The sequence below is a fragment of the Apium graveolens genome, chromosome 1 (genome assembly GCF_009905375.1).
Source record: "Apium graveolens cultivar Ventura chromosome 1, ASM990537v1, whole genome shotgun sequence".
In the NCBI taxonomy this organism is placed as follows: Eukaryota; Viridiplantae; Streptophyta; class Magnoliopsida; order Apiales; family Apiaceae; genus Apium; species Apium graveolens.
In genome coordinates, this window is record NC_133647.1 from 14,355,510 (window position 1) to 14,427,598 (window position 72,089).

General features: G+C 37.0%; 5 protein-coding genes and 1 long non-coding RNA gene across 13 annotated transcripts; 3 read left to right on the forward strand and 3 right to left on the reverse strand.

The window, feature by feature from the left end:
• The first annotated feature begins 13,966 nt into the window (after positions 1-13,966).
• Positions 13,967-16,590, forward strand: LOC141661178 (desiccation protectant protein Lea14 homolog). Its single transcript, XM_074468164.1, has 2 exons — positions 13,967-14,229; positions 15,904-16,590. Exons 1-2 carry the CDS (start codon positions 14,024-14,026, stop codon positions 16,157-16,159), a joined length of 462 nt encoding a protein of 153 aa, XP_074324265.1. The 5' UTR covers positions 13,967-14,023; the 3' UTR covers positions 16,160-16,590.
• A 137-nt stretch (positions 16,591-16,727) lies between these two features.
• On the forward strand, positions 16,728-18,907 carry LOC141661176 (RING-H2 finger protein ATL67-like). The gene has a single exon (XM_074468160.1). It carries the CDS (start codon positions 18,044-18,046, stop codon positions 18,611-18,613), a length of 570 nt encoding a protein of 189 aa, XP_074324261.1. The 5' UTR covers positions 16,728-18,043; the 3' UTR covers positions 18,614-18,907.
• A 6,091-nt stretch (positions 18,908-24,998) lies between these two features.
• LOC141714761 (uncharacterized) lies at positions 24,999-25,472 on the reverse strand. The gene has a single exon (XM_074518282.1). The coding sequence runs from the start codon at positions 25,470-25,472 to the stop codon at positions 24,999-25,001; it is 474 nt and encodes a 157-aa protein (XP_074374383.1).
• A 71-nt stretch (positions 25,473-25,543) lies between these two features.
• On the reverse strand, positions 25,544-31,415 carry LOC141714816 (uncharacterized). Its single transcript, XM_074518328.1, has 5 exons — positions 31,055-31,415; positions 27,653-30,446; positions 27,083-27,380; positions 26,126-26,980; positions 25,544-25,972 (listed from the first exon to the last, which is right to left on the reverse strand). Exons 1-5 carry the CDS (start codon positions 31,413-31,415, stop codon positions 25,544-25,546), a joined length of 4,737 nt encoding a protein of 1,578 aa, XP_074374429.1.
• Positions 31,416-46,539: 15,124 nt separating this feature from the next.
• On the reverse strand, positions 46,540-47,166 carry LOC141714932 (uncharacterized). Its single transcript, XM_074518449.1, has one exon. The coding sequence runs from the start codon at positions 47,164-47,166 to the stop codon at positions 46,540-46,542; it is 627 nt and encodes a 208-aa protein (XP_074374550.1).
• A 1,587-nt stretch (positions 47,167-48,753) lies between these two features.
• LOC141719315 (uncharacterized) lies at positions 48,754-50,647 on the forward strand. 8 transcript variants are annotated; one of them, XR_012574075.1, is made up of 4 exons: positions 48,754-48,983; positions 49,316-49,476; positions 49,800-49,837; positions 50,002-50,647. It is a non-coding gene; the product is annotated as an uncharacterized LOC141719315 (long non-coding RNA). The 8 variants fall into 8 exon arrangements; XR_012574071.1 differs by having other exon boundaries at positions 48,754-48,907; XR_012574076.1 differs by having other exon boundaries at positions 49,316-49,404; positions 50,002-50,646.
• Positions 50,648-72,089: the final 21,442 nt, after the last annotated feature.

Genomic DNA, 72,089 nt, shown 5'->3' on the forward strand with positions numbered 1-72,089 from the left:
TTAAGATTTGTAGAGATATAATGTTTAGAAATCACACAAACACAATTATTCAAAAACTCATTTAATAGTATTAATTAAGTTTGTCTTATTACAAATCCGTATTCTTAGAAAATAAGAACTCGACTACTATCTTGAGAGAATACAAGATTTTTCTAGATATGTTTGTTACTTCTAAACTAAGGACCCGTGCATGCTTTATAGACTAGCAACACGGGTTTATAAAACTTGCACTAAAATGTACTAAACCAATTTGTAAAGCAACCTTGTCTATTTCCTTTTCTGGTGTTAGTAAATATGTGCAGAATCTTGCAGGTCTATGAACATCCTTTCTCCAGTGAATCTTGGCCCTTGATCTTGTATTCTTCAAGCTACTTTTGTAGTCTTTCCAATTCAGTGAATGAATTGTTTGTTGACTGATAATCTTGAATATTGAATTGTATGTATTCTGAATTTGAGATAGTATGTCTAGATCTATATTTGTTTTGTGAGAAGTGACATATCGATAAGTATAATGACTTATCGATATCTCAAGTTCTCGACATATGTAAATGACTTATCGAGGTCTCTAGTTTTCTATATGCAGAATGAGTTATCGACATCTCCAGTTCTCTATATGGGCTTTTGATTTGTCGATATCTTGAGTACTCTACATGAAAATTTTGACTTGTTGATATCTCTGAGATTTCTACATGCAGAAATGACTTGTCGATATCTCTAGGATCTTTACATACACATTTTGACTTGTCAATATCTCTAAGATCTCTACATGAGGTATTGACTTGTCGATATCTAAGATCTCTACATGCAAAAATGACTTGTCGATATCTCTTGGAACTTCCCTACAAGTCATTTTGGACTTCTCGATATCCCTTGATCTGGGACTTATATCTTGACTTAGAACATGTTCCCTAACATTATTCAACTCCAATCTGCTACACTTTTCTCTGAGGCATGATCAGGACTTAATCTTCTTCCAGAGTTTATTCCTTAGCTTGAAACTGTTCACAGAAAAATCCCCCAGTCTAATCTACTAAATATTTTTACAAACTCAAGAAATACAGTTATAGACTACAAATATTGATTATCATATAAATTAATCTTAGGGCTGTCAATATGACTTAGTCTTGTTATTATACAGACATGTCTTGCACGATACTTCGGCATACCGGTGTTGCATCAGGACAGATCATCAGGTGCAATGCATGTGTCTTGAGAGATTTCAATCATTTATTGATAATCATAAAAGACTAAATGAAAGTTTAGTTCTTAATTCCTAAACAGAATATTGTTACAAATCTGATGATTCAGTTTTTTTTATGTCTTACTATATTTAAATATTAGTCACTATTGCTTAATTACCAAAATGTTTTAACAAAAAGGTATTGCAAATTATCAAAATATTTTTATTTGAGAAACCTGAAATTGTTTTGAGGCTTTATAATTATGATTTTAATATACTTGTTGAGCATCCTTTCACTCATACTTGCCTGTTTTAAATTTAAAGTTTCGGTGAAAGGTAAACTTGCAAGGTTTAATCGCGTTGGTTGAAAGAAAAGAAAGGGAGGGAACTGCAAATATGGTTGATTCAAGGTATGCGATAATCAAGTAAGTTTTATTATATAAAGTTGTTTTGTATATATATTAGTTATGTTATGAAATAATTGGGCCTAGTATACTTTTTTTCGAAGTTATACTATTGGGTTTGGTTTTATGATTTGGATTTTTTAAAAGAATTTTAAAAGAGTGAAAAAATTTATCTGTGAAAATTTGGAATTCTTGTTTTTAGAACTATAACCTAAAAGATATTGGTTTAGTTGGGGTTGCAGATACTGTATTGCAGTTGCTGATAATTGTTTATTATTAAAAATGTTACTTTATTTTGAGATTTTATCGTGACGACCAAATACTCTAACCCGAATTTGGAGACGTTACACATGTCGTGTATCTATTTCAAAAAAAATAAATATGATATTAATTATATTTGTGATAGGGATAAATAAATCCTGATTGTATAATTAAATATTGCAAGGTGTGGGCTGCTAGGCCCAATAAGAAGATGTATGACATTCAGACCAAAAAGGTCAACACATTGATCAGGCCTGATGGACCAGATCAGGCCTGATGGAACAAAGAAGGCCTAAAAGCCCTGATTATTTATTAATTTCGTGATTAATAAATAAAGGAGGAAAAAGCTATTAAGATAAGTCCTAGTGGGAATATAAATCCTTGTAGATTGGCCTCAAGGGGACCTAAAAGGATAAGGAATCAGTTTCCTACTATCTAGGACTCCAAAGTCCATTCTAATTATGAGACTTGCCCACCAAGTCTCCTATACCAAGTCCAATTCAAGGACTCTCAACATCTATATAAGGGGTCTCACCCCACAAATCAGAACTACGTTTTTTGGCTTGATTCTCTAATTCACAGAGATACGTGGGCATTTCGTAAAGGCAGAATTAAGCTACGAAACACGAGAGCAGCCATTAAAGGCCTTGAGCTCCTGAATCTTAGTAATAAATACAGCAAATAATAACCTTAGTTTTTTATCCATAACATTTGGCGCCGTCTGTGGGAAAGCACAACAACAACCATGGCGAGAACACGGAGAACAATTAGAGCTCTAGAGGAAGGAACACCATCAGGGACAACCCAGGTGATTTCGTCAACCGTGGAGATTCCTCCCCATTCAACTTATGCATCTACTCAAGGGGAAGCCCAAATAGGGGCAACTCAACCTCAGCCACAAAAGACAACTCCCCCGACTATTCAAGGTACGAATCCTCAAGTTCAACAAGTACATGTACCTGTGAATTCTCGACCCGTCGGGTATGAATATTCAACTGTTGTTACTACTAACCCCCCTTATGGGATGCCCCTTTACCCCGAGGTTGGAGGAAGTGGATATGCTGGGCGGAGTGAAGCACGAGGGCAATCGCCCCCCTATATACGAGGTTTGGCTCCTATCCCCGAGGATCGGGAATTTTCTGGTCCTTACACTGAGAGAGACTCTGAATCTTCGGATGATGAAGTGGCCCCAAGAAGGAGGTGTCCTGGCAAAGAGCCGATGGCCGATGGAAGGCAACGCCCTCAAAGCACCCAAGGGGCGAATCCCCAAGAAGTGCAGGAAAGAATCAGGGCTCATGAGGCTGAGATCCAAAGGCTGAAGCGTGACTTGGAAGCTCACCAGGCCACCAGATCCCAGATAGCTCCTAGGGGGAGGAATCCTCCTCCTGTCATAGACCTGGATGGTCCGGTACGAAGAAGGGCTGTCGCCCCAAGAACTGATCCAAGCAATCTCCTTCCCCTTGGAGATCCTGATGATCCAACTCCACCTTTCACAGAAGAGATAATGAATGCCCATATCTCAAGGAAATTCAAGATGCCCACTATCAAAGCCTATGATGGCACGGGAGACCCCGCTAATCATGTTAGGACATTCTCTAATGCACTGCTGCTGCAACCCGTGAATGATGTTATAAAGTGTCGGGCTTTCCCTCAAACCCTGTCGGGTATGGCTCAAAGATGGTATAGTCGCTTACCCTCAAACTCTATTGGATCGTTCAGAGAGTTAAGTCTGGCTTTTATTAAGCAGTTCATCAGTGGGAGAGTCCATGAGAAAAGTTCAGCATGTCTTATGAGTATTGTGCAGGGAGCTAAGGAATCTTTAAGAGATTACCTGAATCGTTTCACAAAGGAGGCTTTAAAAGTCCCAGACCTTGACGATAAGGTGGCCATGATAGCACTGCAACAAGGAACTAAGGATGAGTTTTTCAAGATGTCTTTGGCCAAACGTCCCCCTGAAAGCATGTTGCAGCTCCAAGAGAGGGCAGGGAAGTATATCAAGGTTGAAGAAAGTATGAGGAAGACCGTAGTAAGTAATGAGCCCACTGGAAACAAGAAGAGGAAAACTGATTTAGAATATATTGGAAAGGACAAGTATCCTAGAACCGAACAAAATTCTGATTCAACCCCCAAGAAGGGAGGACCTGGGCAAAAGTTCACTGAATATGCTAAGCTGAATGCTCCTAGAAGCCAGATTTTGATGGAGATTGAGAAAGATAGAGATATTCGCTGGCCTAAGCCCTTGAAGGCTGATCCCGCCAAACTAGATAAGAGCAAGTATTGCAGATTTCACAAAGATGTTGGCCATGACACCGATGAGTGTAGGCAATTGAAAGACGAAATTGAGTTTTTGATTCGAAAAGGGAGATTGAACACTGGAGAAGGAGGGGACAGGAATAATAATGGAAGGAAGAAATTTGAAGATCGTAGGAGGGACCAAGACGATTAGGGGTGGAATCCCCAACCTAGAGGGCCAGTTATAAATGCGATTTTTGGAGGACCGCGACCTCGAGGGCCTGTAATAAACACGATCTTTGGAGGTTCCACTGCTGCCGGATTATCCAAAAAATCCAGAAAGACATATACTAGAGAGGTTATGCATATTGTAGGAGAAGCCCCGAAGAGGGCCAGGACATAAGTAACATTGGCTTTTGATGATTCTGACCTAGAGGGTGTAAAGTTTCCTCATGACGACCCGCTGGTCATAACACCGATAATAGGAAATAGCCCGGTTAAGAGGGTCCTTGTGGATAATGGTACTTCTGTGGATATCTTGCTCCACGACACCTTTCTAAGGATGGGGTATAACGACTCCCAGTTGACACCAACTGACATGCCGATATATGTATTTGCTGAAGTAGAATGTCCTATAGAAGGTTTAATCAAGTTGCCAACCACCATAGGTACGGAACCAAGGCAAGCAACACAGATGTTGGACTTTGTGGTAGTAAAGGCTAGTTCGACCTACAACGCTATCATGGGAAGAACAGGGATACATGCCTTTAAGGCAGTCCCTTCTTCTTATCATTCAGTTATGAAATTTCCGACTCGAGATGGGATTGGAGAAGAAAGAGGAGATCAAAAAATGGCAAGAAGCTGTTATGTGGCCTCTTTGAGGGCAGATGGAGTCGGGGGGCAGGTTCTTCCTATTGAGGATATGGATGTCCGAGAAAATGATGAGAAGAGAGGAAAGCCAGTAGAAGACTTGGTTTCGATTCCTTTAGACCCCGAGAATCCTGAGAAGATGACTTTTATTGGAGCCACATTAGAGGAGCCCCTTAGAGGGAAATTGGTGAAATTTTTGCAAGAAAATAGTGATGTGTTTGCTTGGTCAGCAGCTGATATGCCGGGCATAGACTCGGGGCTGATTACTCATAAGCTAAACGTGGATCCAAGCAGGAAGACAGTGAAATAAAAGAAAAGAAATTTTGCCCTAGAAAGACAAGAGGCTATAAAACAGGAAGTAGAAAAGCTCTTAGAGGCTGGTTTCATTGAGGAGATTCAATTTCCGGAATGGTTGGCAAACCCTGTAATGGTAAAGAAGGCTAATGGGAAGTGGAGGATGTGTATAGACTTCACTGACCTGAATGATGCATGCCCTAAAGACTGTTTTCCATTGCCAAGGATTGATACTTTGATTGATGCCACTGTTGGGCATGAGATGCTGAGTTTCATGGATGGATTTAGCGGATACAACCAGATCAAAATGCATAAGGATGACATTCCAAAGGTATCATTCATCACTGACTTTGGTGTTTATTGTTATCTTGTTATGGCATTTGGTCTTAAGAATGCAGGAGCCACCTATCAAAGGTTGGTAAATAAAATTTTTAAGGACCTTATTGGAAAGACTATGGAAGTTTATGTTGATGACATGTTAGTCAAGAGTCTAGTAAAAATTGATCATATAACCCATTTGAGGGAAGCTTTTGAGGTCCTGAGGTACCACAAGATGATGTTGAACCCTACGAAGTGTGCCTTCGGAGTAGGATCTGGGAAATTCTTGGGATTGATGGTCTCAAAGAGAGGAATTGAGGCTAACCCCGATAAAATAAAGGCGATCCTGGACATGGAACCACCAAAAACTGTCAAGGATGTTCACAAGCTCACGGGAAGGGTTGTTGCGCTGGGACGATTTATCTACAAGTCAGGAGACAAGTGCCTATCATTCTTTAAGTCACTAAAAAATATTAAGGACTTTGTATGGAGTGAGGAAAATCAGAAGGCTTTCGAAGAATTGAAGAAATGTATGGCGCAGGCCCCGTTGTTGGCCAAGCCATCTTTGAATGAAGTTTTATTCTTGTACTTGGTTATTTTAGAGAGCGCCTTGAGCGGAGTGTTGGTTAAAGAGGAGCTGAAAGTCCAGAAACCCGTATATTATGTCAGCAAAATTCTGCATGGTGCTGAATTGAATTATTCAACTATTGAGAAATTTGCTCTAGCCTTGGTAATGGCTTCGAGAAAACTGCGTCCTTACTTCTAGGCTCATCAGATTGAGGTACTAACAAATCAGCCACTGAGAAATATCATTCACAGTCCCAAGGCAAGTGGGAGATTGATTAAGTGGGCGATAGAGTTGGGAGAGTTCGATCTCAAGTATAAGCCGCGAACGGAAATAAAAGCCCAGGCACTAGCTGAATTCGTGGTGGAATGCACCACACCCAACCAAGAAGTCGGGGGGCAGGAAGATACCATACCACAAGATAAGGGAGTCGATAATGGGGATAGAGAGAAGGAAGATAAGGAGAAAGAGTATTGGGTTCTCTATTTTGATGGAGCATCAAAAACAAACTCTAGTGGAGCAGGATTGGTATTGCAAAGCCCTGATGGGTTCTTAATTGAGTATGCTATGAAGCTAGACTTCCCAACCACAAACAATGAGGCAGAATATGAAGCCCCGATAGCTGGTCTTGGCCTAGCTGGGACACTTAGAGTCAAAAACTTAAAGGTCCGTGGAGACTCGAAGCTGATCATATCCCAGGTAAATGGAGAATTTGAGACAAGGGATGATACGATGGCTAAGTATGTCCGCCTAGTAAGGGCTGTGATGACCCAATTTAATTAGTGTCATGTTGAGCACATTCCAAGGGAAGAAAATGCTAAGGCGGATGCATTATCAAAGTTTGCTTCATCAGAGATAGAAGAAAGTTCAGGAAGTGTGTACTTCCGTGTTTTGAAGACTAGAAGCATAGATGTTAAACTTGTGGCTCCTATAGGCCTGGGGACGTCGTGGATTGATCCTATTAAGGCTCACATTCAAACCGGTTGGTTGCCAAGCGATGCAGCTGAAGCACGGAAGTTAACTGTTCGCGCACTAAGGTACTCTTTAATAGATGGGATTATGTACAAAAGATCTATCGTGGTTCCTTATTTAAGGTGTCTCAGGCCCGATGAGGCACGCTTGGCTCTTAAAGAAGTTCATGAAGGCATTTGTGGACAACACTTGGGGGGCAGGGCTTTGGCTCATAAGATAACTCGTTTAGGCTTTTATTGGCCAGAAATGATGGCTGATGCCAAACAATATGTGAAAAAATGTGACCGCTGTCAGAAGCATGCACCTGTTGTTAGACAACCCCCCGAGATGCTGACCTCTATCAATTCGCCCATTCCTTTTGCTATGTGGGGAATGGATATTTTGGGGCCTTTTCCCATGGCCACGGCACAAAGGAAGTTTCTGATTGTAGCCATTGATTATTTCACCAAGTGGATCAAAGCCAAACCCTTGGCCAAGATCACAACTAAGCAGGTCGCACAATTCCTGTGGGAAAACATTATGTGCCGATATGGAATTCCCCGTATCCTCGTCACTGACAATGGAACACAATTCAACAATGAGGAATTCAAGAAGTATTGTGAAGAAAATGAAATTGAGTTGCGGTTCACCTCTGTGGCTCACCCATAAGCCAATGGGCAAGTGGAAGTAGCAAATCGAATAATCCTGGATGGACTAAAAAAGAGGATAGAGAAGTCAAGAAATAATTGGGTGGATGAGATACTTCCCATATTATGGGCCTATAGGACTACCTGTAGAGTCACGACAGGAGCGACGCCCTTCATGTTGGCATATGGGGCAGAAGCAGTAGTTCCAGTGGAGATATCACATTCCTCTCCAAGGATTCGGGCTTTCAATGCAGAAGAAAATGAGGAAGGGCAGAGGTTAGCCCTGGATCTAATTGATGAAGTGCGAGATGAGGCACATGCAAAGATAGTGGAATACCAGAAAAAAGCTTCGCTTTATTACAACCTAAGGGTTAAAGAGAGATTCTTCAAGCAAGGAGATTTGGTATTAAGGAAAGTGGAAGCTTCTGGTGTAGGACAGAAAGGAAAAGTTGCCCCAAATTGGGAAGGGCCGTACAGAGTCAAAAGCGTTCAGGGTAGAGGAACCTACAAGCTAGAGACTATGGATGGTTTTGAAGTTCCGAGAACCTGGCACGCACAAAACCTGAAGGTTTATCACGTGTAAGATAGTCGAAGTACGATTCTCACTTGTCATTGTGACAAGTAGGTTTAAAAGCACCTTGAAGCTTTGCTTGCGTAGGATTTTATATTCCAGTAGAATTTACATTGTCTAGTTATTATTGATTAGGGTCGAACCCATGCTATGTAAGGTTTTGGAAAACCAGACTTCATATTAAAGAGTTTGAAATTATTTCAATCTAAGGATGTTTAAAGTTCAAATACATATTAAGTATTGTAAAGATAAAGTAGAAAGAGGCAAGTAAGGAAAGCAGCATATGTAATAACCCCGAAGGGTAACAAATTCTGACATAAACAAAGTTCACATATTGTCTAGAAAGAAGATATACATAAAAAAACTTAGGCCTCGGAAGGCTCGGATTCTTCGGAACCACTATCTGAAGTCTCCTCGGACGTCTCAGTCGTCCCCTCAGAAGTCCCCGTAGAGGTTCCATCAGAACCGCCTTCGGATGCTTTGGATGATGCGGGAGACACTGGATTCTGAGGCGAAGCCCTTGGAGGCTCTTCCACCCTGACCTTCTTCACAGCAGGCGCAGAATCTTCTTCGGAAGAAGTCTCCTCCTCCCCAGAGCTGGACTCGAGTTCTTTCCTCTTGTGGCCTGGGCTCCCTGAAGGGCCGTCTTTGATCAAATTAGCAAGCTTGTCAGTAACACCCCCAAGCTCCGAAACTCGCACAGGTCAAGGAAAGGAGGACTACTCAAGGATTTCTGGAAATTCATCTTGGACGGCCTCCACAGCAGCATCCCAGCCTTCTTTATAGCTAAGAAGGGCATCGTGCTCCACCATCAAGTCCTTGAACTCCTGGGTGTCCATCCAGCCGTCAAAGGCTTTATCCTTCTGAGCCTTCAGAATAACATTTTCAGCCCGGGCCATTTCCAAGTCAGAAGTGGAAGAGGCCAGTTGAGCTTCAAGGGCCTCTATTCTCTGGTTGGCCTCCTCCAACTTCTTATTAGCATCCTCCAGGACAACCTTCCAAGCCTTAGCTTGGTGAATCACCCCTTGGAAATGGGCGTTAGCCTGCAAGAGAAGCAGCAAAAGTATGAGAAAAAAAAACATAAAAAGGCAAGTATGAAGAGCATAGGAAAGGGACGTACCGTCGCTAAAGCCTGGGCTCCGAAAAGCTCATTCCCCTCTAAGTCATGTTGAAGGACAAAGTCTTGATAGTCCATCGGGGAGATGGAATGCTTAGACCATTCCTTGGACAGCGTCGTGCTGCCAACGATTGAATCCTTGCCCCGGATCCCCCAAGCAGGTTGAAAATAGGCCCCTGGCCTCTGCTTGGTGCGCAAAACCTGGCTGGGGCCTTCCTCGCCCGGTTCCATTGTTGAAGGAGGAACTCAGGGAAGCGGTCACCAAGGCGTGGGTCTTTAAAGACCTTTCCAGCCCGCTTCATCCTGGTTGTCTCCAGGTCTTTAGGCTTGGTAGCCTCCTCAATCATCTCAGCCACTGCGACAAGCGAGATAAGTTGAAAAATCAGAGAATAAACAATAAAGAAAATAAAAAAGAGGTAAGGAAGGAAACTTACTTTTCTTAGGGACGGGCGAGAGGCCGCGTTCTACCAGGACAGTCTCCCGGATAAGGTCCCAAGAATGGGAAGTCCCATTATCTTGCGTAAGGAGGTTGAAAGATCTAGCCTCCTCCTCAGACAGAGTTATATCATTTGGGCTCCCATCGACGGCAAGCCCAAAGGACGATCGAAATAGGGTGCCCCAATCTCCGCCCTCCCAAACGACGAACAAAAAATCTTTCTTCCACTCCAAGTTGTTGTCCGGGATGGACTTCCCGTTCACAATGTGGGGAATAGTGGGGCGCTGGTTTAGAGAAACCCAACCCGGACTTTTATCAGGGCTGTTTTTGAACTGGAAAATTTTACTGAAAATGGCAACAGAAGTAGGGAGATTATGTTTGGCACATTGTGACAGATAGCACAGAATGAGCCTCCAAGAATTAGGGGGGAGTTGGCAAGGGCTGATGCCCACATCAGCCAGTAATAGAGGAATGAGCGGATGAAAAGGGAGTCTGATACCTGCCCTTAGAGTATCCCTATATACGCATAATGTGTCCTTCTTCCACTGGCAGGCCCTATCGGCCGGACCTGCAAGAACCAGCTTAAAAGGTTCCTTGATTTTGAAGCAGTTGCTCAACTTTTCCAGCTCCTTGGGATCCCGCAAAGCACTAATATGGCCGTGCGCGTCCAGATGCGCATCAGACGGGTACTCATCCCCTCGAGTGTTGATCATGTCGATTAAAGAAGTGTACCTTGATCGAATAGGAAATTCGTTGGACTTTCTAGCCACGTTCATTTTGGCCAAGCGAGTCATTTTCTTGTCAGCCATCTGAAAAGGGGGGGCACATAGACATGTTATCCTAAAAAAAAAGTGAAGGGAAGGATTTTACCTGAAGAAGCGCTCCTAAAAAAGGCCTTGAGCTCCGACTTGCTGTTATTACTCTGAGAAACTTAGCAGGAGGAGAAAGAAGAAAAACTTAGAAATGAGAAAGTGAGCAGAAGAAACCTCTCCTTACTCCTTTATATAAGAGGAAAAGGGAAGTTGAAGGGACGAAAGCCCATTAAGGAAAGAGGCCCAAAGAAAAAAGGCCAGAAAAAAGGAATATTCCAGAATAATTCCAAGGAATTCTAGAGAATTCCAAATCAATAAAGAGGCCCAATAAGATTTAAGGCCCAATAAAGAGGTCCAGTAAGATTTAAGGCCCAATAAAGAGGCCCAGTAAGATTTAAGGCCCAATAAAGGGACCCAATAAAGTGGCCCAATAAGATTAAAGGCCCTATAAAGAGGCCCGCTAAAATAAGGCCCCATAAAGAAGGCAAGGCCCAAATCCAATTAGGATTTGGAAAATATAATAACCTAAATTGGAGCCCTAAAAGTTGTAAGGCCCAATGAATTTAGCTAAAAAAAAGACCAGGATTCAGGTCGAATTCCAAGTCGTGAATCCTGCCCGAAATCTTTCGAGCAGGCACCCGAAAATAACGGGTAAAAAAGACCATGATTCAGGTCGAATTCCAGGTCGTGAATCCTGCCCGAAATTTTTCGACTAGACACACGAAAACACCGGAACTCACAGGACTGGATTGAGGTCGAAGCTTCGACCAGGAATGAGGTCGAAATGAACCAAGTATTTGTCAAAGAATGGGGTTTAAAACCTAGACTAAAACCCAGGTCGAAAATCGACTAGGATCCTGGTCGAAAACCAGGTCGTGAATCCTAGTCGAAATCCTTCGACCAGGAAGCATGAGAAACATAGAATTTTCGAACAGGATTCAGGTCGAAACATCGACTAGAATCCTGGTCGAAATCCTAGTCGAAAAGTTCAAGACCAGGAATTAAAAAGAGGGGTAAGTTTTCGACCTAGATCTAGGTCGAAACTTCGACTAGGATCCTGGTCGAATTCCAGGTCGTGGATCCTAGTCGAACTCCTTCGACCAGGATTGCAAGACTGACCCATATTTTCGACTAGGATCCAGGTCGAAATTTCGACTAGGATCCTGGTCGAAAAAGGGCTGAAAATCTGAAAAATCCCAGAAAATTAAGGATAAATCCCAGAAATTAAGGGAAAAATCCAGAAAATTAAGGATAAATCCCAGAAATTAAGGGAAAAATCCAGAAAATTAAGGATAAATCCCAGAAATTAAGGGAAATCCAGAAAATTAAGGATAAATCCCAGAAATTAAGGGAAAAATCTAGAAAATTAAGGATAAATCCCAGAAATTAGGGGGAAAATCCAGAAAATTAAGGATAAATCCCAGAAATTAAGGGAAAAATCCAGAAGTTAAGGGAAAAATACAGAAAATTAAGGATAAATCCCAGAAATTAAGGGAAAAAAATCCATAAAATTAAGGATAAATCCCAGAAATTAAGGGAAAAATCCAGAAGTTAAGGGAAAAATCCAGAAAATTAAGGGAAAAATTCCTGGAAATTAAGATAATTCCTGAATCAAAGGAACAATCGTTGAAAACGTGTAGATCGCTCCACACTTTACGCAAAAACGAAACCCTGTAAGGGAATGAATAGACTTAACTTCTGCGAAACCTAATCAATGTTTCCCAAAAGTTGGGGGGCAAATGATAGGAATAAATAAATCCTGATTGTATAATTAAATATTGCAAGGTGTGGGCTGCTAGGCCCAATAAGAAGATGTATGACATTCAGACCAAAAAGATCAACACATTGATCAGGCCTGATGGACCAGATCAGGCCTGATGGAACAAAGAAGGCCTAAAAGCCCTGATTATTTATTAATTTCGTAATTAATAAATAGAGGAGGAAAACAGCTATTAAGATAAGTCCTAGTGGGAATATAAATCCTTGTAGATTGGCCTCAAGGGGACCTAAAAGGATAAGGAATCAGTTTCCTACTATCTAGGACTCCAAAGTCCATTCTAATTATGAGACTTGCCCACCAAGTCTCCTATACTAAGTCCAATTCAAGGACTCTCAACATCTATATAAGGGGTCTCACCCGACAAATCAGAACTACGTTTTTTGGCTTGATTCTTAATTCACTGAGATACGTAGGCATCTCGTAAAGGCAGAATTAAGCTACGAAACACGAGAGCAGCCATTAAAGGCCTTGAGCTCCCGAATCTTAGTAATAAATACAGCAAATAATAACCTTAGTTTTTTATCCATAACATTTTGTATTTTTTCGTGGTGTACTAAATTTTCAAATATAAATGTTACTTATTTGTGTCATTTTATAATGTGTTCATATATCATGTAACAAAATTAAGAGATATTCCCAAAAGTACCCAGACTAGCAGCCTGATAATATAGTTTTTTTGTGTCATCAATTTGAAAAGAGATCGTCCATCCCATTTTATTTATCACATTTCCTTTTATAAAAGTCAAATTGATCAATTTTTGATCAAAGATTAAACATTAATCTTATATTATTTCTGAAAACTAGAAATTATATATTAAACTAGATTAAATCTACTTTCCGATAATGTAATTTTTTTTTATTTTGTTCAATTATAAAATATTTATAAACTTCGATCAAATTTTAGTCAATTTAACTCAATTAAAATCAAATATGACAATTAAAATGGAACGGAGAGAGTATTACACATGGTTAACGACATTCTCGGACATGTAGCAAAATACTGTACTACCAACATTCTTAACCATTAATAGAAGTGGTTCCGTTACCAGAACATTCGCAATTTTTTCATCAACAGAGTTACATGGTGCTGCATTTCATGGTTTTAACGTTCCTCATCTCCTCTCCATCTATAGTAAGAGTAAAAAAGCAGTACTATATATCTTTTGCCGGAGACAATAATAACAATAAAAATTTAACATTATATGCGTTTTACGTGTTCGGCCATTAGTTATGGACTACGTAGGCACCTTTTAGCTCTACACTTCACAAGCCCATTAAACAACACATTTAGACAACATTTAGTCTCACAGTACTCCGTATAAATAGAAAAAAGGACAGCAATGTCGGCAACGCGTCAAGAGGATAACTCAAACCGAGTTAATCGAATCAAAATATCTTATCGTTGTCTGAACCTCACGTGTCACCCCGACTTTCTTACACGCATCCACGTGCCGGACCCACAGATTAAGTACATTGCTGTATTAAAACCTAAAATAAACCTTTCACGAGCCTATATATAGGACACAAAAATCAATTCCTGTAAATCACCTCGATAACATAAAAAGAAACAAGTTGACCGGAAAAAATGGCGCATCTGTTAGACAAAGCGAAGAACTATGTGTCGGAAAAGCTGGCGGAGATGAAGAAGCCGGAAGCGGAGGTGCTGGACGTTGATCTCAAAGACGTGAGTCGTAGCTGTATTACTTACGATGCTAAAGTCTCTGTTACTAATCCTTACGGGACTTCTATTCCTATTTGTGAGATCACTTACTGCCTCAAGAGTAACAATAGGTAACCCTTCTCTCTCTTTTTTTTCATAATTTTATTTAAATTTTTATTTTCATTCATGCTAAACCAAGTTAAGGACATGTTTTAAGATCTTGAAAGTTGTTTGCTGGGTTTTTATTGTTGTGCTTACTGATTAGGCATTTCTTTTCCTATTTAAAAGTTGTATGTATGCTAAAACTGATTTGTATGTTTCTAGAATTAGAGTTGGAAGATGATGAATGGCATTAATTAGATTTGAATTGAATTAGAATTTAGAATCACTCAAATTCGATTTTTGTTGAAGAAGGTGCCAAGATGTAGCAGTATCTTAAGCATTACATGTATGAATCTTAATTTGTTCTAAGCGGATGCTTGATTTATTCTAAGCTGTGAGTGAAACCATTTATCCGACCGCTATGTAAGATGAAGTGGATCATTAGTAATCTCTTGAATCATCTAAAATCTGAGTCAATACCCCCATTAAGTGTATGACTATAAAGATGTCAAGTCCTTAATTATACATTCTTTTACTCACTTTTACTAAAATACCAAGTGCTTTAAAATGTTAATGGCCAATGGTTAAGGGTGATGTAGATCAAAATACATTTAGGGAAATAATTAGCTTGGTGACTAAAACGTAATAATTAGTCTGGCGACAAAGATGTGAAGTAGGCTGTCAAATGATGTAACATTTGGAGGCTGCAAGTCAGTTTTGTGGTTCTACACCTTCAACCCTTGCTGGCTTTCTTAATGGTGTTTTCACTGCCGGTTTTAGTTTAGTTCAAGCAGTCGACACCTCTTAATGTCCAAAACCTGCTTAGCAACCCACAAATCTTTCATGTACCTATTAGAGGAAAAGATAAGGAGGTCAATTTGTATGCCAATTAGACAAAGCTAAGCAGATGACCGATACTTGTCATCTAATTACATTTAGGCATCTAATTACATTTAGGCAACAACTTAAAAGTAGATTACTTTTGCAACATGCTAGTTGATTCGAAGATGATATAAATACTCCCGTGCTAGTGTGTAGTGTCTCTACCAGAACTATACCCTTAACCAGGGAGAGAAAGGAGGATTATCTAGTATCTTCTAGTTTTTAACAATATACTTTATTTGATGTAATATGGCACTAGGTGTAGATGAGAAGAACTTTTGTTTTCACATACGGGTGGAGGGTTCTTTTTAGGAGAATATGCCTCTTTTTGTGTTCTTATGCTGTAATGCTGGATCCTCTTTATAAAGGCATCATATTTTTTAAGGGAAAGGAAAATTGAGCCAAATTAATTCATAGTGTAGTCAAAGGTTTTTAAATAGTCCTCTAGTGATGAGGAAAATGATTTGAACATATGATCTATTTTTATTGAAATTTTGAACATAAATATAACATATAATATGTATATTCGATACGTGTGAATAGTTTCTTCAGTAGTCTCGCTATTTTTCTTATTTACAACCCTGTTACTTCCAATATTTCAATTTGTCTATATGGATATATTGAGCTTCTAAATATAATAATATGCATGGTCCCTCTAAAAAATATAGATACTAATATAATTTATTCATGTTCGATGGCTTTAGGATTAATAGCATTGGCATATCTAACATAACTTCACATCTGTAGAAAGAAGTGTACAGTTTATCTCCCTGTATTGTGAACAACTATTTTTACATTGCTGTGATGGTGAAAATTTATAGGGAGATAGCATCAGGAACTGTTCCAGATCCTGGCTCACTCAAGGGACACGATACCACACTGCTTGATGTGGCATTGAAGGTGCCACACAGCGTGCTGCTGAGCTTGGCCAGGGATATTGGTGCTGATTGGGACATCGACTATGATCTAGGAATCGTGCTTATTGTTGATCTTCCAGTTTTTGGGAATATAAGGATTCCAATCAACAGCAAGGGTGAAATCAAGCTTCCAACTGTCTCTGACTTGTGGTCCAAATGATTATCAGGATAATATTATGTGAAAGTGTTCCCAAGTACCTACTTTAGCTCTTGGTTTGTGCAAGGAGCGTATGGGAACTTATGATGTGTAACAATAAATAAGTTAAGGGACAAATAACCATGGTTTATCACACAGAGTGTAAAATAAAACGGAGGAAAAACAATAAAAATGAAGATGCGGGGTATCAATCCCCGTACCTCTCGCATGCTAAGTGACAATAAAAATGAAGATGCGGGGTATCAATCCCCGTACCTCTCGCATGCTAAGCGAGCGCTCTACCATCTGAGGTACATCCCCATTTCGAAATGATGTGAATTTGTTTTTTCTATTTTATTAGAATATGTACATCTTGTCTAGCCTGTAATCTGTTAGATTGTGACTTCCAGTCCATTTTTCAAAAGAATTCTTGAAAAGAGTTATTATTTCTTACCCGTTATTTTCTCAAAAATATAATTTAGTAAGTTAATATGAATCCCACTATTTTAAAGCACTATTATGGTTAATGTATATAATTATAACCAAAAACATAAATTAAATACGTAAAAAGAGAGTATTAAAAATTATCGGTATCTCCCAAAAACCAAGTTATTCCTTCCGTTTTCATAATAGTATTTTTTTTGAGAAACTTTTTTTTTCTCATAATATATGTCCAACTTTAAGTACTAATGTAAATGCATTGGCATTTTTTTTTAATTATTTTTTTAAAAAATTGTATAACAATTAATAAATGATAAATAATAGTCTGTGTTCGTGTATTTATAATGAGTATAAGTAATTAGATTAATATTTTCTTAATAAAGGCAAAAAACTAAAAAAGAAACTAGTATTATGAGACCTAGAAAGTAGGGGCGTAATCGAGCCGAGCCGAGCCGAATACTGCCATACTCGACACGAACTCGATTAAAATAATTCGGGCTCGAGTTCGAGCTCGACCAAGTCTTTAATTTCAAGTTCAGTAGGTTCATGTCCGGCTCGAAAACTCGAATTAATTCACTAAATGTTAACAAAAACTCGAAATATGATCCGTTCGACTCAAACTCGGCTTGAGTTCGGCTCGATAGAAATATATAATATATAAAAATATTAAATATTTACATAAAAATATATTTATAATAAAAAAAAATTAAAAAGAGGTTCGATAAGGCTCGCGAACCTTACGAGCCGAATAATTTAAAACTCAAGCTCGACTCGGTTAAAAATTGGAAAAACTCAAGTTCGGCTCAATTATTTTCGAGTCGAATTCGAATTTTTTACGAGCCGAATTCTAGTAACTCATGAACAGTTTGGCTCATTTACAAGCATAGCAGAAGGTCCCGAGCGATAATAATTTTTTGTTGACAAATATGAAAAATCAGGCATCCATCTCTAAGAGCAAGTCCAAGAGTGTCCTAAGAGATTCCTTAAAAATATTATAAAATATGATGTCCTAGTAATTTAGAACAATATTCTCATGTATGCACTCCAGCAACAATGCTTTATAGTTGTGTCTTATCATTAAAATAATATTATATTTGAATTATATTTGGAGGGAATAGAAAAGATGAGAGTGAAGATATGTGTAAATAAAAAGAGAAACAATTTTTTTATTGGAAAAATTGAAATAAGGCATCCCTGATAGAGCCTTAAAAACAAGGCATTTGGGGACATTATTGAAGTATCCATTTAATCAAAATATCTCAAATTATAGTTTAGGACAATAATTTAAGAGACCGTTGGAATTGCTCTGAGTTTGCAAATGGATCAAAAGGAAACAGTATTAAATGCAAACCATCTTCAAATCTACCATTCATCTACCCACCCCTACTTCCAAGCATCCAATCAAATGGCACCCATCACCTCCACACCACCCCCACACCAACTCTCCTCCTCCTCCTTCTCCTCCCTATGTCCACCTTCCCTTTCTACCCTACCACCACCAGCCCACCCAACCCCACCACTCCACCGAACCCCAAAACCACCCACATTGGTCTCCAATACGGCACCGTTTTATCCCTCACTTTTCTCCTCTTACTAGCCCTCATTCTCCTCTCTTACATCCTCTTCCGCTTTTCTCGCCGCCGCCCTAACCCTAATCCTAATTTTAACCCTCACGAAACCGGTATTACACTCCCGCGCTCTATTTTTGTAGCTGAAGAGGAGGAAAATGAGCAAAACGGCGTGGTTGGGCTGGATGAAGTGGTGATCAATTCGTATCCCAAGTATCCGTTTGTGAGAGGAGAGAGTGGGGAATCAGTGTGTGCAATATGCTTGGGTGAGTATAAGGAAGGTGAGATGCTGAGAATGTTGCCTGATTGTAAGCATTGCTTTCATTTGAAGTGTGTTGATGAGTGGTTAAAGTTGAATGCTTCTTGTCCTGTTTGTCGAAATTCGCCTTTGCCTACTCCCTTGTCCACGCCTCTTTCGGAACTGGTTCCGTTGTCGTTGTATACAGATGGTCGGAATCGGAGGAGGTGATGGCACATGAATTGTTTTGGAAAGAACTTGTTTGTAGCATAGTAGTGTGCCTGTGTCATATGATGTTGGCTGTTTGGATCATTGGAATTCAAGCCGGTTAAATATGAATGAGAAATGATGTTCTGCTACATTTTTGTATTGAAATCTCATTCTTGTTAACCTGATTGCATCTCATGATCCAAACGGGAGTTCTGATTATACTTTTGGTATTATCGTTCGTTTTTCACTTGTCATCTTACACAATTGCTGTATATAATTGTTATTGAGAATCAGAAACCTGAAAATTGTGACTTTTGTTGTTTGTATATACAAATCAAACACATGCCAAAGAGGAATCTTTTTGGTCTGCAGTGGAAATGGTTGTGTAGCTGAATACCTGCTAGCAAAGCAAGGAAAATAAATTAATTCAATCAGTTATGAAATATATACTGCTAAATTAAACTTGATTACTCAAATTAAAGGACTAAACAGAATATCTATGGACTATGGCATGGGATGCATCCGAGGTGCAAATTGTTGACGGAGGAATTTGGGAACAACAAAACTTGAGGTTAGTAGCCGGAAAGAAGATCTGTGATGACGGTTCTTTATCGGAAACGTGAGCAGTGGTCGGTGGATCCGATGAACAGTACTCGTCGGAAAAGATGAACAGTGTTTGTTGATTATTGGGGGCTGAGATTGTTTAGGGTTAGTGGTGGCTCCTTTGTGCTCTCGCTCCCTGACCCCTTACAATGTGCCTACGTACCCCTATTTATAGGGGATCAAGCCCACGTAGTTCTTGGGGAACAAGAAACCTAATGGGCTTAGATTTCTTATCCCGAGGCCCAATAGGAAACCTACTGGAAACCGTCTTCTACTAGCTTTAGGAATGTCCGCCGATGAGACCCAACCACAAAGACCCAAAGCTCGTCCGCGACTTCGAGACTTCACGGATAAGGCATCTCCCTGGCCAAGGATAACCCTCCGCTACCAGCTGTTTCTCTAGTCCGTGGACACAGGTATAGCCGTGGTTCACCCCAAATGTTGGACGCATCCTTGCCCCCGATAAGGAGCCCCTATCAGATTGCAGGACAAGTGATCCCAAGCTTTTGGGTGCAAAGTGCAGGATACTCCGAAGTCTCCCAACGAGGACACCCGTTGACTACAGAGATGGAGCTCCCAAAGCACACACCAGATTTCACCCCACATCCCCAATGAGGACACCCATTGACTACAGGAGGAGGCCTTCAGTCCAGGCATACCCCTGGAGGTCTCTGACCACGGACACCGCCTTTCCTGTAGATATGCTACAGGAAGGAGTTCCTCAATAGAGTACCTGCATCAAGTAGGTTAGTAATAATAATCTCCATCTTCCTTGAGCCTTCTAGAGAATCCACCTAATCAGCACATAAAAGCTATACTTATGTCCAAGTAGAAATTCAAGGCGCGCCCTAACATCTCTGTATGTTGGCGCCGCCCTGTATCACCAGCTTTTGGTTTCTCATACCATTTTTCATCATAGGGCGCGCCCTAAACTATTCATCTTTGGGGCTGACTTTAATTCTGCCCAAGCCACAGTATGGACATGTCGAAGTAATCATGTCCAAATGATCCACCCAAGGAGCCTTCCTTACCTAGGGCGCGCCCTAAGGCTCACTATAGGACAGACTCCAATTAAGCCACTCATCTATCTTTTTTCAACGATTGGACGCGCCTCGTCATGTTCAAGGGCGCGCCTTTAAGGCAAAACGGTCACGGGCCACTCAACTGTTTAACCAATGCAGCCCGTTCTTAGGGCGTGCCATCTGTTTATGGAAAGTTAATCTTATCTTTTCCTAGTTTTTAGGCGTTTCTCCTTCAATTTTACCTATTTTATCGATCTTAATCTGAATATTGTTTATACCAACATTTGGGCATAACAACTACCCCCCAAATTCCATATGTCATTTGAGAATGGGATTGGAATTTCTCTTTATCTTTAACAAAATCTGTATAAACAATTCCCTAGTACTACTTACTGGGGCGCGCCCTCAACAGGGCTTGATCTGTTCAGAGTTCCCATTTTCGCGCATCCCAAATATCACACTTATGAGGCGCGCCTTAAAAAGGGTGTGCATTCCTAAAGTTTCGGATTTTGCATTCAGGATTTCTAGTTACTGAGTTAATTTATACGAGGCGCGTCTTCAAGAGGGCGCGTCCTTCAATTTGAATTATTTTTTAAAACGGTTCCCCTGTTTATTCGGAAATCGTGCCTGACGTGATTGGTGTGATTTATTTTAACAGCTGTCAATTTCACCTATAAATACAAGTCACCGTCAGTCATTTTTATTTTTACTTTCACTTTCCCCTTCCTTTTCATTTTCTCTTTCTTCACCAAAGACTTCAACTCCGGCGACGAACTCTTGCTCAGAATCGGCCTTCTCCGTCACCGTATTCTCGATTTCTTCCAGTCAACGTCTTCTCCATTTGAAAAGGTATGTAAATCTTCTTTCTTCTCGGGATTTCATCACACAAATAATACTGCATGCTACATTGTCTCTTCAACTTCCTTAATTGTTCTTGAGGATAAACACAAAACGATGTATGTATCTGTGTATGTATATCTTGTACTTTCAAATTTTGTTGCTCTAGATCTGAAATCATGGGGTCTAGCTTTTAATTTTATGTTTCTAGGAATCCCAACCGTTTTATCCTCAAAATTAAAAATATACGTCCCATGATAAGGCGCGCCTCTTTATCGATACGAGGCGCGTTCCTTTTACTTTAAGCCACGCCAATGTCATCCAATCTTCCAGTCTTTTATAGATTTTAGGACAGAATAGGGCGCGCCTTCATAGTGTATGACTCGCCTCACCCTTCCTTTAAGTCTATCCCTACCTTTTCTGTTTCCTTCATATTTTTGTATCTCGTTCTTTCGTATTGGGCGCGCCCTCAACATTTTTGGTTTTCTTGGCAGCTGGAAGACGAGGGCGCGTCTTCTCCTTTTCACCCCTTCAAGGATTTCCTTACCAACTTGGGAATCTATTCTCCTCCAAACGCTTACTTGGACCCCCAGCTTCCAAACGCTCACCATACTCCCGAATTCCTAAACCGGGTGGCGCGCCTTCTTCAAGACTCCAAAAAGGGTTCCTTAATGGCAGATTTTTCAGATAGCTCGTCCACGGACAACATTCCCTTATCTCGTAGACACGGAAAACAAAAATTAGTCCAAAAAGAGAGGTCTCCAACCCCAACTAGTACAGAGCTAGACGATGATGATTGGTTTGAGAGCTTAAATGCCGACAGGTATAGGGGTGTTGAAAGGGGGGTTAATGTAGACGCTGGGCCTTCCAAGGTTTTTTACAAGGCTGTTTCCCCAAGCCTATCTCCTCAGCGACCAAAGGGCGCGCCTACCTCTCCTACTCACGAGGGCGCGCCTGAAGCAAATGTATCACCACTCCGTGATGAAGAAAACTTCTTTGATGAAGACTCCTTTCAATTTTCCACCTCTCCTGAGCCTTCTCCAATTCCCTTCCAACATTGGGAAGTTTCTGATAGCGAACTGGATTTTGATTGGGACGAATTCGAATCGTGTAATGAAGCTGTGAAGAAACGTTTCAGGAAGGAACATGGGAAGCTTTTCTGCGTGGGCCTGTCTTCGGCTTGTTCAGACGAACAACTAGGATGGCTCATGGAGTTTTATGGCATGGAAGGCATATGGGCGCGCCCTTTGAGCATGATGCGGCCCCATATCTTCAATTATGGGAGAAACTTTAAAATTCCCAGAATGGTGACCAGCCCCAAACTGGTGTCTTTAGGTATAGGCGCGCCATTACATCCCTTCCTTAGGGAAGTGATAGAATTCTACGACGTAGCTCCACTCCAACTTTCTCCCAACAGCTACAAGTTCGTCCTGGCCTTGTTCATCCTCTATACGGACTTGGGTTTTCCCCAACCGTCCACGGCCGAAGTTGCTTATTTTTTCAATCTAAGAAAGTCTGACCACGGGTACTATTATTTGGTGGTGGATAAGCAGCATAACAAGAAGGGTTTCTCCTCTGGCAAGCTTAGCCACGAGAAAGGTTGGAAAGAGAACTTTTTTTACCTGTATGACGTTCCCAAGATAAGGATAAGATTCAACAAGTCACCAAGTAAGGACGCGCCTTTTTATCTTTTCCCTTATGTTATTTTTACATTTTTTCTTTCTTTTCTCATTCTTATACTTTTCCAGACAGACCATCTTCAAAACTCCTTAAAGGCGAGCCCAAAAAACGAGCTGAAGCCCTCCTTAGAGTGGCTTCTGACAGGTGGAACTTAAAATCCTTAGTTACTCGATCCAACTTGATGCGAGTAGGGATTCTTTCTGACCAAGTAGGAGTGAAGTGCAAATACGTAAAATTTAGGAAAAGTGCTCCTGTTTCTCGTGTTATCGACTTAGGTAGCGAAGAAGCTGAAGAAGAAGAAGAAGAAGAAACAGAGGACGGTTCTTTACAAGGCCCGGATCCTTCAGGTTAACTAACCGTAGGATATAGAGGCGCGCCCTTATCCTATTGGCGCGTCCTTTTCTTCTGTCATCTTCAATAATCACACTAGATGTAAATTTTTGTTTATTTAAGCTCCACCTTCCAGGGTGCGCCCTTTGCATCTTAGGCATAACATTTTATACATGTTTGTCAATATTATTTTTTATTTATTTTTTTTTTCACATTCCTTGCCCTGCTCAATATACTTAACTGCCATGCTTAACTAATATGTCCCGTGTTTTGTGCAGAAATGGCCCCTCCAAGAATCCCTAAATCCTTTGGGGCGCGCCCTGGTGATAAGCCTAGGCCGAAGTCGAAGAAAGATGTTCCTGCAGCACAAACATCCATCCCTACTTCAGCTCCCATTCCTCAAACAACACCTGTTCAAAAATGGCCCGTAATTGACCTTACAGACAAACAGGGCGCGCCCAAGAGACATAGAACAGAGGGCGCGCCTTCTGGTTCTTCTACTGCTTTCAGCGCTCTTGGCCCCATGGGTGCCCTTCTTGTTTCAGATGAAGAAGTGGAACAGTGGCAGGCTATGGATTTGGGAGATGCTGCCCGTGCTTCTATAAAAGCTTCTTGCCAACTGTTCATCCACTCCACCCAAGTGGTGGACAAATTACTTGAGGAGAAGGCGCGCCTAGAGAGGCTGCAGGGTGATAACAACATTCTGAAGAATACCCTCACAGACAAAGACTTCTTGCATGCCAAAGACATCAAAGCTAAGGTTTCTGAGATCTCTTTCCTCAAGGATGAGGTGGCCAATCTCACTTCTCAATTAGAGATTGCCAACAAAAAGGCTACCTCTCTCCATACTGAGCTTGTTGGTGCCAAACTGAGGATAGAGTACCTCGAAGAGCAACAGAAAACAGGCTGGCCTGATGAGAAGAGGGAAATGACTGATGAAGCATTTGCCAATGGTTTTCATTTTTACAGGGTGGGCTTTGTGGCCAATGATCCTGACTATTCCTTTGAGAAATTTGGGGAGGAGACTGTTGCTGAGATGGTGGAATTCAAAAAAGAGCATGCTGCTGAAATCAAGGCAATGAGGATAGAGCTTGGATTAGAAGAAGAAGAAGAAGAAGAAGAAGAGAGGGAGGGCGCGCCTCAAGAGGAATTCTCCAAGGACGCACCTGAAGTTGATCCAACTGTCCCCCTCCAATCTATTCCTCCAACAGACCAGTCCCAAGGCGCGCCTTAATCATTTATAGTCTTTAAATTTCAGATACTTATGAGGAGCCAGCCCTCTTTTGATGCTGTGCAAAATTGTATGAATTGTTTTATTGCTACTTTTCCTTTTTGCATCATGACTTTCTGCATGGCTTAATATCTTTTTTATAAAAACTTTGTTAAGGCACTTCGATTTTTCACTTGGCCTTTTTACGTTCCCATGGATTTTGTGACTATAGGGTGCGCCTTATTTCTTGAATTTGCAAATAACACCTATTTGTAATCCCTTTGCGATATTTTACTCAAGTATTAGTCCACGGGCGCGCCTTAACCTAGGGAGCTTAGCTTATTTTGATGGCCATGAACATTTATTCCTTTCACCCTCGTACACTGTATTTAATCTTGATTATGAATCAACAATTACTAGACATGGCGCGCCTCAATATAGGGCGCGCCTCGGATGTTTTTCAAATGAGTAATTTCATGTTAGGCAGATAAAACAATTTGAAGTAACTTTTCCTTTTGATTGATAATGCGCTCTAGTGTTCAAATTACACCGGTCCCATGGCTACTATGCTCTATGGGGAAGTTATTTGAATTTTTTTTTCTTCCTTCTGCTAGTTCCAGGGTTCGCAGTCACATGTACTACCCCCCTAGGCTAGAAGGAATTTATTTGCTACTAGCCTATTACATGAGAATCAAATAAGAAAATAAGGGGGCACAGCCACACCCTACTGATAATACTTTCGTAGATGTTCTGCATTCCATGCTCGAGGAATAAGTTTACCATCCAGGTCTTCTAGGCGATAGGTTCCCTTCCAGAGTATAGCTTTGACCTTGTACGGTCCTTCCCAATTAGCCCCAAGCACCCCGTGTTGAGCTATCTTAGTATTAGGCATAACCTTTCGCAACACAAGATCCCCAACCTTGAATGATACAGATTTAACCCTTTTATTGAAATACCTTGCGACCCTCTGCTGGTATGTAGCAAGCTTTAATTGAGAGTTCGTTCTGGCTTCATCTAGCAAATCCAAGTGAAGCCTCTGGTTAACTTCTGCATCTTCCTCAACAAAGACATCTCTCCGGAGGGATCCAGCTCCTACCTCCACGGGAACCATGGCCTCATATCCATAAGTTAGTAGAAATGGGGTTTCCCCTGTAGTCGTTCTAGGAGTCGTATTGTAAGACCAGAGGATCATGGGCATTTCTTCTGGCCAGTCTCCCTTCTTTTCTTCCAACTTAGCCTTCAAGGTATGCTTTTGATTTTGTTTATGGCTTATGTCTGACCATTACTCTGCGGATGATAAACCGCGGTGAAGTCTTTTTTAATCTTTAGGTCTTCACAGAGCTTTCTTAACTCCTTACTATCAAATTGTTTCCCATTGTCTGAAATGAGCTTGTAAGGAATACCAAACCTACATACTATGGAGTTGAACACAAAATCCCTTATCTTTTTTGCCGTGATCGTGGCTAATGGCATGGCCTCTGCCCATTTGGTGAAGTAGTCCACAGCCACCACAGCGTATTTCACACCCCCCTTTGCTTTGGGTAACTCTCCAATGAGATCAATCCCCCACATGGCAAAAGGCCAGGGACTTGTTAATGAGATAATGGTGGTTGTCGGGATGTTGGAATAGTTGGCAAACCGTTGGCAGCGATCACAGGCCCGGACAAAATTGAAAGCATCTTCCCTCATAGTCGGCCACTAGTACCCTTGTCTGAGCACTTTAAATGCTAAGGAACCACCCCCCGAGTGATTGCCACAAATCCCTTCATGCACCTCTCTGAGAATATAATTTCCTTCTTCCCTGTCCACACAACGTAACAGTGGCTGGTTAAATCCTCTCTTGTATAGTACCCCGTCATACTCGACATACTTTGCAGCTTGGTACCGAAGACGTCGAGCCTGTAGTTTATCCTCCGGTATAGCCCCTGATTGAATATAGTTATGGATGGGGGTCATCCAGTTTTCTTTTGGGATTTCTTGCATTTGACACACCTCCACCTCTGGGATACTTGGAACTTCCTGGATTCCCAAGGGGATTTGTCCAAGTTGGACGCTGTCCATCTGCGACCCCATCTTGGCCAAAGCGTCCGCATTACTATTCTCTTCTCGTGGAACGCTTTCCAGTCTGGCACTTGAAAATTTTCCCAGTAGGCGTCTTGCACATCTCATATACAGCTCTGTCCGCGGTCCTCGGGCTTGGAATCCTCCGTTGACTTGATTGACAACTAATTCGGAATCACTTTGAACTATCAAATTCACGGCCCCTACCTCCAGAGCTAACTTCAGACCGTTAATCAAGGCTTCATACTCAGCATCATTGTTGGTAGCATAAAATTTGAGATGAATAGCACTCATCAAGCGGTGCCCCTCCGGAGTGATCAGGATTATCCCGGCACCGGACCCGCTGTTGTTTACGGCCCCGTCCACATGTAATGTCCACCACGGGTGGGGGAGTTCCTGCTTTTTTTCGTCCTGATGACTTTCTTGCGAGGTTGGTTCTGCCAGTACTATGGCCTTATCATCAATTTCTTCATCAAACTCAAGTACGAAATCGGCCAGCGCTTGTCCTTTGATTGCCGTGCGTGGACAATATTCCAAATCGAATTGCCCTAGCTCTATGGCCCATTTTAACATTCTTCCCGACGATTCGGGTTTATGTAAAATTTGCCGGAGCGGATAAGCGGTGCGAACTTCTATTCGGTGAGCCTGAAAATACGGTCTTAGCTTTCATGCCGCAAGAATAAGAGCGTACACTAATTTTTCCATGTTGGTATATCTGGTTTCTGCATCCAACAACCTTTTGCTTACATAGTATACAGGCCACTGGTAGCTTGCTTCTTCCTTTACCAAGACGGCGCTGATGGAATATTCTAACACCGCCAAATATAGAATTAATGTTTCTCCGTCTTCTGGCTTGGTCAATATCGGCGGATTTCCCAGTTGTTCTTTGATTTTCAGAAAAGCTTCTTCACAATTAGGGGTCCACAGAAAATCCTTCCCTCTCCCTTTGATTGCTTTGAAGAATTCTTTGCACCTATCCGACGACTTTGACACAAATCGATTCAGGGCCGCAATCCTTCCTGTTAGACTCTGTACCTGTTTGACACTGGTAGGGATTTCATGTCTAGCAGAGCTTTTATTTTTGCCGGGTTGGCCTCAATCCCCCGGTTATTGACCATGAATCCCAAGAATTTTCCCGATTCTACGCCGAACACGCATTTCTGCGGGTTTAGTTTCATCCTATATTTTCTCAGGATATGGAACATTTCAGTTAAGTCGGCGACGTGGTCTTCCGCCCTTTTCGATTTCACGAGCATGTCATCCACATACACTTCCATAGTCTTCCCAATCTGCTTCTTGAACATTTTGTTTACCAACCTTTGGTAAGTGGCACCGGCGTTGATCAGACCAAATGGCATTCCAATATAGCAGTAGAGCCCTCTATCAGTGATGAAAGAGGTGTGCTCCTGGTCAGGCTCATACATAAGGATCTGGTTATACCCAGAATATGCGTCCATGAAGCTGAGCAGGGCATGCCCCGCCGTGGCGTCGACCAACTGATCAATTCTTGGTAGGGGAAAACTATCTTTTGGGCATGCTTTATTTAGGTCGGTGAAGTCCACGCACGTTCTCCATTTGCCGTTGGGCTTTTTTACCAATACCGGATTTGCTAGCCATTCTGGGTAAAAAGATTCTCGAATTAGTCCAACGTCTAGGAGCCTTTCTACTTCTTCTGCTAGGGCTATAGCTCTTTCTCCACTTACGGCCCTTCGTTTTTGTCGAACCCCTTTATGCTTGGGGTCGATATTCAATCGATGGCACATTATTTCTGGATCAATCCACACCATATCAGAATGGCTCCATGCAAATACATCAAGGTTTTCTAACAGAAATATTGACAGACCTTCCTTTAACCTCGGTGTCAATTGGGACCCTATTCTCAGAACCTTACTCGGGTCTTTTTCATCAACGGGGATCTCGATCGTATCTTCTGCTGGCCCCATCTTTTCCGTCGGCATTGGTATCCGGGGATCCAAGTCAGGGGGATTATAGATCTCCTGATCTTGTAGAGAGGGTGCATTCCCTTCGGGAGGTGTGCCTTGCGTAGTAGAGTTATCAATTTTTTCAGTATATTTTGCGGGCGGGGGTGCTTCTGCAAGGGGAATGACGTCACCCTGTTCGAGGCTTTGCAAGACACCGAATCTTCCTTCTAAACGTTCCCCATGGAAATCTGCTTGGACTATGGTATACATCGCCTCCTCTTCTTCTTCCAACATCTCAATTCTGATTGTGTCTTCCAGGTACAACATTGTCGAGGGAAACTCAGAGGGATGTTCTTCTTCTTGCTCAACATAATAGTGGACTCGGATTTCCTCGGTTGGTTGCTCAATGCTTTTCTCTCGATCCACGTCCAGAGTATCATCGGCGTGGGAGTCTTTTCTGAACCCTTTCATTGCTTGCCTGTAGCACTCCCGTGAATCATATTGGGAACCCCTGATACTTCCCACTCCATTTGGCGTTGGAAATTTGATTGTTAGGTGATGAATTGAAGTGATGACTCTCATCTCCCGTAGAAAAGGTCGTCCCAATAACACGTTGTGGGATGATTCCTGATTCAGAACCTTAAATTCGAGCATCTTTGTTACCGACAGTGGGCTTTCCCCTAGTGTGCATGGGAGCCGAATTGACCCCATGACTCTAACTCCTGCACCTGAAAAACCATAGACCCACGAGTCTTCCCCCGACATATCCTGATCAGGCAGTCCCATCTTCTTGAAGGTGCTGTAATAGAGGATGTTTGTGGAGCTTCCATTGTCCACGAAGGCTCTATGGACATTCTTTGAACCGATTTGGATGGAAATAACCAACGCATCATTGTGTGGGTGATGTACCCATCGGGCATCTGTTTCTCTGAAAGTGATATCCATGGACTCCCCTTTAAACACTTTGGGTGGCCGGGTTTCCACCCTATGAATATCTGTGAGAGGCCTAAACCGGGCTTCCCTAGCATATTTTGCCAAGGCTCGGTTGCTGCATTCCATTCCGGGATCTCCCCCGTAGATTGTTCGGATACTGCCATCTCTGATAAATTTATTTTCCTCTGGGGTATCATTGTTTGTCCCGCGTGGGGCTCGTCTTTCCTCTTCCCTTGTCCTGTCATCCTTGTGCTTCCTTACTTCCCTGACTACCCATTCTCCGAGGTATCCTTCCTTGATAAGCGCTTCGATTTCGTCTTTTAAATGTCGGCACTCGTGCGTGTTATATCCAGATGATTCATGGTATTCATAATATTTTTTCTTGTCTTTGCTTTGCCATGATGATAAAGCTTCAGGTTTCCTAAATAGCCCTTTATTTCTGTTTACCTCATAGATATGGTCGATAGATGTGACCAAAGGTGTGTATCGGCTTGTCTTGTAGTCATAGTTTGAGGGAGGGCTCCATCCCCTCCTTGTGCTTGTTGTATTTATCCGGTCTGGGCTTCGACTATTCCTTCGGTATCTCGGGCTTGGTGACCTATCCCTCTTCCTTCCTTTGTTTCTTTGACTCGACTGTGAAGTTGGTTGTACATCTGCCAAAGATTGTTCTATAGCTTTAAAGGATTCTGCCAAAGCGAAGACATCTGCGAGAGTGGCCGGATCTTTCCCTTGCAAGTGCTTCCAAAAATCTGAACCAACCCTTAATCCTGCGATCAGGAAACTTTTTAGGGCTTCGTCTGAGGCCCCCCTCACGCTAGTAGACTCGGCGTTGAACCTTTTGAAGTACGATGTTAAACTTTCATTTTCTCTTTGCCTAACATTGGCAAGAGTTGTGACAGAGGGAGCGTATCTCACCGCGGCTTGGAACTTAGTTAAGAACAAATTCTTCATCTGATCCCACGAGGTGATCACTCCTGGCCCGAGCTTTTGAAACCACTGCTGGGCGCTTTCTCTAAAGGTTGCCGCCAAGAGACGACATCGAGCCAAGTCCGGGACTTGGTACACATCCATCTCTATATTAAAACGATCCAGGAATTCCATCGGATCTGAGTTTCCGTGGAAGCGGAGATCGCTGGTAGTGTTGCGATACCCAGCCGGCAATTGCGCATCCCTTACTGCTGCCGAGAATGGGGATGGGATTTCAGCTGTAGCTGCCACCCTGCCTTCGAGATGGTTAAGTAGCCTTTTCAGATCTCCTACATTGAAAGTTCCCATGCGGGAATGGTCTGCATTTGAGTCTGTGAACCTTGGGGTTGCAATGGAGGTATTTCCACTTGATTCCCCCCGGGAGGGGCTTGCTGCTGGTTTGTATTCTGGGCGTCTTCAGGTATTACAATTATTTCAGGATTTCGTCCCTGATTTCTCCCTTGATTCTCTTCTCCACCTTGGCCGCGGCCTCGAACCGTACCGCGGTCATAGTTTTCTATATTCCTGGGGTCATCATGTTCCACATAATCATAGCCATCTAGCTTGGTTATTCCAGCGGGAATCGAGGTGTCTGCGGTAATTGTCACGACGGTATCCGTCTAAATATCTGCCTCGGCCTCCACCTCTTCCCCTCCATTGAGGCCTTCTCCATCGATCGTTTCCATACCCACGTCCATGATCGCGGTGCCGCTCCCGATTTTCCTGGGGATTCGGGGGCACACGCGTTGGATCGCGGTGCCTGCTCCCGATTATCCTGGGAATTCAGGGGCACACGCGTTGGATCGCGGTGCCGCTCCCGATTATCCTGGGAATTCAGGGGCACACGCATTGGATCGCGGTGCCGCTCCCAGATTTTCCTGGGAATTCAGGGGCACACGCGTTGTATCATGGGGCATCACATCTCCGTGATCAGCTTCTCTCTGCCATTCAAGTAACACCATTCTCAAATCGTCATCGCCCAAGCGAATCCCCAAGCGATCTTTCAGAGCTGCGAAGCCTCGTGGCTGATTCTCCGGTATTGATTCCGCCTGCCGGCGTTCCTCGAGACTACGTCCAGAACGGTGTGGATGGGTGGCTCCCCGGTTATCTGTTCGCAGAATTTCCCGTCCATCAGCATCTTCTTCCACTAGCTCAACGATCGGGGACGTGTCATTAGAATAGTCCAGGCGTCGCGGGGTTATCGGCACGCGCCCTCTTTCAGTGTGGCCATGGCCGGCCGAGACATCCCTGTCTGTCATGGGTGCTTTTCCAGGTCGCCTGAGCCGCTCGGTTGTGGCGAAGACCTCTCCTGCCCTTGTCGTCGTTCCACGGTGCTTAACCTTGAATCGAAACCATTCAAAGCATCGCCCATGCGATACAGTTGTTCCAACAAGTCAGCGTTGCTGATGAGCACAGGCGGCTGTCCTCCAACGTCCGGTGTGCGACGGTCAGTCATTGGCGGAACGTAGGGTTCATATTCATAGCCATGATCGGAATCTTCTTCAGAACTTCCATCGTAAAAACCTCCATCGTGATATTGAGACATCCTTCCTCCCAGATGTAGATCTTGTTAGGCCCCTCCTTCTAGCGCCAATTTGTTGACGAAGGAATTTGGGAACAACAAAACTTGAGGTTAGTAGCCGGAAACAAGATCTGTGATGGCGGTTCTTTATCGGAAATGTGAGCAGTAGTCGGTGGATCCGATGAACAGTATTCATCGGAAAAGATGAACAGTATTTGGTGTGGTGATTATTGGGGGCTGAGATTGGTTAGGGTTAGTGGTGGCTCCTTTGCGCTCTCGCTTCCTGACCCCTTACAATGTGCCTACGTACCCCTATTTATAGGGGATCAAGCCCACGTAGTTCTTGGGGAACAAGAAACCTAATGGGCTTAGATTTCTTATCCCGAGGCCCAATAGGAAACCTACTGGAAACCGTCTTCTACTAGCTTTAGGAATGTCCGGCCGATGAGGCCCAACCACAAGGCCCAAGGCTCGTCCGCGGCTTCGAGACTTCACGGATAAGGCATCTCCCTGGCCAAGGATAACCCTCCGCTACCAGCTGTTTCTCTAGTCCGTGGACGCAGGTATAGCCGTGGTTCACCCCAAATGTTGGACGCATCCTTGTCCCCCGATAAGGAGCCCCTACCAGATTGCAGGACAAGTGATCCCAAGCTTTTGGGTGCAAAGTGCAAGATACTCCGAAGTCTCCCAACGAGGACACCCGTTGACTACAGAGACAGAGCTCCCCAAGCACACACCAGATTTCACCCCACATCCCCAATGAGGACACCCATTGACTATAGGAGGAGGCCTTCAGTCCAGGTGTACCCCTGGAGGTCTCTGACCACGGACACCGCCTTTCCTGTAGATATGCTACAGGAAGGAGTTCCTCAATAGAGTACCTGCATCAAGTAGGTTAGTAATAATAATCTCCATCTTCCTTGAGCCTTCTAGAGAATCCACCTAATCAGCACATAAAAGCTATACTTATGTCCAAGTAGAAATTCAAGGCGCGCCCTAACATCTCTGTATGTTGGCGCCGCCCTGTATCACCAGCTTTTGGTTTCTCATACCATTTTACATCATAGGGCGCGCCCTAAACTATTCATCTTTGGGGCTGACTTTAATTCTGCCCAAGCCACAGTATGGACATGTCGAAGTAATCATGTCCAAATGATCCACCCAAGGAGCCTTCCTTACCTAGGGCGCGCCCTAAGGCTCAGTATAGGACAGACTCCAATTAAGCCACTCATCTATCTTTTTTCAACGATTGGACGCGCCTCGTCATGTTCAAGGGCGCGCCTTTAAGGCAAAACGGTCTCGGGCCACTCAACTGTTTAACCAATGCAGCGCGTTCTTAGGGCGTGCCATCTATTTAGGGAAAGTTAATCTTATCTTTTCCTAGTTTTTAGGCGTTTCTCCTTCAATTTTACCTATTATATCAATCTTAATCTGAATATTGTTTATACCAACATTTGGGCATAACATTTCTCAACGATCCAACCGTATGTATGTTAATAGATATATATTTTAGTGATATAACCAAAATTTTATATCAAAATAATTTTATTTGGTTTGCCATTTTAACAGTCAAGCGTCAGTTTAACTAGTACAGTTAACTACTGTTTACTTCTGAATTTGTTTTTCGATTATTTTAAAACTCTTTTTTATCGATCCAACTGTATGGATGACAATATATATATATATATATGTATATATTAATGATATAATCAATGTTTCACATTAAATAATTTTTATGAATATATTCAATTCTTTTTTGAAATTTCTAATATGTCACCCAAACAAATAAATGCTGACATTAATATGGTTGGTTCATGAAATAATATTTATAAAAAGTTGAAAATATCAGAAATTAGGTGCTAATTTACGACAAAATCCGTCATAAATTATTGGTTTCCACAAATTTGAGAAAAGTCAAATTTATCGCAAAAATTTGGGGAAAAAGTTGAATTTCCCTCTTTGATAACTTACGACGAATTCTAATTTCCGTCATAAATTGGACGATCCGATATTTTTCGTCACAAATATTTCGTCGTAAATTTAGACAAATTTTTTTTATTTAATTTCAAGTTAAAATATTAATAAATATAATTAACTTAAGACGGAATTAGATTTTCGTCGTAAGTTGAATGGCGTCGTTCCTCAATGTGGCTGACTCCATCCTTTTTTTATTCAATTGATGATAGTTTTAATAATAAAATAATCAACTTACGACAATTAATGTTTTCCGTCGTAAATAATTAGGCGCTCATTTTTTTCCGTCGTAAGTTAGGCGCACATTTTTTCTGTCGTAAGTTGGTCGTCGTAAGTTAGGCGCACATCAAGTGATTGTCGTAAGTTAGGCGTGTCAAGTGCTTTTTTTAGTTCATAATTTTTCACTTTATTCTTCATAATTTTTCTTATTTTTTCTTCTTATTTTGGTCGACGTGTTTTTGTTTGCTAGCGAAGCTCATCAAGTGTACTATGCACCAAATATTTCAAATGCAAAATCATCATGGTACACGGTTCTAACAACAAAGAGTCGACAAGTTGATGAAAATGTGTCAACCAAGGAAAATATCAAAATCAACAATGATGTTTTACAAAATGAAGCGTCAAATGCTTCATCTTCCCATGTCGAAAGTGTTACTATTCGTGATCCTTCAAATTTTTTTGTTGATTTAAGGATGTTTGAAAATGACTACTCGATACATCATGATGATGAAGAAGAAAGTAAAAAAGATAAGGAAGCCGAAGATGAAGACGAAGAAAATGGAATGGAAAATGATGAATTTAGTGATGATGATGATTTACTGTAATTCATTATTTTTAATAAAATTTATATCAAAACAATTGCTACTTTATTTATAATTTTTAAATTTGAAATTTAATCAAATGTTTGTAAATTTTTGTAAAATGGATGATAGTGTTTGTATTTTGGTTGATAACAGGAGGTTTTATACAGAAGCTTAACTGGGAGAACACTCTCATTCATTTCTTTCAACTAGACAAGGTCTTATTGCACAACACGGCTAAATTCGACTATTATTAGCCGACTTAGTTTTTAGGTATATACTTTATTTACCCCCAAAATTTCATTTACATCGTTTCTCCTCTTTCTCTTCATTCTTTCACGGCGCAGCTAGGGTTTATAAACGATGGCTGAAAGCTCAAATCAGAGGCTGAAAGTGGCGAGGCGAAGTACACAAGTGTTCTTTCTTTCTCTCTCTCTCTCTCACTCTCTCTCTGACTGTTTGTGTGTGTCTCGGACTGTATATATGTGTCACTTTGTTGATGTTCTCTTTGAAAGAACCCCAAATTAGTATCTGTGTATATTCAACATATACAGAACATCTTGTATAACAATTAATAAAATCCTGTACAAACCCTAAATCTTATACAAACCAAAACCCTGCCTTTTTTTTCTTGTACTCTCGTCCGGACACTAAAATCCTACCCTAATCTTTTACCCTCCCCCACCCCTATATATACACAAAAAAATGAATCTATTATCTTTCTCTCTCTTATATCACTCAAAACCCCTCAATTTTCTCTCTCTAAAAACCAGTTTTTCTCAATGGAGATTGTGTCTTATAACTCTCAAGCAGTGGCTAAGGAGGAGCCAATTGTATCTATTTTTGTCAAAGTTGTGGTGGCTGACTATGTTTTGGCTACTGAAAAGTCCTTTATTTGCTTTTTTTGGTGATTTTTTTAAGACTTTGGTAACATTAGTTGTTTTTTGGTTGGTTGTTTGGTAAAGTTGATGTGAATTTGTGTTTCTTGGATACCCTTTTTGTTAATTGTTGGTTTTGTTCAAAATTTTGGTAAGATTAGCTGTTTGATGTGAATTTGTGTATCTTCGATACCCTTTTTGTTAATTGTTGATTTTGGTTTAATTGGTGTGGTTTTCGAATCTTTCATGTGGTTTTAATTGTGAATTCTTTTATGGTCATGTGTGATTTAGTGATTTTGGGTGTTTGTTTAAAGTGATTCTATTAGCAGATATGTAACTGTTTTAGGGCAGACTAAACATTTGTCAACAACTTTCGGAGCAACTTGTGATTCTTAGTCTGAATTATTGTTATTAAGAGTTAGCTTGGCATAGGCGAGACGACTTATTAAGATGTTATTTGAACACATTGTATTTCTTTTATCTAGTGTATATCAATATATGTTCCCATTTTGTTTTGGTAGACTATTGTTGTAGTTTAAAACTGTTACCATGATTAAAGTTAGGGTTAATAACTTCTTGATTTGTTCTTTCGGTCACGGTTTTAATATTTTCCCTCATTTGGTTAAGCTTTACTTGGTATTAATTGATTTTTAAATTTGGATACATGAATATCTTTACTAAATTAGGAAGCATTACGCACTCCCGCACCCGTATTCTTGCTTCTTAGTAATAATAATTTATTCTCTCTTGATGAGGCACACACCTCGTATTTGCCTAGTTGTTTGTTATTTGCGTCTGAGTTTGTTGACTTTATAGTTATACTTTTAGCATATGTACTGATTTAATAGGATCAGTGCATAACCAAAGATTTTCTGAATACTTCCCAATTTGCTTTTGAGTTGCTTGTATTTAAGAAAAGAACGAGCCCTGAAAACCGACACTAGTATCTATTAGTCTGAATGTTCACTATATTCTTTTTATGCTATAAGACGAATTTCATTTATGTTAACATGATATCCTTGTTCCATTGTTATTTAATGGTGAAAAAAGAGTTTCCTTTATCGTTTTAATGTGTTGTATGAAGAATTTCCTTTTGTTTGATCTTTCGTTTTCATGTGTTGTAAGGGGAATTCCCTTTATTTGATCTTTTATTTTCGTGTGTTGTAAGAAGAATTTACTTTATATTGTTAACATGATATTCTCTAGATATTCTCTATGTCGTTATTACTATAATACTTTGAGCACTGGATCGTAGATATATATAATTTTGTTACTTGTTCACCTTTTATATTTTTAAATTTTGTAAAAGTGTGCCTTTTGTTTTGGAAAACAATTGTTGTCGTAATTGAAGGTAACTAATTTCTTAGTTATATCGTCAATTGTGTTATAATCTATTTTTCCCTTTTTTGAGTTTATTTCTTCTATTTATTTTCCTTTAAATAATTTGTGAAACTGCATCATTTGGTATCTATTGAGTCTACTTCAAATTGATATGCAATATACTTTTGATTCATTGTAAGCTTTATCTTTCTATAATTATTTACTTATTTATTTGGTAAGCATTGTGCCTCTATCCAGTAAGGTGCACGTGCCCTCTCACCTTAACTATTCCTGAGTTTTAGATATGAAGCATGTGATAAATAGAAAGTCCATGATGGTTGGTTTGTTTTCTTTTATTTTTTTAATTTAGCTTCTGATCCTTTAAGACATAACTGTTATGATGTACATTGGTGCTTCTGAGTATCTGTAGTATACAATAAATAGTTGACATGTCTAAGTCTAATAAAAATTTATCTATATGTTGATACATATATTTTACTCATTCTTCAAGGTTCTTTCAAAGTGCAAAACATACCAATACATGTATTTTTTAATTGGTTTGTGTGCGGATGTATGATGGCTATGCGTGAAGTGAAACAATCTGTTTTCGATGAAAATATGCGTAACTTAGCTGCTGCTGCATTTTCGAACCCAAGTCAACATGTATTGCAGGCATATTATGCACATGCATCTAACAGTTTGCTTCCTCTAGTGTTGAAGGACAATGATAAAATCATTGTGGAGGTATAATTTTACAGTGGCTATGTAGTATAATTTTACAGTGGTTATGTAGTATAATTTTCCAGTGGTTCTGATATGAAACGGTTTTTTAATAACTGCATTATTTTCCAAGAGAATCTAGTAGAGAAGGATACTGCGGTGGACGGCACAAAGGCTGTGAAGGTGGATGACATGGACGACTTTGAAGATGAAGATCCACTCGCACACATGTATCCTCTCCTTAAGGCTACTGCCTTATTTTGAACTTATCTTTTGCAAATTTCAGTTCAAACATGTAATGAAAAATATTAAGCAGTGTATGTAATGAAAATTATTGGGATGAATTAGCGGTGTATGTAATGAAAAATACTGGGATGATTTAGCACTTTGCTTTATTAATTGTAATTTTACTAATGGCTACATATTTGTATTTTTATCACTTTTGAATGCCTATTTGGGGATTATAATTGCAAAATTAGATGTGAGTGGTATTATTATAAATAGGTAGTAAATTTGTAAATTGCATATTTAATTTGATTGGAAAGCAATTAAAGCTTTAACATGTTAAATACGACTAAAGTTAGACTAATGTAGCATGAACAATTCAGATATATTATATTCGACCAGAAAAAGAAAATTTTAAAGCTAAAACCAACCAAAGCTGGTGGAATTTATAATGACAAGATATGGTCGAATATATATTTTACCAAAGATAGTCGAATTTGTTATCCGACTATATTAGGTCGAATTTAGGTACAACCAGAATTGGTTGAATTTAGTCTTTTGGCGGGATTTTTGAATTTTTTTTGAAAATAATTTGAAATTTCATTCAAAAAATTGTAAAATAAATTAACACAAAAAACAGTCGAATTTAGTTGGTCGAATTTAGGGTGGTGGAATTTAGACGGTCGAATTTAGGTCGGTCGAATTTAGATAAATTCAACCGGATTTATCATTTTCGACAAGCCTTTTTTCGACTAACACAATGCCGGTCGAATTTAGCTAAATTCGACCATATTCCGTCAAATTTAGCTAAATTCGAACGAAAATTTTCGGTTGAATTTAGCCGAATTTATTGTAGTGATATTAACACGAGTAGGGGGTTTTAGGTTAAAATAAAATTTGTATCCAACCATGGGATTATCCTTTTAATGGATGAATTTGGTTCATTAGATTTAACTGACTTGGATAGATGACGTGGCTCTAAATACAACTGCAATAGTTCGAATTTAGGAGTGTAAATTTAATTATTATTATTATTATTATTCTTATTTATTATTATTATATAATTTGTTATATTTTATAGAGAAAAAATTTCAAAAAATTATGCCTTATTTGTTAAATAATTTAGTTTTAGTGATTAAATATTTTTAAAATTTTGTATATAACTCTTTTTTTATCTATTTTAACATGCTTACGGTTAGATCGTTCATTGTTTATTCTAAATATATAATATATTCTAGCATTCAAATTTCAACCTCAAAATCTGATTTTATAAAATTAATTAAGAACTAAATATTTAAATTAGTTAATCTTTTATGTACTTCATATCAGCATAGTTAGAGTACTCAAAACAAAAGTAATAAATTGAAAACTCAATCATAATTTATACCCTAAATCTATAACCCTTAAACTACATATGTAACCATTTTATGTACATAAATTTAGCGATTAAGAATATTTTTACTATTCTCTCACTAATTATATTATAGAAAAATATACTGAAAATATAATTTTTGCACATGATCGTAACTTTTTATAGTATAAACATCCATTCATCGGATTACTAAAAAAACTTACATAAATTAAAAAATATTTATGAATGGTCTAACCATAACAATATCAAATAAATAAATCTATATATATATATTTAAGTTATATTACTAGATGTTTAGAAAAAAATAAATATATTTGGTTTGTTATTTTAAAAATCAGTCAGTAGTTTGACAAGTACTTCAACTAGTGTTTGGTCCCGTATTGATATTTTTTTAAAAATATTTATTAGTGATCCAACCATACAGATATCAAGATTGATAAATTTTAGTGATATGCCAAATTTTTTAGAAAACAATAAAATTAGCAAACCTTTGTTTAGCCCCAAAATTTTCATTTCTCAAACTAATATTTGACTGTTAAATTAGCAAACCAAATTATCATATCATGAAAATATATAAATCTTGACATCTGTAAGGTTGGATCATTCATAAAAATTACTAGTTGAGTGTTAAAAATATATAGATCTTCACATGAGTAAGGTTGGATCATTCATAAACATTTTTTAAATATTAGTAAGAAATAGTGGTAAAACTACTAGTAAGAAATAGTGGTAAAACTACTAGTTGAGTGTTAAAATAGCAAACGAAATACATTGATTTTTTTTTAAAATTTTTATCATATCAATAAAATATATAAATCTTGACATATGTAAGGTTGGATAAATTATAAACATGTCTTAAAAAAATCGAATCATTAGTAAGGGACTAAACACTACAACAAGTACTATTCAAATTGAAATACCAAATCAAATATATTTATTTTTTTATAAATTTTTTATAATATCACTAAAATATATATTGACATCTGTAAGGTTGGATCATTCATAAACATTTTTTAAAAAATTGAAACATCCGTAAGGGAAACACTAGTAAGAATACCAGTCAAACTACTATTTAAATGTAAAATTAGAAATGCAAACACGTTTTTTTTTCTAAAATTTTTATCATACCACTAAAATATGTAGACTTTGACATTGTTATGGTTGAATCATTCATCAATGTTTTTAAAAAATCAAAACATCAATATGGAACTAAACACTATTAAGAAGTACTAGTCAAACTACTAGTTGACTATTAAAATATCAAACCAAATATTTTTTTTTCTAAAATTTTTATCATATTAGTAAAATATATAGATCTTCATGAGATCTTTAAAGTTGGATCATTCAAAAATATTTTTTAAAAAATCAGAACATTAGTATCGGACTAAACACGAGTAAGAATTACTCGTCAAACTACTTTAGTGTTAGAATCTCAACCTTGTTAAAATAGTTAAAAATTAAAATATTCAAATTACTATATTTTTCGGTACACTCTTTATTTCTATCAGTTTTGAAATCTTTATAGTTGGATTACTTAAAACAAATACAAAATAAATTGAAACTCAAACTATAATTATTACTTGAACCATAAATATCTATCTACAATCTTTACGTATTACTCAACCCATATTTCAAACTACTCTTATAAATTTTCATTTTTTGTGATGCAACGAATAAAAGAAGTTTGAAAATGCTCTTACCATAATGATATTTTTTGCAATAACTAAAATTTAACTTTGGAGTTTTATTCTATCTCATATACATAATTCTTTTTCAAAATATTTACTAACCTTCAAATTCTTTTTTTTTTAAAAAAAGATTATTGTGAAAGTACTTAATACAATTAAATTTTATTGAAATTTTAATTTTCAGAAAGGCGGGAAATTTTCCCCTACTTTTGCAACTAAATTTTTTAAAAGTGCGGGAAATTTCCCGCCATTTTCAAATATCGAATTTAACCGAAATTGGTTAAATTTAGCAGTGTCAAAGAAATTCGTTGGCGGAAAAATTCCCTCCATTTTTTTGACGAGGCAAAATTCAACCGCTAAGCGGTTGAATTTAGTAGCACGCCTATATTCTATCATATATGATGGCATATAAATACAGTTGTATTTATCGAGTAGTACTTATTATTAATATATTTATAGAATGTGATAATATCACCACGCATATGATAGCAGTTAATACTTCTTTCACAAAAGGACCATCTTGTATACCAATACAATAAATCTTGTAACAAATCATATGACAGATACAAAATGAGACCATTTTCTAGTAACCAAATCCCATGTCGAACTACGAATAACCCATTAGTTAGTTTTTTTTATAGTCTAGTGTAAGTAATGGTCATGAGTGAAACTGTCAAATTATAGAAGTTCTTGAAAATAACAAAAATAATGAATATGACAGCTCGTTATATATCTCAAAGAAAGAAAATAACAGTCATTAAAAATCAAAATATCAAATATATATAATACCAAAATATCTCTAAAATAACGTAACTCGGACCGAGCAAATTTCGAAGATATTACTCCGTTATGGATGTACCCAAAAATATATACAGCATAAAAAATATATCTTATCTTGCATTCATTAAAAACAAGAACCTTACCAACAAGTTGTAAAGTTGGAAACCCTGGTCAGGGTGAGGAACAATACACTGAATTTTGAAAAAAAAATGTAGTTAACATTATAATCACGTACATAAAAAATTAAAAACTAAAATATAATTTTTCCGTATAATAATGATTTATTCTGAGTTTTAAAGAATAAATGAAGTGCCAATTTAAAGAGTCTTTATTTGTAAAAATTTAATGACAGCAAATATTATTTTTTTGAAATTACTTCGAAATATAACACATGGTATGCAAATCGATCGATAAGAGATGTAGAAAAATACAGTGAAATCGGATATTAAAAAAATTTACGGTTTGACTGTAAAAATCAAATTAAAACGGAGGGGAAAAGCTGAAATTGGGTGTGGAAGGATGTAGAGTAGTTTGGTAGGGTGATTTAGGGGACCATTAAATTAGGTTGATTTAATGACCTAGATTAGTTCCTAGTTTCTATTTTAATTCTAATTTATATTTTATCATTCCGTTATATATATATATATATATATATATATATATATATATATATATATATTATAGACCTCCATTGGTACCATAAGTAAGGTAAATTACAAGGTATCAGTTAAGTGACTTTTGCAAATGTTCACCTCCAAAAAATACACCATAATTCGTTTAAGACACAGTGAAACCGTAAAAATGGTGGTACAGTTCAATCTTTTTGTATTAGTATTTCTCTTGGTCTTTAAGGATTGTATTAGTATTGCTCTTGGTCTCTCCTTAAAGTAACCTCCTAAATAAAGCACCGGCACCTTTTTTGTCATGGCATTTAAATCCAACACTTTCTAATAAGAACTCAAAATATCATTATTATACATTATAATAATAATAATAATAATAATAATAATAATAATAATAATAATAATAATAATAAATAAAAGAATATGAACATAGTTCACATCATGAAATATTTGAATATAAAAAAAATACTAACCATAACACTAGAATGTTACATGAAAAATAACACTAATAGAGTAACAAAACATAGACATAGATACATGCACCTATACATACACACATAGACAAATAAAAAGAAACAAATTTTAGCACTATTGATATAAAAAACATATATAGAGACAAACATAAATTACAAGAAAAATATACCAAGTGAATCACTAATCTTCAGAAATCATTTACTTTGGAGATGACCCTCATATTTTAATATTGAAAGTTGTCAAAATAAAACTGAATACGATTTTTTCTGATATGGAAATAATACAAAACTGAGTCAATAAAAATATAGAGCAAGCAACAAACGTATAAATCAGTGTCTAACTAAAGCCTCCACAAACCAGACCCATGACTCCTAGTTTTTCTCTAGCTGACTTATTCAGACTCCTAAACAAATGCAACCACCTGCAGACTGCTTCTCTGCTGCAACGACTACTACACAGACTTATTTCATAAACAAAAATAAAACAACTAAATATGTTTCGATTAATAAAAATCCCAACATACTCCCCCTTAATCTAAACACCCTTCAAATCTTTTACTCCCAGCAAGTCTCTCATTCTTTCAAACTTAACTGCCGTCAATGCCTTGGTCAATATATCTGCACGCTACTCACTTGTTCGAACATACTTTATCACTATCAGGCCTTTGTCCAAACAATTTCGAATGAAGTGGTACCTCAAATCAATATGTTTACTCCTCACATGGAAGACAGGATTTTGTGCCAAATCAACAACAGACCTATTGTCAATATAGACTGTAACTGGACATGTTTTACTACCTGTGATATGACTGAGAACTCTTTGCAACCATATTACTTGAAAAGCAGCAGCTGTAGCTGCCATGAACTCTGCTTCGCATGAAGAAAGAGCGACACAACGCTATTTTTGAGAAACCCATGTGATGAGATTTTCATCGAGATAAAATGCCATACCTCCTGTACTCTTTCGATCATCCAAGCTGCCAGCCAAATCACTATCTGAGAACCTCGATAAAATATAGTTTCCTCGACCCTTCGCGTAAATCAGCCCATATTGCAGCGTCCCCTTTATGTAACGGTAAATTCTTTTTACGTCATTAAGGTGTATCTCTGTTGGTCTCTCCATATACCTACTAACAATCCCCACCGCATATGCGATGTTTGGACGTGTGTGTACTAAGTATCTTAATCCACCAACGATACTTTTAAAATAAGTAGGATTTATAGGTTCACCAGTTTGATCAGCACTTAGTTGCAGTTTGTATTCCATCGGAAACTTGACAGCATTACAGTCAGCCAACCCTGCTTTCTCTAGCACTTTCTTTGCATAGTTAGACAGTCTCAATTCGATAAAACCATCACCTTGAGTTACTTCCAGGCCCAAATAATACGACAATTTCCCGAGGTCTGACATGTCAAATTCACGACTCATATCCTCCTTGAATTTGGTAATGTCAGACAAACTTGTACCCGTGACGAGGAGATCGTCAACGTGTAGGCCAACAATCAAAGAATTATCACCATCCTTTTTATTGTAAACAACATGCTCGAATGGACATTTGACAAATCCCAACATCAGCAAATACTGACTAAGTCGCGAGTACCAAGCCCGTGGTGCTTGACGAAGACCATATAATGCTTTAAACAATTTATAGACCTTATTTTCAAAACCCTGTTTAACATATCCCTGTGGCTGACATACGTAAACTTCCTCTTGGATAAGACCATTCAGAAAAGCAGACTTGACATCAAGGTGGTGGACCTCCCAGGCATGTTTAGCAGCTAATGCAAGAAGTAACCGCACTGTCTTGAGTCTAGTTACAGGGGCAAAGACTTCGTCATAATCAATACCGTGGCGCTGTACATATCCTTTCGCCACAAGGCGAGCTTTTTGCTTAGTCACCTTTCCATTTTGATCTATTTTTTCTTAAAGACCCATTTTAAATCAATGGGTTTGTGTCCTGTAAGAAGATCAACGAGTTGCCAGGTCTGATTTCTTTTGATGGCATCAATTTCTTGATCCATGGAAGCTTTCCAAACTGGATGCTTGATGGCTTGTTCGACACAAATAGGTTCATATATCCCCATTAACAACAATTCATTCTCAAACACTGTCTCTGAGGTGTTTGCATATATGTCAGCAAAATTTTTGTACCTTTGAGGTTGTTCACTACTGCTGGTTGATGCACTAGAATGTGCCAGATTGTCGCATTCAGATGAAGAACCAGACATAGTTGACACTGAGGTTTGAGGTGTTGCAGGTGATGCAGGCAGATCAGGTTCATGTTCCCTTATTTCTGACTCGTTTGGCTTTGTTACGATGTCATTTTCACAAATAAAGTGACATGTACTACTCGTGCCAGACTGGTTTTCAAAGCTCCATTCCCATGCTTTATCTTCACTGAACACCACATCTCTACTAATGTATATCTTCCCTCTAGTTAGATCGAATAGACGATATGCTTTCATCCCGGGTTCACGCCCAAAATGCACCATCATTTGACTCCTATCATCGAGTTTTTTTGTGTGTACAACAGGAGTTTTCATAAAGGCTAGGCATTCGAAAATCTTTAAATATTCAACATCTTGCCTCCTGCCAAACCAAGCCTCATGTGGAGTGGTGATTGACATTGCTCGAGTTGGGAGTTTATTCAACACAAAAACAGCATGCCTGACGGCTTCCCCCTAATATTGCATAGGCACTTTTCTCTCTTTCAACATACTTCTAGCCATGGCAACGACTGTCCGGTTACGGCGTTCTACGACACCATTTTGCTGAGGTGTGTAGGGCGCCGTATAGTGACGTAAAATACCCTGCTCCTCACAAAAAGAGTCAAACTCCTTCGAACAAAATTCACCACCCCGGTCTGTCCTTAGAACTCGAATTCCCTGTGGTGTACCATTCTCGACAAGCAATTTAAATTTCTTGAAGCAACTTAATGCTTCATCTTTAGTTTTTAACATATAAACCCGCATCATGCGACTATAGTCATCTACTAAGCTCATGAAATAACAATTTCCAGCCAGGGTGGATGGAGATATAGGACCACATAAATCCAAATATATTAATTATAAAGCCTTATTTGCAATAAAATCAGCTTCAGATGGAAAAGGCTTACGTGTTTGCTTAGACATGAGGCAGCCACTGCAAAATTCACCTGGTTGACAGATTTAAGGCAGTCCATGGACCATATCATGCTTTGACATCATTTGCATCGCCTTGAAATTTACATGTCCAAGTCATTTGTGCCATAGCCATGCCTCTCCTTCGTTCTTTGTCAATAAACAATGTTGTCGAGCATCCGGGATGTGTATTTTATAAAGTCTGTTAACTGACCTCTTCACTTGGATTAGAAGCTTTCCACAACTATTGTAGATCCACAGATTTTCGCCATTCATGACAAGTCGGTTTCCTTCCTCGGATAGTTGACCCAAACTGATAATATTGCTTCGAAGTTCGGGTATGTAGTACACTCCTTGCAGCACCCTGGTCTCTCCATTCCTGCACATAATTTTAATTGAGCCTTTTCCTTCAATCTGGAGTAGCGATCCATCACCAAATTTGCCTTCTCCTTTCACTATTCTGTCCAGCTTTTCGAATTTTTCTTGGCGACCCGTCATATGATTACTGGCCCCATTGTCAAGATACTAAGTGTTCTCCTCCACTCCCTGGACATCAGTTGTTTCCTTATCCTCAGCAAACGATATTACTTCATCTGCACTGTGCTCACAAAGGGCCATCAGTAGTGCAGGTTCATCGTCGTTCAATTGAGCTAAATTTACCTCACCCTTTTGCTGCCTTGTCTTTCATGGTTTTCGACACTCTGCTGCAAAATGGCCATATCCCCCGCAATTGAAGCACTTAACTTGGCTTCTGTCACGTATAAACCTGTTCTCTTTTGCACGATATTCACCTCCACTTGTTTACACAATTTTTCCTGATCTCTTCATCCATTCTTCCCGTGTGAGAAGTAATTTCCTCTCGCTACTCTCCCTTTTCATCCACTCGTCCTATGTCAGCAACAACTGTTGTTTTCCCTCAGTATTGTCAGGCACACCATGTAAGTGTTCCTCGTGAGCCCGTAACGAACCCATCACCTCCTCCACCGACATGGTCTTTAAATTCCCAAATTGTTCTATGGCAGACGTAATTTGAAGGAATTTAGTTGGGATAGCTCTTATTAATTTTTTAACCACGTACTCCTCAGCCATTGTCTTTCCCAATGCCCTGATATTAGTTACCAGGCCGTTAAGTCTCATACATAAATCATCTAGTTTTTCCGAATCTTTCATCCTTAGTGACTCAAATTCTGATTTAAGTGTCTGAGCCTTAGCTTCTTTCTCTTTGTCTGCACCCAAACTCAGAGTTTTAATCGCTCCCCAGGCTTCTTTAGCCGTTTTCTTCTCCGCAATCATTAGCAGTGTATCGTCAGGAATGCCCTGATAAATCATAAAAAGAGCGTGTTTATCTACCTTCTCCTCGAGTGCACTTTCAGGATCTTTAGGATCGATTGCTTCCCAAACCCCATGGGTCTGCATAAAAACCTTCATTTTCACGGACCAGGTGGCATAATTGGTCTTGGTGAACATGGGATAGCTTAGTCCAAACGCTCCCTCCTTTCCTCTGCTCGTCTCCATCTAGCTGTCAACTATGATTTGTCTCACAGGAACGTAAAGAGCTCTGATACCGAATGATAGTTTAATATTGAATGTTGTCAAAATAAAACTGAATGTGATTTTTTCTGATATGGAAATAATACAAAACCGAGTTAATAAAAATACAGAGTAAGCAACAAACGTATAAATCAGTGTCTAACTAAAGCCTCTACAAACCAAGCCCATGACTCCTAGTTTTTCTCTAGCTGACTTATGCAGGCTCCTAAACAAATGCAACCACCTGCAGACTGCTTCTCTGCTGCAACGACTACTACACAGACTTATTTCATAAACGAAAATAAAACAACTAAATATGTTTAGATTAATAAAAATCCCAACAGACCCAATCCAAATAATTAAAATTTATGTTAAATGATGAATTAAAACCCAAAGTTTGAAAGTTGTAAATAAATTAGAAAAGCACTTACTAATTTAGACTGATTCGAGCTATATAATAACACAAATTCACTCGATGAAACTTCCCGTTACACCTAAATAACATGAATCAGCCGATTTGAATGAAAATAAAATGTAGGAATTATGTTACTGAAAGTTACACTTTGAATAGGGGTTTGATGTTAAGGTAACAATTCAAAGTTAGAGTTTTGACTTACAGATCTAGGTTAAGAGAGGGATTGGTGGAGAATGAGGAGGGGAGACATAGAGACAATTGAGAGAGGGTGGGGGAAAAGAATTTTGGGGGAGTTGGGGAAATTAAATAATTCTAAGGGGGAGTAATTTTATCAGAGGGGAAAACATATCCAAGTGGTTAGTTTTTTAAAACGAGTTTAAATAATAATTTCCCTTATAGATGATGTTCGAAAACCACTTTGACATCGCTTCTCAAACTAGTGATGTTAAGATTTTCATTAACATCAGTTTCTAAAACAATTGATGTTAAATGGGTGATGTTTATTAACAGTTTTTTTAGTATTTTTCTTAACTCTTTACTACTAATGAAACCATTACTACCAGGATGGGCATGTTCCCTGGTATTGTTTTGTTTGGGGTAATGCGATCTTTAAGAATTTAAGTTCCATTTTGTAATTGTTGTTTGTTTCCGTATTTTATCTCCTAAATGAGTTTTATAAGTAGTTTTTATCAGTACGCCACAAGTGGGCTACTGTAATGCAAGCGGTACATGTAGGGTTACATTAGCTAAGAAATTTGTGTCATATTGTAACACCTCTAAATTAGTGTTACAATAGCTATAAAATTAGTGTTGCAGAGAAATGTCGGTATTGCACCACATGTAACACCAGCCCCTACTGTTACATTACTTACATTTTTAATTTTTAAAAAATATTAAAGTAAATGTTATAATGAAATTTTATTAAAATATATCCTGATTTTTAGTGAATGAAAAATGTAATATATAATATAATAAAATTAATAAATTTTATTGTATATAAATACAAAATTAATTTGTTTGATTTTTATTTAATAAATAATATTTAATATTTATAAATAAAAATAAAAAATAAAAAATAATACACTGTTTACTAGGTGAATTATTAGGGGGCATATTTCCCCCCAAATGAAAATAAACAAGACTTGAATAAAAAACAGCCAAAACTTACTCTTCTCGAACAAACACACACTATCACACAACATTCTGTCTCGGCATCTACTCTCTTAGATTCTCTCTCGAAGGATGAATCGAATGAATTGAAGAAGAAATTGAAGATTTGAAAAATATATTCACATGTTTATGGCTCTAAAGGTCGTTACTATTTTTTCAATTTTTATGTCTTTGCAGGGTTTGGGGACTGTAATTTGGGGCTTTTGTTCTTTTGCACGTATGTAACTGTTTTATGCACGTATGTAACTGTTTTCAATTATTGTGATGTGTTATGCTGTATTGCTGCCTCTTCGTTGTAAGGTCCCCCTCTCCCCACCCAGAGCAAGCCAATTCAACCATTAAAATAACATTTCAAACCTACTAATTTCCCCTATTATCACACCACTTCTCCTTGCCTGCCCTTATTATAATATATAGCTAGCAGATTCGACCTACTTAACTGTATACTTGATTTCTGTTGTCTTTTCTTTTCTCTGAATTAATTTTTTGATATTTTCATTTTTTAATTCAGAATGTCTTATCTTACTCATAAAACATTTCTGTTTCCAGGAAGCATAAAAGAGCCCTCAAATGTTGCTCAATCACACAGTATCTTTTATTACAAAGAAGAAGTACAAAACTGAAATCTTTTATTAGTGGTAAACTTCCAGTTGTTTAGGAAAAGGCTCTTCCCAGTAAGCTGTGGTTATTTGTGTATATCTGTAATATATGTGAGCACTCTTTATATTCAGGTCATCTCATATATTGTTCCTATATTTAGTTAGTACATGAAGGCTTGGAACATTTGATTTTTTGACCTGTTAAAAGTCATAGATATAGATGTATGTTTCTTTTAATTTTAATTCTAATTGTCATTGGATCTACAATATAAGATGTTTACTCATTTGGGTCTCCAACAACTTGTAAAATGATTAGTTTATGATACAAATTTACTTATTTTCGATTAAAAGTTCTTTTTGTTTGTCTATTCTCTCTTATTTATCTCATATTTTTGAAAATTTTATTTATTTCCTCTATATTTTTTATTATGCAGGATGGTATTTACTTCCGGTTTATTTACCAGTTTTGCAGGTACTCTGTTAAGGTTTATGTATTTATTCAGTTTTTATGTGTATATACATATTAGAATGCTTGATTGTATAGTGCACCTGATGCTGATTTGCAACAGTAGTGTCTTTCAATGCGTGGACATGGAAGTCATAATTTTATAATATTCAATTTTCTTTGTTTGACAGTCGGCCTTGAGCTTGTTAATGCAAACCATGCAGAAGACGTACTGTTCTTGCATGGATTCCTCTCATCTTCAGAATTTTGGAGAAGATTAATCTTTCCATAATTTTCCGAAGAGAACTATATACTATTTACAATGGACTTGTTGGGATTTGGGAGGAGCCCCAAACCAAGGGCTTGTCTATACACCATGAAGGATCACTTAGAAATGATTGAGGAATCGGTTAGCTGTCCATTCCAGTTGAAATCATTCCATTTAGTTACGCACTCAATGGGTGTGTAATGGATGCTATTTGTTTGGTCTGTGTTACTGTGTATATGATATGCACCGAATTTCCACTTAGTATTAGCTAGTTATGTTCCTTGTGAATGGTTTTGCAGCCCTACTTCCCATCTTCAAGTATTGATGTTGGTACCGTAGCACTTGAAAGACTAGCAAGAAAGAGTTTATGGCCACATATTGTTTGGTTCAGCTGTTAAGACTTGGTTCAGCTGTTATGACCTCGTTCTATTTCTTAAAGGGATCTGCTTCAGATGCTTGAAAATGTAACACAGCACACACATCATTCAGCTTGGCATACACTGCATATTTTGTCTTTCACCATTACATACGGCACTGACATGACCCTTTTGCGTCTTTTGGTAATATAGTTAAACCTTTGTGCAGTTTACCTTGATTTTCACTACAACAAATCTGGCCATTTACGACGGTTTTTTTTAACTGAAATCGTCGTAATTGAGCCATTTACCACGGAAAAAAATCGTCGTTTTTGGTCGAGTAGTAAGTTCATTTTTCCGTCCCAAGATAAAATTGCGTCGGAAGTTAGGAAAAAGGGGCCCACATACTCAATAAAATAATAAATCTACTTACGACGGAAAATATCGTCGTATGTTATGAACTTACGACGGAAAATATTGTCCTAAGTTAGTTACTTGCGACGGCAGAATCGTCGGATGTTTTCTTGTGGGACCCACCTTTGATAAAATAAAACATAAATTTACGACGCAACTATATGTCGTAAATTAGTAATTTCCGACATAAAAAAATGTCGTATTTTGGGTTACGACGGAATATGTGATGAACAACCGTCGTAAGTTTGTAGTTTCAGAATAGCCAAATTTTGATTTTTCAGTTTCCAGCCATTTTCGGCTTCCAATTTAAATTCTATAAAATACAAACAAAAAGCAATCAAAACTATCAGAAGAACTCATATTATTTCACTATAATTGAAATAATATTCAAACATCATAAAGTACAAAAAAAATACATAAAAAAATTAAAATTACAACTTACAAAGTCATATTGATCTGTACAATACATGACAAAAGTTGAAGCCACCAAATTCAACAAAAATATAATGTCCTTTAGCAATTGGTTGTACGTTGCACACAATTCTTTTCTTCTCAAAGCCAAATACATAAACCCAACTTTCCTTGAAATGCTACCTACAAAAATGAAAATATAATATATTACATTTGCCCCACGTAAAAGGCACCAACAAACATAAAAAAAAGACTAACAAGTAAAAATGTAAGCAAGACTTGTGTATTTATAAATTTACAAGTAAAGATAAGCTTAAAAATCATATTTTTTAAAAAAGAAAATCAAATTAAATACTCATAGATCAATTTAAAGTCAAATCACTAAATGAAAAGTTCGTTTCCTCCATGAAGATACATATATTCTTGAGTATTAATAAGAATCTACCTTGTCAAATGGTTGGTTACAAAAAAGTAATCACCCCTGTTATTTTCCCAATCTTACCCCTGTAATAAGAATATATATTTTTTAGAATAAATTGTTGTTGTTATAGTATTTCTCAAATGTGTAATTACTTGACCAATCTCTCCCACAAGAAAAGTTTGATGTATAACACTTGTATTGTTAAATTTTTTGATCGTTGCTGTAAACCCAATGAACTATATATTTTTTTATTAGATAGTGTACAATATTGCAATAAAAATATAAGAATCAGTCATGCAATATGATAACACTACAAGAATAATGTCAATAGACATCACACATTAGACATCGGTTAACTTTGCCACTGATGTTAAAAGAAATATTGACATCACCCTGTGTTTTTGTGATGTCTTTGTTCTTTGTAGACATCAGTTATAGTTAAATCGATGTCTCACATAAAAACTTCTTTCGAGGAATGGGCCAGGCCGGGTCATTTCTCAAGAACACTAGCTAAAGGCCCAAAAAAAAAAAATTCGCGCCCACCTTTTCTTTCCCCCCTTAGTCAATTTTTTCATTCAGTTTTAATTCTAAATCCCCCCAATTCCAAAATTCTCCCCCCTTAACCAAATTTTGGTTCCCCCCAAATCAATCTTCAGCACAAAATTAAAACAAAAACTAAAAACTAAAAAATCAAAACTAAAAAACAGAAATATGTTCTCTCTCTCTCTCTCTCTCTCTCTCTCTCTCTCTCTCTCTCTCTCTCTCTCTCTCTCTCTCTCTCGAGCCTCTCTCCCCTCACAATCTCTCTAAACTCCGGCCATCATCTCACCATCACAATCTCTCGAACCTCTCTCTCTCGAACCTCTCTCTCGAACCTGTCTATGGAACCCCTCTCTCTCTCTGAACCTCTCTCCGCTCTCAATCTCTCTGTTAAGCCTCTTTCAGTTAACCTTTCTACTTCGGTAAGTGTTGTATCTACTTGAATCGAACTGGCAGAGAAGACCAGTTTTAAAAGTTGAGGATTTCTGAATTCAAAACCCTAATTTTATAAATTGGGGTTTTTTCTAATTCGAAACCCTTATTTTTTTTATTAATTTAGTGTCTAAACTTGTTGCTAATACTTTTCTTCTTGTTGTATACAGGACCTAATCTGAGAAAAAGATTTAAAGCTTTAGGTAATTTGGATGTTTTTAGTTGTTCATTTGTATTTTTGTTTGTTTTTGTTTTTTTTCTAAATTATGTAAAGTTAAGGATCCTTTCATCTCTACTAATTACATGGTCTTTTTTAACTTTAATCCTCATTTTTTTGCTTTAGTTGTGATTTGTGATTTGATTTAGTGTTGTTTATCTAATTTTGCTCGTTATAAATGCTGATCTATTATTTTATTACGGATATGATTTGGTTTTAAATGTTTTGATTTGGTGCTTGGTGCTTGTTATAGATTTATCTCCTTAATTTTATAGACAAGTTATCGAAATTAAGTTGTTTATATACGCGCTCTGCCCGGGTACGAGAGGCTCATGACAATATTATTATAGAGTTATTGTAAGTTGTCACATGGCTTTATCTTCTTGTTCTTGCCATTACTATTTTTAATTGCCTGCACTTCTAAAGATGAGTTACATAATACTGTATGAGTGTAATCTTACGTCGAGCGTTTATCTTTATTGATACAGGACATTACTTGAGTGTTTCAGCACAATTGTGGAGCAGCACTCACAATGACACTCTTAAAGCGAAGATGTCGTAAAATCACCCATTTTTCGTAGAAGTATAGTACAATTGTTAAGCTTCAGTCTTATTTTGTTGATTTCCTTATAGATAATAGCAGGACTCTTGGATCAGTATTTATTTTGTAAAAATACTCGAGTTTTATAAATGGTAACATGGATGGCTCAATATTTCTACAACCGTGTGCAAAATGTGATATTGAAGTACAGTATTGAACAACATTGACGCAATCGCACATATGTACATTTATAATGTATAGATAGATAAGAGAGTTAGGGTTTACTCGGTCCAACAGCATAACTGCTCCGTGTTTAATTTGTCCTTCTGTTGCGTATTTTGTTTGTTAGATAATAGATATGTCTCTATTGATCTATGATTGATTCGAGCAAATTATCTATTAAATTTTATGTGCTGGTTCGATAATGTAGTTTGATAAGTTAGGTAATTTTGATAATTTAGTTTGAGAAGTTGGGCAATTTACGAAGCAGCATCATAACGATAAGTTAATATCTCTCATTCGTGCTATTGCTTGTTCTGGTGAAGTTAAAGCATGTTTTAGTTGTTAGAACATCTTAGACGATCTATGTGTCAGGTATGCTTTTCATCTGTTTAATATGCTTATAGTTGATTAAAATCTGATTGAGCAATTCTTTTTCCATTAGCGAGTCTAGTTGTTCAGTGGTCTAGATTGATGTTAGTCATTTTATGAGGTCGTTTCTGTAAGTGAAGTGGTTTATATTGTTGTACAAATGATTATCGATTGAGCTACTGAATCAGGTGGATAATTCTATTATTTATGAAATTTTTATTTATTTGTGTGTAACTGTTACGAATATATGAGTGATGATGCTATTTGAGTGGTTAAATACTGATGAATTTTATATTTGCTGCTATTCTGATAGAGTTGTTTGGCTCTGCGATATGAGGACTTGGTCCAGAGGGAGATGAAATCGAGTAGTAACCCATGGCTACATGTTTCATACGGAGAGTGGTTCACCTTTGCAGAGCATTGTCTGGATAACAGGTTTTATACAATTGCTATTAAGGTAAAATGTTATAAAATTGAGATAACCAGGTTCTAGAATAAATGAGACGGCATGACATTCAAATTTTAATTGCTAAAGATTTAATATAGTCCTATAGTCAAATATTTAAAGGTTAAAACCAATGTTTTAGTGGCCTTGCTGAAATTAAAATTCACCATCATATGTAACATATGAATTACAAATTTTTACAGATAACACAAATACTTGACAGCTGAACGAAAAAGTGGTTTGACTATTGTGCAACTAATTCAACTACTCGGCCAATGGCTTCACTGACTTAGCATTTGGGTATTTCAGCCCTAACAGATACTTTAGTCTTATAACATTAAACAAGCGAAAATGTTTTCGCAGTATGACTTGATTATGTGTTATGGCATTCAAATTTCTTGTCATCTTTTATATTGTTAAATTATATAGTAATATGCTTTTCCATGTTGTAGAACCAAGTACCTAATTATTTTACTAAATAAATTTGCAGCACTTTCAGTTTCAAATTTGATTAATTACAATTGTAGTGTTCAAGAGTTCAACTTGGACTGTGTACCTGTTAATTGGAACTCTACCTATTTAATTTTGTTATCATCTATTCATCCCTCTACCTCTTGACATAGCCTTTGTGAACCGTTAAAAATATTGATTTTTTTTGTATCTTGATAACATTGTTCTCTCAGTGAGTGTACACTAGTTTTGAATGTTTACATCCAGTATATTTTAGAGGACAAGCATATCAAAAGTTTCAATTAAAGAGATTTCCTAGCATTCCTCTAGCCTAAATTACGCTGTTTCCATAAAATTCGTTGTTGTTTCTGTAACCTATGTTTTTCTTGCTGTTGTGTTTGATTATTTAGGTCCTGCGGCTGAAGATATGTTTCAGTGGCAAGCTACAATTATAGGCCCTCCAGATAGTCCTTATTCAGGCGGGGTTTTTCTGGTGACCATACATTTCCCTCAAGATTATCCATTCAAGCCACCAAAGGTATAGTGCTTCTTTAGCTTTTACTTATATATGTTTGGCTGCACGCAATCTCTTTTTGTATATCCAAAACACGATTTGTTTGTAAGATGGGCTAAATCTAGACAAGTTTCCCTGTCCAATACATTCTTGTTGGCTTCACAGATATGCAAAATGTTTTTGTATGCACTCCACTTTCTTCCGATTCTATACTTGCAAGTTGCATTCACTGTCATTTGGTTTCTACTTTGTTGTATAAAGTTGTAACAATAGCAGTGTCATATATATAGGAGAGACATGGGATTAAAAAAAAATTAAGACTATCATATATACATTATCTGCAATAACATTGATTTTGATCATCAGCTATCATTTAGTTGTCGTGGTATAAATGCTATGGTTGAAGAGTTGGAATGAGGGAGTACCGCAAGGACATATTGTTAATTAATCTAAAAGTAAAAGAAAGAATGTAGGAAGGAAGGCTGAAAGAAAATAGAGAGTGCAAAATTTCTGTCAAGGTTTGCGAGCAAAATAGGTAAAAGTAGGAATGAAGAGTACATTTACCAGTTTTTGGGACTGTGGCCAATTTTAAATTTGTATGAATGGGGGTGCAGGGAGGAATGAATAAATAAATATTCACCTACAAATAGTACATTCCATTTCCCAAATACATTTCGTCAAATCAAATAGAGCATAGAAGTTAAGATGCCAAAATATTGTGTCATCAATGCAGTTAGAGAATCATATCATGGTAAATTGCTACGTGAAGTACCATAAGAAGATCTGGATTATCATTTATTTTCATCATTAGTTCCCAAGTAAATTTAAAGTTGGCCATGTAAGTTTGAATTAACTCTGCTTTGCAAGATAACATATTAAGTATACAAAACCCTGTAAGTAGGTTGATCCTTTTCATCCCGCTTTCTTTGAGTGATCCTTTAACTTTTTTCAGTCTTCAGGGTGACAATTGTTTTCCTAGTAGTTGAAGATCCCTTGTAATTACTCCTAAAATCTGTGTGTATTGTATCATTTCTTTTAAAGATATTTTTAGGTGATATTCCATAAATCTGATGTACGTAAATTAATATTTAAGGGAGTGTGGGTGTTTATGTATATTTATATTCATAAACCTGGAAAGAATTTTTATTGAGCTATCTATAAATAATCCAGTGTCAAATAAATGCAACTGAGATGTTAACAACCTTATATATGTATGGCGGTGTTTAAATTTGAGCTAGACATGTAAATATATAATTTGTTGAACATAATTATATTACAACTTCTTGATTCTCAAATATGTTCTGATGAACTGTTGGGGTTAAATTTTGGGAATAATTGTTATTTAATAATTGTTATTTCTGGTCAAATTTAAATTTTTTCAGGTCAAGCATCTTTGATGCCAAAGCAGGAATCGCTCTAAATGATAACTTTGGCAAGCTTGTTTCGTGGTATGACAATGAATGGGGATACAGGTAAACAGTCGTTCTCATCTAATTGTGATTTGCGGTTCAGTAGTTTCTCTTATGAGCAAAGTTGACTGTTAAATTCTTTTACATATGTTATTTTGGGTGGTTAATGCAGCACCCGTGTGGTTGATTTGATCTTGCACATGGCATATGTCCAGTAAGTGGGGGATCGTACTTGCTTGCTTGGGATAAAGTGGCTTGCTCATCTTATCCTTTCCAGTTGTTGAGATATCTAAATAATGGAAACTTATATGGGCCTTTGTTGTCTTGTGTAGAGAGGATTTGTGTCTCATATTTTGAAGAGTGTTCAAAACAGGATAGTGAAAAAACTATCTTACAATTTTCATTAGCTGAATGTCTTTTCTGGAGAATGTAATAGTTTAGATTTCAGATCATATGTTTTACTATTTTTTAAAACTCTACACAATTTGGTCTATAAACTTCTTATAGATCACTTTCAATTAAGAAAAGCTGATGTCAAAAAAGATAATATACATCACTTTAAGGTAAAAAACTGATGTCAAAGAAATCAGGTTCAAGTCTAAATGAAACATAAAAATCACTTTGTTTAAGATAAAACTGATGTCAAGTAACATTATAAACATCATTTTTAACCAAACAAAAGTGATGTCAAATAACACAATGTACATCAGTTTCAGACAAACAACTGATGTTAAAGACTAACATGTTCAAGTTTTAGTGATACATAGACATCACTTCATTCTAGAAAATACTGATGTCTATACGCTAAATTAAACATCACCTTTCATTGAAGAAACAGATGTTTAATATGTCATTTTACATCACCTCTGTCAAAATTATCGATGTTTTTGTGACAAAAAACATAACTCAATATATGTTTAATATGTTTTAATAGGTGTAATTTTGTTATCAAATAATTTTGTTATAACATTTTTTTATAAAAAATCATCACATAGACATCAGTGTTTTTCACTAAAATCGATGTTTTTGTGACAAAAAACATAGCTCATGATATGTTTAACATGTTTAATTAGGTGTAATTTAGTTATTAAATGATTTATTTATAGCATTTTATGTAAATAATCAACAAATAGACATCTGTTTTTTAACTAAAATCGATGTCTAATCGAGTATAGACATCGGGTATTCACCGATGTCTAGAATAGACATCACCGACATCAACATCGGCTGGGAAACAACATAGACATTTGAAAGGCATATGTCATAGCCTACTCGTTTATTCGAGTATTTAACTCAACTCAAATAAGAATGTAATAAGTAAATAGTGGATTAATCATCAGAGAGATCTCACAAAGTAACATCTGTCAAAGAATAAAGAAACATTGTTCATCTGCAGACTTGAAGATTCACTGGCAAGACAATCGGTATGACTATTGATTGTCTTGCCAGTTATAAACATTATATATATATATTTTATTTTATTTTATACTGGTATGACAATCGGTATGACTATCAGATTGTCATACCAGTTATATATTATCACTTGTTTTATTCTTATTCTTTTCGGTTATTTTCTTTCTTTTGCCTGGTATGACAATCGGTATGACAATCCAGGATTGTCATACCAGCTGTTATATAAAGGCGTTTGTTGTTTTTTTTTAACCATCACAACAGTTTTCTTTTCTTTCAAATATTCGAACAGTTTCCTCATTCTCTCTCTTCTCTCTCTTCGATCAAAAACATCTTCAAATCTGTTTTGATTCTCCTTTGCTCGAGTTTTTACTCAGCATACTAATTCATCACTTTGTGGTATATACATACAAGTATATACATACAAAGGTGCTGTTGAATTTTTGTTAAATCTATATTTTATTTCGATTTGTGTTTGCTGATTTTGAGCATTTTTATTTCTTATTTTAATTTCTGATTTGTGTCGTTTGGTCTTTCAAAACTGTGTTTGTGAGTTAGGAATTTTAACGAGATACATTTCTGTCTAAATTTTTCGATTATAATTAATTTAATTCGAATTATTAAATAAATTTAATTACTTCGAATTTTCTTAATATTATTCTTAAAATTCTGAAAGCGTGTGTCTTATTATTATTTTAAATGGCCCTCAATTTCCAAATTGTCGCGCATAATCATATTTTAATCCGGAAAAATGTGACGTTGAAAAATTTAAGCCATGGATTAGATTTTTAAATGACCATTCGATTGTTAGCTCTGCTATTAAATGTAATGTGATTTTAAACGTCGATCTACTTAGACTGATTTGCACAACTTCTACTGTGGCCGATGATTCAAAATCTTTTTCATTCACCGTCGCAAACACACAGTATGTAGTTGATGAAACAGTCGTTAATCGTGTGTTAAATTTTCCACTAGACAATTTCTGTAATTTACCCTCTAAAAATGATATCACAAATTTTTTTCAATGCTATTCACTATCAGGGGGTGATCAATTTAACCAAACTTTCTAAATCAAATTTGGTGTCTGAATGGGATATTTTCTTCGATACACTTTCCAAAGTGTTTGCCAACTGCACAAAATCCAATTTTCATAACATCACTTCCACTCTGCAGTATATTGGTCTTGCGGTTGTTTTCAATCAAAGGATCAATTTTGGCAAACTACTTTTTCCCATTCTCTTGAGACGTCTAACTTCTGCTTTACGTGATCATTCTACATATCGTAGGGTATCATGTTACTATGCTCGTTTTCTCATGCTTATAGCAGATCATCTACTCACACCTGAACACAAAGCCCTTTTTGCTAACTCTGCGGTAACCGAACCCCCTCCAGTTAGCAAAAAGATTTACACTCGCCAAGACACAACCTTTAAATTCATGCAAGTTCCAGTACTTGTATCTGCTTTCATGGCCACTTATATTCCTTTACCTATTTTCAATCTTCCCGGCCATGAACAGCAACCTCAACCTTCAGTGGTTCAAGCCACCCAGGCTCTTCCATTACAGGTAGTAATTCCTCACTCTCACTCCCTTCCTACTTCTGTTGAAAGACCCCCAGTGGTTGATAGGGCTGACCATGAAGTTGTAGAACCACAGCTTCAATCCCAGGTCATAGAGCCAAACACAGAGTCTCATTCTATCTCAACCTCTCCCCCACTGTCTAAAATGTTACCCAGGAGATTACTAGGAAGTAGTACATTGTTAAATATGAGTGAACCCTCAGCTCTGCCTCCTCCTAAGAAAAGAAAAACATATTCTGAGGCATCTGAAAGCCCATCCTTGTCCTCCCAACAGGACATGGACTTTGAAATGGCCAATGAACAATTTTTAGAGGCATTCTCTCAACATGATGCATCTATTGAAATTCGCCATAGGGCCATGACATCTTGTACTGAGTCAAGCACAATTCCATTACTCACAATGGAACCATACACTTCCCCAGATCATACTCAGGACACACAGCGAGGAGTGCACGTAGAGTCGGTTACAGTGCCTGCCATAGTTACGGCAGAAGAGCAGTCACATGCTTCAGAGGGAAAATCTGACTCTCCGCCATCTTTAATAGAGTCATTTTCTCCCCTCCCAGATCCAACACCTCTGGCTCCCTTATGGGGTTCTCCACTCGCAGATTTATCTGGAGAAAGTGGAGGGCAACTCGGTCAATCTATCCCTGAAGCAATTCAGACATCTATTCCAAAAGATTTGATAGTATTGACTGAGGATCGGGACTCGCGAATTCCCATTGCACCACCACTGACCTCTCTTGAAGAGGCTAGGGTGATTTTTAATGCAGCTACAGAAGAACAGCAACTGGAAGACTCCTCACGAGCAATTATATTGAGAGAAACACATGCACGTGAGATGAGTGAACCAAACACGAGTGAAATTCAGGTGAGAGCACACACAGACACTGATACTGTAAACCTGTTAGCTCAGATTGCTGCCCTAAAAGAAGAACTTGCTAAAAGCCAAGCTGAAGCTCAAGCATTCAAAGCACAAGTGGTTGAACGGTCTTCTTCTTCCACCTCTGTCAACAATCAGCTTGCAATCATAAGGAATGACATCTCAGATCTAAAGACCACTGTAATACCAAAGCTCAATTCTATTCAGGACACTCCAACTTTATCAGCTGATGACATATCCAACTTCTGCTCTCTACACACAAGAATGACTTCTCTTGAAGACCTCGTTGAGATGAATCATTCACTGGACTCCTCAAGATTTCTAAAGATAGAGACGGGCATGGAACATCTCAATGAAGGGATGAAGTACCTATATTACATGATCAAGAATTCTCATTGCCCTAATGAAGAACAAAGAGCTTATTTTGAAGGACCGTCTGGTGGAGGATCAGGCTCTGGAGGTGCTAGAGGTTCCAAAGGAAGGTCAGTAGAGGATCCCTCAACTAAGGGGGAGAAGAAAGGGAGTAGTGCCAAAGGGAAGGAAAAAGATACCTCTGCTGGAGATAAAGGAAAGGCTGATGATGTCTACTACAGTGGAGAACAGGATGACTTCGATATTTTTGACATTCCCACTGAACCAGTTCAGGAAGATAAAGATGGGTTATTTGAAGCTGAAGAGGAAAGTGATTTTGAAGATTGGGAAGAGGAAGATACAGTGGATCCTATGTTTGAGAAAGAATTTCAGAAGGAGCAGTCAGAGATGAAAAGAAAAGAAGCTGAACTCAAGAAGGTCTCTCAGATCATTCACAGGAGGAAAGACATACAAAGAACAGAAACTCTTCAAAAGCAACGTCTTCATGACATTAAGGCTCAAGAAAGGAGAAGAGATGTCAGACTAAAGATTGGTGAAAAATGGGATGAAGCTAGGAGAGTACTCGATATGCCTCAGTTGAGCACTAACAATGATAGGCAGTTCTTACATCTTCTTGACAAGCTGGAAATCTCAAATCCTAACAATGACATGTACATGAATGCTATCAAGACTGAAGTCTCAAGGATCACAGCTGCTTTTGATAGATCCCTAAATGAGATGAGCATTTTTGTATATTGTCAGAGTGAAGGATCATTCAAGGTGTCACTTCATCTATTTGAGAATCGTTCTTTGTCAGAGATTTGGGTTCTTTTAAACAAAGTCAAAAGAAGCTCAAAATTGAATGAAGTTCTTCGAGAAAGGCTTAAAGAGTTTGCCAGCAGAGCTAGTCCTCAAGTGGTCAACAATCCTCATCAGGTGAGATTCTTTAAGTCTGATTGTCTTCAAATCTGTCAGCTAGATGTACAATCTCTTAAAGACTACTCAGCTAAGCATCTGGTCTGGATGGAACATCATTTGAGAACTGCTGGATATTCATCCATGTTGAAGACTCAAGCTGCTGACTTGATTCAAACTTATTGTGAAAAGAATGTTAAAAGGTACAATCAACTCAAGAATAAGCTGAAGTCAGTTGGAGTTCAACCAGTCAGACCAGCAAGCTTCACTTCAGAAAAGGATCGTGTCTTTGACAAGGAATTGCTTCAAGATTTAGAAGAAGGTGAAGTCAGAAGAGAAGATAACTGAAGTCAATTAGCTCAAAACTCAATGTAATATGATTAGAGCTTTATGAATCAAGATAGTCTAATGTAGTTATATGTTCAGGCTAGAGGAACATCTATCTTGTATTCACTTGTAAATTTCATTTGGAATCTGGAAAATGTTAAATATAATCCAGAACTTTTCTGCTATTTACTTTACATTACTGTTTATATCTTTTTCTTATTTGTTAGTTGAGTTATCCTCTAGGTATTTGTTGTTATTGTCTAACAAGCAAATAGGGGGAGATTGAAAGGCATATGTCATAGCCTACTCGTTTATTCGAGTATTTAACTCAACTCAAATAAGAATGTAATAAGTAAATAGTGGATTAATCATCAGAGAAATCTCACAAAGTAACATCTGTCAAAGAATAAAGAAACATTGTTCATCTGCAGACTTGAAGATTCACTGGAAGAAGTTCAAGAATTTGATCATGCCTCAGTGATATAAATCAAGATCGTGGATTTAATCAAGTGACAGAGATCTCGTCAAGGTATCATTTATTACAAGGATTCAATCAGAATATCAAAGTCAAGACATGAAGAAACGTCACCAAAGTTAGTCACTCATGAACCAGATAGTACATCGAGTGTCAGCATTGAAGTGGCGGAATTGATTCATAAGTCTCAGTGACTTTCAAAAGATTGTCAGAAGAATGGATGCTGCTCAGGGCTAGTATTAATTCTCTATTAATTAATTAAGTCATATAATTTAATTAAGAAAATAAATTAATCTGCAAGGATTAATTTATTGATTAATTGAATTATTAATTCAGTAAGACAATTTCATTTGTACTACTATGACAATCGGTATGACAATTGATTGTCATACCGAAAGTCTTGCTAGTTCATTTTAATTGTCTTGCTAGCTCTAAAGATTGTCACACCGAAAGTCTTATTGGACAAAGGATTGTCATACCAGTTCATTAATCTCGGCTTTATTGATTAAAAGAAGCAGAAGCATCCAATTCATAAACACACAAAAAAAAAATCAAACAGAACATACTCAAGAACAAAAAGAAAAAGGAGCAGAAAAATATTACATCTCATCTGCAACTTCAAGATCAATTTCTAGATTGTAAAGTTAAATCCAATCAACTAGAAATACTTATCTTGTTCTTGTGTATCAATCTAGCGGATTAAAATCCCTAGAACTTAATCTCAAATCGCATTTAGCATTTGATCTTTTAATTACAAAAATAGAAAAAGTTCATGTCGAATTTATTCTAAATTTATAATAATTGATTTGAGATTAATCCCTTGTAACCGATACCGTAGTTGTAACACCTTTCAAGTTTAATAAAAGTTTTATTTAACTTGAATTTTGTTTCACAATTTTATTCCGCATTTTATTCGACTAAACGGTATTGTTTGCATTCAACCCCCCCTTCTACAAACAAATTGGGACCTAACAACATCGGCCAAAAAGCAATGTCTATGGACTTTTTTCTTGTAGTGTAAAACATCTATTTTGAAATAAAACTTCACAAACAAGAATCCTAATTAACCACAAGCTACTGTATCTAAATATCTGGTCTAGCTTGATTGTTAAATATCCTTACCCTGACCTTATCAGAATTAGTGGTGAGCTTCGAGTGAGCACTTCCTTTTTATGGCAATTAGCCTACACAGAACTATTCTTTTAAAAATCACATTGGCCTGATTTTGGGCAAGCTGATTTTGAAGAGCCTTTACTTTCTATCTAACAGAGGCAGAACTATGGCGGATACAAACTATAAAGTACTACAGAAACCTATACCGGCACTTCTCCTAAACCTAATTATTTATGAGTGTCTCAATGACTTGAGCAGTTAAGCACCCATCAACTTGAGATTGAACTCAAGAAAAATGCTTAGCTGAAGGCCATTGTAGAATTGATTCCTAAATGCAAGAAACGGCCTTGTTCAGAAAAGCTTTTTAAGTGCCTACTGAATATCTATCAAGAGTATTTGGGTTTCGAATTTCCAGCTACACTATAGCATCAGCAAACTTCCGATAAAAAGTATATGGATTCCAGAATTCGAGCCCTGAGACAAAACATGGACTCCAAATTGTAATTATTCAGGAAGCGGGATCTAGATAGCGCGCCAAGCTTCCCTTCTCCACTGCTTCCCTTGGTAACTGACAACATCATAATTTTGTAGGTACTGAACATTTATGTAGTTAGTGTAACTTAGTTCAATACATACAAATCACATTTAGCTTCATTGGCGGAGTCAGTATGTAGCTAAGTCCAACGTATTAATGATCCAGTCAAATATTACATCTACAACCCTGAGTTGATCGAAAAGAGAAAAGACTATACACCGACGGAGGAAAATGAGAATATAAGCAGACCTTTATATAACCACTTAAGAGGAAAATTACTTGGTTGAGGTTAAAAGTTGATCCATGACTTTCAACCATATTACATATGAAGTAGGGTCGAAGGTTTAACATAATATTGCTTCTAAATGAATAAGCTACATAAAAAATGTTGCAAGTGATTATGATGCAAATTGGAGTTCAATGTGAAGGAATCATGTATTTCTTCTATATCTGGCAGGTGGGAAAATTTGACAAAAGGGAAAATTCTATTGCTAATTTTTTCTATCAGGAGGCACCGGTTTTTCTTTTTAAATCAGGTGATTTTAATATTATAAGAGGAAAGGACTTCGAATACACTCCCGCTGCTCCCTGACAACTAGAGATCATATAGTTGTGTGTATAGCATAATACAAATTCTATAGAATAATCTACTACATTCTAATTTCAGTTCATGTCGAATCTACTACATTGATAAACTTAGAACTATGTCAAACAGAAGAAAGAAGACAAAACATCTATATTATGTTATTCACATGTCTTTTTCGAGTAGAGGTTAAGTCCGGCCTAAACAACATGTTGCAGTTTCAGTAAAAATAAATAAATACCATCGTAAAGTCGGACAGCCTCCACCCGGGCAACTTCCTTGGCAAGAGCCGGTAGCTCCAATCTCCCTGTGTTATTTAAACAATGTCATCAACTCTTCGTTTAATAAAACAGGAGTATATACAAGGGATTCTGGGGAAGCACCTAACCTGATGAAGAAGAATCAATGGTAGGGAGTTCAGTAGAAGAACGAAGATCAGAAAAACTGTGTGGAAAAATGAGAAGAGAAAGAGGCATAAGAGAATTCAAATCGCACAAACACCTCAATCCAAATTCAAATCAAACATAAAATCGAAATTCTTACTTTTTAATCGACTCGCCGTTAGTTATGACGGTGACAGAGTCGGGAGCTTTTTCATCTTCCTCCTCGTAATCGATAAGCTCCTCTTCGTATGCGTCATTATCCTTGTTTTCACCCATCCTCCATATACATTCACATATACATCGATATATATAAGCTCACGAATTGAAATTGAAATCAAAATCTGAGAACTCTAGGATGAAATTGAAGAGACGATATATATACAAAATAATTGTGTATAGAATAATTGAACCTTGTATGTAGATCTGAGAGTGTTGAGATAGCTAGGGCTTGGCGGCGGCGTCTTCAGATAAAAGAGAGAGAATAGAGAGAGAAAGAAAGTGGGGAGAGATTGATACATCACCCATGATTTTTTACGTTTTTGACCGCCCGATTTATTCCAAATAAATCTTTTATAATATATATTAAATTATACTTAAATCATATTTACATATTTATACCTTCAATAAAATAATATTCATTTTTTTTATATTTTCAATTATTCTAAATTGCTGAATAATTTTAACAGTTAAGCATCAGACTAGTACATCTAACTAGTGTTTAATCCTGAACTAGTGTTTCGATTATTTTAAATCTATTTTTCAACGATCCAACCGTATTGATGTAAATACATATATATATATATATATATTAGTGATATGACCAAAATTTAAAGTTCAAAATAAATTTATTTGATTTGACATTTTAACAGTCAATCATTAGTTTGACCAGTACACATATCTAGTGTTGCATCCTAAATTGGTGTTTCTATTAGTTTAAAAATATTTTTCAACGATCTAACTGTGTTGATGTCAATAGATATATATATATATTTGTGATATAACCATAATTTCATATCAAAATAAATTTATTTGGTTTGACATTTTAACAGTCAAGCATCAGTTTGACTAATACACCTAACTAGTGTTGAATCCTGAATTAGTGTTTCGATTATTTTAAAAATATTTTTCAATGATCCAACCGTATGGATGTCAATAGATATATATATTAGTGATATAACCAAAATTTCATATCAAAATAATTTTATTTGGTTTGACATTTTAATAGTCAAGCATCAGTTTGACCGATACAGCTAACTAGTGTTGAATTCTGAATTAGTGTTTCGATTATTTTAAAAAATATTTTTCAACGATCCAACCCTATGGATGTCAATAGATATATATATTAGTGATATAACCAAAATTTCATATCAAAATAATTTTATTTCGTTCGACATTTTAACAATCAAGCATCAGTTTGACCAATATAGCTAACTAGTGTTGAATCCTGAATTAGTGTTTCGATTATTTTAAAAATATTTTTCAACGATCCAACCGTATGGATGTGAATAGATATATATATATTAGTGATATAACCAAAATTTCATATCAAAATAATTTTATTTGATTTGACATTTTAACAGTCAAGCATCAGTTTGACTATTACCACTAACTAGAGTTGAATCCTGAATTAGTGTTATGATTATTTTAAAAATATTTTTCAACGATCCAACCGTATCGATTTCAATAGATATATATATATATATATATATATCAATGATATAACCAAAATTTCATATCAAAATAATTTTATTTGGTTTGACATTTTAACAGTCAAGCATCAGTTTGACTAGTACAGCGTGTTGAATCCTGAATTAGTGTTTCGATTATTTTAAAATTATTTTTCAACGATCCAACCGTATGGATATCAATATATATATATATATATATATATATATATATATATATATATATATATATAATATTGGTGTAACCAAAATTTCATATCAAAATAGTTTTATTTGGTTTGCCATTTTAACAGTCAAACGTGAGTTTGACTAGTACAACTAACTAGTGTTTAATCCTAAATTTATGTTTCGATTATTTTAAAAATATTTTTCAACGATCCAACCGTATGGATGTCAATAGATATATATATATATTAGTGATATAACCAAAATTTCATATCAAAATAAATTTATTTGGTTTGTCATTTTAACTGTCAAACATTAGTCCGACTAGTACAACTAACTAGTGTTTTGTTCTGAATTTGTGTTTTGATTATTTTAAAAATATTTTTCATCGATTCAACCATATGGATGATAATATATATATATATATATATATTAGTGATATAATCAATGTTTCTTATTAAATTATTTTATCAAAATATTTAACTTTTTCTGAAATTCTTGAAATGTCACCCAAACAAATAAATGTTGACATTAATATGGTTAAATCTTGAAATAATATTTTTTAAAAATTGAAATTATCAAAAATCATTTGCTAATTTACGACGGAATCCGTCATAAATTATTATCTGCAAAAATTTTTAGAAAAGTCAAATTTACCGCCAAAATTTTGGGGAAAAGGTTAAATTACGCTCCTTGATAACTTACGACGAATTTTAAATTCCGTCGTAAATTGGATGTTCCAATATTTTCAGCCACAAATATTTCGTCGTAAATAATTTAGATGACATATTTTTTTTTAATTTCAAGTTAAAATTTTAATAAAAATATTTAACTTACGACGAAATGTTCAAATCGTCGCAATTTCAAATGATTTTTATTTTCCCGCCAAATGTTTTTGGGAAAAAGTTAAATTTCCCTCTTTGATAACTTACGACGAATTTTAATTTCCGTCGTAAATTTGACCATCTGATTTTTTCCGTCGCAAATATTTCGTTGTAAATTTAGATAAAATATTTTTTTATTCAATTTCAATCTAAAATTTTAATAAAAATAATGAACTTACGACGAAATGTTTAAATCGTCGCAACTTCAAATAATTTTTATTTTTATTTAATCGTGTCGTGCATAATTTTATTAATAAAATACTAAATTTACGACGGTTTTGGGTTTCGTCGTAAATAATTACGACGTTTTACTTTTTTCCGTAGTAAGTTGGGCGCGCATTTTTTTCGGTCATAAGTTCGCCGTCGTAATTGGCCTATTTTGTTGTAGTGTTTATGTTAATGTACATAGATGAATAACATTAGAATTGCACTTTAATGTGAGTTGATATTTCATTGCTTGTTTAGCTCTGTGCTAGTGGGAATACTTATTATCTAGCGTTTGTTGACTTCCAAGTTCTAGAAGTCCAGTTACAATAAAATTTAAGCCCATAGCTATCAGATGACATCGGATGTCCAGTACTCTGGAATATTTGATGCTCGAATTTTTTTAGTTGTTCACCTGTCTAACAATAGTTTTTATTCATGTTGACCTCTGTATAAAATGAATGCTTAAAATTTGATAAATTGCAGGATTGAAGTTGGAGAAACTCAATGGCCGCACTGAGTTTAAGGATATTTGTTTTTACTATTCTTGGAGGAAAACGGTAGGTATTATTATTTGGAGGACACCAAAGCATCAAACTCAACGTTTGATTATTTAAAGGTATACACAAATAGACAACTATCTGTTTATTTTCCAGAATTTTGAGTTCACGAACAATTTATTTTTCCTACAATATTTACCTGGGAGCCTTATGTAAGTTGCAAGTCTTTAACATTCTTCTGTTTCGATCCCCAAAACTTTTTTAAATAAAAAAAAAGATCCGGTTCTCTAATTCAGCTATAAAATATTTAATACGTACTAGTATTCATTTCAGTAGTTTTACTTCAATTTGATATTCTTTTTTGTTAATTTTAATTTCTATTTCTTTGATGGAACTGATCTACATTCTACTTTTGATAGGGATTGCTCACGCTAAATTATAAAAAGTCGCAACTTTTTTTATGCAAGGGAGCAGCAGTAACGGCGCACCCTGAATGAAAAGTAGATTAGAACTACACAAACCACTAAAATGGTATCAATATTAGACCGGCAGTTCCTTCAGCTGTTATTGTATGGTATGATATTACACGTTTGATATCCCCTCTCTATATGCACAACTTGTTTACAAGTAGTTATTCTGATTTAACAATTTGTTGTATTTCTGTATATCTGTTAACTTGTCAAGCAACAGTTCGTTTGAAATGATGTTGGTTCTACTCTGTAAGTCTTCTTCCTAGCCTGCAGCTGGAGATTTGGATACTCCCAGTCAGGTCAAATTTTGCCATTGTTTTTTGTTTTCTGCAAAACAAAAAACTTTATTTGTGAAATGTCTTAGTTCTACTCTGAAGTAAAAGGATAAAAATCGAGGCTCCTCCAAAACATCAACTTTTTGGTACCTCGGGTTTGATTTTTAGAAAAATAAATAAATTATTTATTCTTTTTTATACTTGAATAGGATTGTTATCTTTTTAGGCATGGGGCAGCCTATGGCACAACTAAAAGTTTGTTTTCAAGGGAGTTTTTTTGGTGATTTAAAGTGTAGTAAAGAGAAGAAGATAAAGTCTAGTTTAGATATGCTTGGAAAATGGTTATTGATCTATCATATTGTTGTTACTTTAGCTGGTTTTTGTAATTTTTTGGATATGTATTGTAGATTTTATTTTAATAATATTTGTAATGTGATTGTTCTTTAGACAAAGCATGTATTCCAAATTTTTAAAATTAAATGTTACATTTGCCTATTATAGTGTAATGTATGTTTTATATGCAGTGTTACATTACAAATCATACTATTACTTAATTAAAAAATTTGGTATTATAATTTATAGAGCATACTGTTATAATAGGCTATGTGGGACCCACAAATGGGCCTATTTATGCACTTTTTATTGAACTTATTGTATCATTCATTTCTGTTATATTTGGGCCTTTTAGTGTTACAATAGTCGCCTATTGTAACATTTTCTTTTCTGTTACAATAGATCAGTGAAGTGTTACATTAGGGCGTCTACTGTAATGCTCGTATACGTAACGCCCCCTGATGTTATAGTAGACCTAATGTAACATTTTTTAGTATTGTAACACCATTTAGGTATTACAATAGCCCACTTATGGCGTAGTGTATTGTGTGCTTAGAGTAGTTTTGAAAGTTGATTTAGTTTAATAGGGAGGTTTTAAAATAACCTAAATATATATTTTATGGTTAGTTAAATTTTACTCATTGATGTTGACAATAATAAACCAGTACCAACGAAAATAATAAAATCTGACAAACAACATACGAATTTAACATACCTGTAAAAAATATTTTTTCAACATAAACTGGTCGAGTTTACAAAGAACTGAAATTAGTCGTATTCAATGTGTAATCATCTATGGTCGATATTAATATAAAACCTAAAACATTCGAATTTGATTGCTCCAGTGAGAGTCGTAAAAATATTTCAAAAAACTTTTGTTGAATTTAATTTACAACCTGGAACGGCTGTAAAAAGATTGAATAAATAGAGGTCGGATTTTAGGAACAATAGACATATGCTATTTTTAATGTTCAACCACACTCAATCATTTTAATGAACAGCAGAAGTCGATCATTTTAAACTAATTAGACTATCCTATTAGTGCACATAGGCAATGCTTTCTAGCTAGCATTGCACGAAAAGCGTTACATTATCCGTAAAAAATTCAATTTATAGCAACACAGTGGAGAAAGCGTTGCATTATACTGAAACTACCGTTGCTAATTACTGTCAGTGTTGCACATCATGTAAAAGTAGAGGCCTTAGCGTTGTATTAGACATTGTTTAAATTTAACAAATGCTGACACGGATAAAAAAATCAGATGTGGCACCTAGACCCAACTTGTTGGACCCACTTTTGCTGATGTGTCATGCTGACGTGGCATGTGGGGGTCCCTCAAGGGGTACGTGGCGCATGTGGGGCCACATGTGGGACCTATTACTGAAGGGGGACACACTACTGACATGGGATATACCAATTATGTGGCATGCTGACGGGACACCAGTAGGTCCCACCTATTTGTTAGGAATATGTTGTGAACTTGATGATAAATTGTACAAAACAATTTAGTAGATTTTACTTAGTTAATTTTGTAGCACTCGATGGATGATCAAATATAGTCCCGACGGATGATTCAATATAGTCACGACAGATGATGATTTGATATTCATCGAGTGAGTAGCTGATGTAACAATAAGTATTATAGCACATTTCTGTAAATAACTTTGTGTAGATTCTGTAGTAGCATATGAGGCTTGTTGACTACTAGTAGATATGCAGAATAGGTTGATCAATTATAAATATGAGATATCTTGTAATTCTGCATAAATGAAATGGAGTCAAGTGTCATGGAGTTAGACTTGATAGGTTTTGTTTTATTATCTTGTCATATTACCATGTCAACTTGGTGATATATAAACCAAGTGTAGCAAGTAGAACTAACTCAAGTAAGCAAACACATATAGAAGAGAAATAGAAAAAGCTGTAACTGTTAAGAATTTTTCTGTAGTTTATTTGTTCACTTGTAAAGCAGCTGTGAGCCAATTTGAGCTTCACAGAGTTCTCAAATCGATATATATATATATATATATATATATATATATATATACACAGTCAAATCCACCAGACAATTTTAAAGACTTGTGTTTTTATTACTTTGTTTTTGATTTACTTAATTTCTTATTCCACACTTTACAAATCAAAACACTTATATATATATATATATTCAGTTAGAACATTTTTATAAATCTCGAAAAGAA

Coding starts and splice junctions, on each gene's coding strand:
- LOC141661178 (XM_074468164.1), top strand. CDS start 14,024: ATGGCGCATCTGTTAGACAAAGCGAAGAACTATGTGTCGGAAAAGCTG. Junction 14,230..15,903: donor TGCCTCAAGAGTAACAATAG/GTAACCCTTCTC, acceptor GAAAATTTATAG/GGAGATAGCATCAGGAACTG.
- LOC141661176 (XM_074468160.1), top strand. CDS start 18,044: ATGTCCACCTTCCCTTTCTACCCTACCACCACCAGCCCACCCAACCCC.
- LOC141714761 (XM_074518282.1), bottom strand. CDS start 25,472: ATGCCCATGATCCTCTGGTCTTACAATACGACTCCTAGAACGACTACA.
- LOC141714816 (XM_074518328.1), bottom strand. CDS start 31,415: ATGACAGACAGGGATGTCTCGGCCGGCCATGGCCACACTGAAAGAGGG. Junction 27,381..27,652: donor GCCGGTGCCACTTACCAAAG/GTTGGTAAACAA, acceptor AATCCCTACCAG/TGTCAAACAGGTACAGAGTC. Junction 26,981..27,082: donor ACCAGTGGCCTGTATACTAT/GTAAGCAAAAGG, acceptor CCGTATTTTCAG/GCTCACCGAATAGAAGTTCG.
- LOC141714932 (XM_074518449.1), bottom strand. CDS start 47,166: ATGGAGACGAGCAGAGGAAAGGAGGGAGCGTTTGGACTAAGCTATCCC.